Genomic DNA, 72,089 nt, shown 5'->3' with positions numbered 1-72,089 from the left:
ATGGTACCTTCTAGCGACACTTTGCATATTAGGCAGGGATAGTTAACAGCTGAGGAATTTATACCGTACAGTCTCTGCTGGACATGAGAAGACGAGAGCTGCTAAGAGATGAAACAGATTTAACACTCTTTAGCAGTTCTGAGAAGTCGGGAAATGTTTAGCACTCCTGTCTTGTTATGTATAAATGAGTTATCTAGCAGAAAGTTCCTGATTGTACAGATATGCAGCTAGAATAGGACACCAGGGCTGTCACTACATGTGTGCCAGTCGCTAAAAAGCAGTTGTGGTTGCCAGCTGCAGTATAATGTCAGAGCATAGAACTGTGATTACTGTGACATTACAGACCTCTCTAAACATTTGCTCTGGTGGGGGAAACGCAGGAGCGGTTCTTGCCACGGGCAAGCAGGGCTATTGCCCAGGGTGCTGCCGCCATATGGGTGCTGCTGCATCCACCCTGCCTGCTGGCAATGCACCGTGGTATGTTTACATTTGCCCTGAGACCCAACCCAATATATTGACTGGCACCTTTCAAATGTTTGAGCGGATGAGACACCCTCCTTACGTTCTGGCGCCTATGAACACTACTAATTTGCAAGTTTTGTCCACTAAAATTGTGTGGCTTATTTCTGCATGAGAACTATTCTGTGGCCATGCCCCTTCCCCATGATGCCACACCCCTATATTTGTAGCATGCGCCTTCGGTGTGCACTGTCCCTGTTTTGAACTGGGTGGGTGGGCCGCCAAAGGAAAAGTTCACCCTGGGCGCCACAAGGTCTAGAACCGGCCCTGACCATAATAGCTTACTAGCAATAGCTTGTGACATTACCGGCAACTATATGACCCCTGAACCTGGGGGCTAGGGGGTGGGTGAAAACAAGGAGAGTTGGGGGGAAGTGTGCTGTAGAGTGCTAGCTAATACTGCTTTCACATCGCAATGCCTGGTCGCACCCTAAAATTGGAAACGGGCTCTTCCTGGGTGCGACCCGGCATTGGACCCTTTCAGACTGGCTTCCTGACCTGGCAATATGACGCACCGGGATTGCCATCCGGTGCGGGGATGGAGCCAGCATTGGGGGCTGGTGTGGAGGAGGCGCTGTGAAATGAGATCATCTCCACGCTGTCTCTGCCTGTGCTGTGAATGGGTCCCGGGTCGCATCGCCCCGGCAACCTGTTCACACTGCACCTGACCCAGTAATAACCCGGGAATAACCCTTTGCTGCCGAACACACAGAGGCGCTCCCATTCACTTTGTTCGTACCCGGCGGTCCGCCTCGCCAGGCACGCCCAGGCACAGATGGAGCCATGATTAGCTTAGCTCCATCTGTATATTCAAACAAGGGCGCCATCTGTGCACCCAAAGATCCCCAAATATCCCAGAATGAAAGTAGCAAAGCTGCTCTACTAGTTCTGATAGATGACATTGTGTTCTGGACTCTTCATCTATTTACATTTAATTGAACCAAACCATACCGAGAGTGTATAGGAATGTATGTGATTATAGCTTTCTATGCTTTAGTAGAAATGATGGTAAACTGCTAAGTAGAAATAATTGACACCTGCTACGTAGGCATTAATGATTCCTGTGTTGATATGATTTGAGAAATACTTGCCATATGTTCCTTTAATTGAAGTGACCCATTCTAGCCTGATATCAGGGACTCTAGAAATAAATACAAAAATCCTTTTACATACATCCTGTCTGCCACATTTTCTGTGGGGTCCTCTGGGGGTTGCCCTCCTCTCTGCAGATACGTCCATGGGAGTGATGTCCAGAGCTCCTCAGGATTCTGAGACAGACAGGAAGGTAGTGTACAGGTATGACATGTACACCTGCAATCACCCGACTACTAGTGACTTATAACACCAGCAGTAGTGTCGTGACAGGCAACCTACCTGTCATTCCAGAGTGGTCTGCGGAGCTCATACCCTCACAAGAAAGGCAATCGTTGTCTTACATTCCTTCAACCAAGATAGAGATGTGCACCAGAGCAGGTGAGACAAGTAATATAAACTGGAGTAAGTTTATCACAGCGTTCGAGGTGATAGCAGAGAGAGATATAAGGAATTAAGGGGGATATTTACTAAGCAGTGATAAGAGTGGAGAAGTGAGCCAGTGGAGAAGTTGCCCATCGCAACCAATGAGTACTGAAGTAACAGCTATAATTTGCATGCTATAAAATGATACAGAGCTGCTGATTGGTTGATGGGGCAACTTCTCCACTGGCTCACTTTTCCGCTCTTATCACTGCTTAGTAAATGTCCCCCAAAGTGAAAATATAGGAGAAAGAGAAAGGAGGGAAATCAGCCTAGTGTATACAAAAAAAATCATATCTATTGCAAAATCTTGAAAAATAATAATGATGGAATCAGGGGCGTATCAAGAGAGGAGGAGGCCCGTGTGCAAACACTGTCTGCGCCCTTCCTCTCTAGCTGGCAGCGTTCTATACTATGGGCACTAGGGCAACTAGGGGACTCTAGCACTGTCCCAGAGTCTAGTGAGTATGTGCAGATCTCTGTGACGGCAGCCGCGCCATTTTCTTGGTGATTCCTGCAGTGCTGCTGCTGCTGCCGACACAGGACTCTGACGGCTAAGCATTGAAAAAAATGAGTGCAGTGTGTGATGTGGGCCCCTTTGGACTCCGGGGGCCCGTGTGCACGCACAAACTGCACCTATTATAAATATGCCACTAGATGGAATCAAACTGAATGTGGTTTATAGTCTCATCAAATTACCAGTAAGTGTACAATCCTTGTATTTTTTCCCCAGTATACTCTTACTAATCATAGTGTGGGACCATAAAGTGTTTACCCAGTAATTATGATTAGAGCAATGCCGTTCACAGTTGTGGTGAGTCTGTGGAGTTAGTCTGTAGAATTTGCTGTAAACACAGTCTGTATTATGCAATTATCATTGATATACTGTATAATGCAAATGTAACAGGCAGCCATATAGCGATAATTTGCTATTACACTTAATGGTGTCTAAATATTTATTTAGGTTGGCTACTGTACTTTAATTTTGTTAAGCACTTACAGTCGATCTCCACTGTCTGGCACCTGTCCTTGTATTTTGCAGTATTCCGGCTGCTCACTGGTGGTGATATGTAGTTATATGTGTCCTAAAATGGTTCCCCTGGCTTCAATGGAATGTACGCTTTGGATGGTCTTTGTCAGCAGGATAGGCAGTGCAAATTCCAGTGCTCATGTAAAGATTTATTTCAATGTAGAATGATTATCAGCTTCCATCTAAATATGTTTGTACCACATGTAGTCAATATCCAACGCATTTCATCTGTAGTTATCCAGACTTTATCATGGATAGCAGGTAGTTAAGGCTGGTTTGTGCTCAGGGGTATATTTACTAAAGTGCAGGTTTTAGAACTGGAGATGTTGCCCATAGCAACCAATCAGATTCTAGCTATTATCTCCGAGAATGTGCTATATAAATCTTAAGTTGAATCTGGCTGCTATGGGAACATCTCCAGTTATAAAAACATGCACTTTAGGAAATATACCCCTAAGTGTCATTTAGATGTCATCTCTTATCCTGGGTCAAGTCAAAGGGCAAATACAGTGATAATACAATTTTTGTAACATACATATTTTCATGCGTATGCTTCATTTGCTCTGAAACATCTACAGTAGTATCTATACATAAAGTATATATCAGAACCTGGGGAGTAATATGTCAAATCCTGGGGAGAGAAGGGAGGCCAAGATAGCAGAAAAAAAAAAAAAAAAAAAAACAACAACAACAACAACAACCATGAACCATGAACCATGGGAGAAAACCCTGAGGGTTAAAAAATTATATTGGTTATGTGCTGTTGTACCTATCCTTCTTCTATAAACTCTATTGTAATCAGCGCAAGGGCAGAGACCAATGATAATAGAAGACGTGTGGTGGATACATATCCAAAAATGCACTTAGGGTTTAGTGTGACAGAATGCTGCTTCTTACCTTTTAGGCTACCCTACAGTGAACAGTTGGTGAGTGGATTGTTCCCAAAAAAACGGTGATGCAGAAGGAAGATTGTATGCAGCAGTGATTGAACTCACAGGAATAGATTGCCCTATTGCCAGTGCATTGCAGGGCGTGTATACTGTTGCTGGAACACTACCCACTGGTGCCATTAGAGGGAAAAAATAAATGTATCTGTTACCAAGCAGTGATGTTCATAGACTGAAATCCGGTTGCCAATTCAAGGAAAGAGGAGAGGGGTCCCCCAAGCCGAGATGTACGTTTCACCAGGTGCTTTGTCCATCAAGGGTTAAGGACTTCCCGACATGGCTAAGTAAAATTACAACTATCAGCCAATCCAGAGAACAGTAGTATGACAGACATTAGAACTGCCCAATGATGTGCTCTTCCACACTAATTAGGTGTCAAAGAGACATCCAATCCAGGGAAAGCCAGGTTTGACAGACAAGCAACTAGCTAATAGTAAACTAGGCAGTGTCCATATATTGCATACAGTCAAAACATCCTAAAGATAGATGGACATGGCGTTAAGACAATAGTATTCTTGTCCATATTTTGAGGTAATAAAAAAAGTCAGTAGTAAATGCATTAGTCTAAATGAGCGAGCATTAGGTTTAGTTTACATTTCCTGCTTAATAATACCAGAAAGCAAATTAGTGTGCTATCCAAACGCATACAATAAATGGTAGATATGCATGTTGTTAAGCATAACCTATTCTAATAACTGCAATAAGTGCTAAATAACAGTAACATGACAGTGTATATGTTAGGATCCATTCTGTCTGGATCCATCTGAACCTGAATTTGTCTGTGGACACAGGAACTGGGACCACTGGCTACAAATGAAGTTGACGTGAGAATGGCTAAGACACTAATGATGCTACTTGCTGGAGTAGACTCTGGGGCAGGGGAGGATTGGCCCAGCGGGACACAGGATCAGGTTCCGCTCAGCCGGCTCAGACGTGGTTGACTCAGATGTGCCCGCACCCCTATTATTATTATTAGTACCTACTACTATGCTGGTCTGCTGCGCCGGATCAGTGGCTAACACTGGGGCAGCTGTATTAACCTGGAGACGGCAAAAGGAAGTGATAAGTCAGTGATAAGTGCAAGGTGATAAACGCACCAGCCAATCAGCTCCGATATGTAAAATGAACAGTTAGTAACTGATTGGCTGGTGCGTTTATCACCTTGCACTTATCACTGGTTTATCACTTCCTTATGCCTTCTCCAGGTTAATACATCTGCCCCACTGGTCTTGGCCGTGCTTGCTGTAAGGAAGAGGAGGTGGTCCACAAGGAGGGTAATGCAGCAGGTGCCTCAGCACACCCACCACCCCATTCAGTGACTGCCACCGCCGGAGGCCGTATTGCCAGGCGCCCGCGGTAATGCTTAGCTAGCGGTGTGCCTGGTGGCAGCTTACCTAGCTCTCCTCATGTTCATGTCCCCGGCCAGCCCAGCCTCCTGCACTCTGCCCCATCCCGTAGACAAGAGAGCCTGCATGCAGGGGGAAGCAAACATCCTGGAGGATCCTCCCCTAACCGCAGCCTGCAACGAACGGTAAATAAAAAGTGTGTGGCAGCATATTATATATAAGGGGTGGATGGATGGGCATAATTATAGGGCATCGCTAAATATGTGTGTATATATATATATATATATTTGGGCAGGAGTGTTAAGCAAAAAAGAAATGTAATTGGCACTCTCTAGATTTCATGTAAAGGATATATTATTAAAGCTTGGGGTCAGCTTTTCATAATATATCCTATTCTTGAAATACAGAAACTTCCAGTCCAGTTTTTTCTGTATCTACAGACACACACGCTTGCTGTTTGTTTCACTACTAGAAGGTGTCTAGCAAGCTTTTAAATGAAGTATCTCCACAATGTTTCAAAGGGATGCAGTTAAGATTCCGGATGTCGAAATACTGACGCCAGAATCCCGACATGGTCAGAATACAGACGCCGGAACTCCGACAGCTGGGATCCTGACCATTGTAAGTATAGCCGCTGAGTTCCAATTACTGCCAGGTGGGGGGTTAGGTTTAGCCAACACCTGGGGGGGGGTTAGGGTTAAGTTGTGGGGGATGGGAGGTTAGGGTTAGGCTGCGGACGGGGGGGTTAGCGTTAGGCACTACCTGGGGGAGGTTAGGTGTAGGCATTAAGGCGGGAGGGTTAGGGATAGGCTGCAGGGCAGGGGGATTAGGTTTAGGCACCACCAGGAGGAGATTAGGGTTAGGCACTAAGGGGGAGGTTAGGATTGGGCTGTGGGAAGTTAGGGGTAGCGGACAGTGGACAGGGGTCAGAATAGTAAACTCACCCCTGTCGGGATTTCATACTTCGGGATGCTGGCATTGGTATATTGACCAACGGCATCTTGTCTGGAGGTCATTCATACTGAACCCGTTTCAAGGAAGGACCACAGCAGATATTTGCTGCAGACCCCACATTAGTAGAAGAAGTGATCGGGTCAGTTGCTGAGCACTACTGAGGGAGATAAATGACCCTCTTGTGGTGCTGCGTGTAGTGGCCGTGTCATTTGCTGTGGGGTACAAATGAACAGTTTAACTTTTTTTTTTAAGAGGGCATGGCTACGCCTCCTCGGATTTGGCCACGCCCCACTAGTACATTGACCCAAGTCCACTCTCTAAGGCCCTGACCCCGCCCCCCTATTTAGGGATGCTACCAGAAATTTCCCGGGCTGGTTTTTCATCCCAATCCGTCCCTGCTCTGGGGTAATGGCTAGAATTAGGAATTCTGGACACTGGACTAAAACTGGTGGAACTCAGCACCAGATGGACTGGTGGCACTTGCGCTGAACACCAGGTTGGCACCGGTTGGACTGGACACTGGACTGGAACCAGTGGATTACAGCTGGACACAGGGCCGGAACTGGTGGAACTGGACACTTTATTATTATTTTTTATTACCAGTTATTTATATAGCGCACACATATACCGCAGCGCTTTACAGACAATAATTGTCCATTCACATCAGTTGGCACTTGGCAGAAGCTGTGAACAAGAGCAGGCCCCAGGCCAGAACCAGTGGAACTTGACACTGGGCTGGAACCGGTGGAACTGTACACTGGGCCAGAACTGGTGGAACTGGACACTGGCTCAGAAGTGGTGATGCATGAGACTGGACTTGAACCGATGATGCTTGAGACCGGGCTGGTATCAGTGATGCTTCGGACTGGACTGGGACCGGTAATGCATCTGACTGGGCTGGGACCAGTGGACACTGGAGACCGGCCTGGAACTAGTGGATGCCAGGCTGGGACCAGTGATGACTGGGCTAGGATCAGTGATTCCCCTGACCAGACTGTGACCGGCAATGCCTCTGATAAGGCTGGTACCATTTATGCCTCTCATCAGGCTGAGACCATTTATGCCTCTAACCAGGCTGGAACCCATGATGCTTCTGACCAGGCTGGGACCCATGATGCCTGTGACTGTGCTGGGACCAGTTATGTCTCTGGCTGGGCTGCCTTTGACCCTCCATCCTGGTACTCACACACATGCAGGGGCGGGTCTAGATGTTTCTTATAGGGGGGGCGGTTTCAAAATTAACCATGACTCCTCCCCCTTCCAGTAGTGACTTCTCCCTCTATATATATATTTATATATATATAAGCACAATATTCGGGCAGCACACCTTTCAGGTAGTAATGATGCCGGTGCCAGCTTCAGATCCTTCCCGGCAAGGAGTTCAATACAACAGCAATTCACAAGCGGCACCCGGACCAATAAACTCACGATAATGCAGGCATATGTAACAGCTGTTACATATGCCTGCATTATCGTGAGTTTATTGGTCCGGGTGCCACTTGTGAATTTCTGTTATATATATATATATATATATATATATCTATAAGAACAGTGATTACGCTGATGCGCTCCTTCCCTTACTTGTCTATAATGATTGTTCTTAGTGATAGTTCACTCAGCAATAGCTGAAGTAGTGATTTTAAGCACTTACGCCACAGATTTCTCTGTGGGTAGCAGCTCGGTTCCTTATATACCACTTGGTAGGTGGTTGTTTTGGGTAATCTGTAGAGACAATGGGGGAGGGAACAAGTGCCTAATAGTGTAGTAGTTTAGGATAAAATAACAATGGTTGTATATATTGTTGGTAATACCAGTACCAGATTCTGTTAGATATAACAGCTTGTAGTCAAATCATTGGTGAAGCAGCTCCCCAAACATGTATTCACTCTCCAGAAAAAACACAAAGCATAGAAATAGGGTAATACAGTCGCGGTAATAAGGCCAGCAATAGTATGAATCTTGCATGTAACCAGTTGAGACCCTTAAGGTGTAGGCTTCTCATATGGTGGTGCTTCCTGCAATAATTCCGGGTTCTTGTTTCTCCAAATAAAAGAGAATACTACATATTATGACACTGTTGACACCAAGGTTATGCAACACAGATGACTATGGAGGTCATTCTGAGTTGATCGCTTGCTGCCGATTTTCGCAGCGCAGCGATCAGGTGAAAATCGGAATTTCTGCGCATGCGTATGGGCCGCGATGCGCACGCACGTCATACGGGTACAAAGCCCGCTGTGGTTGTGCACAGGTTGTAGCAAAATTTTCAGTCGCACTGGCGGCTGCAAGAAGATTGACAGGAAGGGGGCGATTCTGGGTGTCAAATGACCGTTTTCAGGGAGTGTTTGCAAAAACGCAGGCATGTCTGAAAAAACACAGGCGTGGCTGGGCGTTCGCTGGGCGGGTGTATGACGTTAAATCCGGACACAAATAGGCTGAAGTGATCGCAAGCGCTGAGTAGGTTCAGAGCTACTCTGAAACTGCACAAACTGTTTTTGCAGAGCTCGGCTGCACAAGCGTTCGCACTTCTGCTAAGCTAAAATACACTCCCCAGTGGGCGGCGCCGTACATAGTCACCACATTATTACAGGAATAGCACCATATTACATGAATAGCACCACATCACACGTATAGCACCGCATTACACAAATAGCACCACATAACTCGAATAGCACCACATTACATGTACAGCACCGCATTATACAAATAGCACCACATTACACGTATAGCACCTCATTATACAAATAGCAGCACATTACATACGTAGTCACCGCATTACATAAATAGGCCCATCATCATGGACAGACATTGGACAGTTATATGGCTGGAGGACTTTGTATAAGATATTGTCCCAGGGCTGGCTGTGAGTGCTGCCTGATCAGCTGGAATCCTGAGAATAAGGTACATCCTGCTTGTAGAGATGTGCCCTGTGTCCCAGGGCACATCAGAGGTCCAGACCCTAGCTGTGGGCAGCTTGACTGTCCCCAGCGCCTGTCAGCGTACAGCAGCGGCAGATGTCTGGTGCAGGAATCAGACGTTTCCCTGCACCAGACTGTCAGCGGCGTCGGGAAGCACCGCGGCAGCGGCGCGTTAAACTTGGTGCCATTCTGGCCGCCAATAAAAAGAGCCGCCCACGGGATTTCAAATCTGGCGCCGCCAGCGAGCCAATCGCAGCTTGCGGGGCGCCGGCCAATCAGAGAGGGGCGCGGCGAGCCAATCTTCTGCGGAAGCCGAAGATCAGGAGCGCGCGGAAGAGCGCTGAAGAGGAGGCCGCCAGGAGAAGACCGGAGGTCGCGCCAAAGAGCGGTGAAGAGCTCCGGTGGCCGCTGAAGAGGCCGGAAGACGCCGGCAGCCAGGAGGCAGATTTCCAGCAGCGGCTGGACGTGGAACGGCGGCGCCGTTGGCCAGGACGGGTCAGCGGCAGAAGAGGGCGCCGGAGACCCCCGGAGCAGGTGAGGCCTCAGTGAGGCTACTCTCACCTCCCCCCCCCCTTTCCTCCCTAGACCATCAGGGACGGGCATTAGACCCGGGGGCACAGTTCAGGCACTAGGCCTGTGGCGCAGGTAGGAGTTTGTCACCCCCTGATTTGGTGGTTTGGGCATTAGGCCCAAGCCACGGTAATTGGCGCTGTAGGCGGGCACTAGGCCCGTGGGCAATATCAGGCATTAGGCCTGTGGGTTATTAGAGGGCATTAGGCCCTAGTTCAGTTTGGTCATCAGGAGTATAAGGTGACTCTGAGCACTAGGCCCAGGTCACCCAACGGGCCCCAAGTTAGGCGGGCGATAGGGCCGAGGGTAAAGTCAGGCCTCTGGCCTGTGCGCAAATAGGGGGCGTTAGGCCCGGTAAATAAGTGGCCCCCCAAAGGTGAATAATGGGTGGTGCTGGGCACTAGGCCCAGGCCATCTCGGTGGATACAGGTAGGCAGGCCCGCTTGGCCTGAGCCCCACGTGAGCCAGTGTACAGGAGGTGGGTGAGCTGTACAGCGCCCACTCCCTGGTGTTCTGATTCAGAGAATTAAAGGGACAGCACCGGGGTTATTACTCGCACCGTGTATTGTGATGTATGTTGTTACCGTGCAGGGCAAAGTGTTAGTTTGTAAAGTTTGTATCTAGTTTTGTTGCAAGACACCCACAGAGCTAGTTGAGGGCTCTGCTGTTATAGTTGGTATAGGGGTGTTACATTAGGTTAGAGTTAGGCCCTGCTCGGCTGTTTGTTTGCCTTCTTACAGGAACCTGTAAGTGGAGAGGAAGATCGCGGTGCAGGACTGACGGCGGTGAGTAGCATCTGTGTACGTTTGTCCCTTTGTCTGTCCCCGAGCGCCGGAATAGGGGTTTGCTCACAGACGTGAGAACCCCTTTATCACACTACGCGCGAGAGTGCGAGTGTGTGAAATTTGGGTAGCTGAGGCTTTGTGCCGGTGATGACCTTACACCCAACCAGTGAAGGTCGCCGCCACCCCTGGGGTATCCCCTTTTCCAGGTGGAAGAAGGGTTGATACCCCTCTTAAGTTAGTTTATTTTCTCCTCAGTTCGTTCGTCCGTCAGCTCCGAGAGGGGATCGCCGTGTCCGGGTCCGACTGAAGATCTCCAGGTCCGTTGAAGGTTCCGGTACCTGAAGGTGAGAGAGTGCGGCGCCTGGTAAGTGGTGAACCTACACCTGCATGGCAGCAGGCACTACACTGCACCGCGAGTGCTGCCTGATCAGATGGAATCCTGAGAATAAGGTACATCCTGCTCCTGTCCAGTCCCCAAACCATACACTGTAACTGGGGACGCCCTAACCCTTACACCAACATGATAATGCAAATAATGTCATTAAAAAGAACCTCTCTGCTGGGTCCACTTCAGTGCTCAGTTGCCGCTCTGGCCAGTTCAGTGAGAGTGCGGGAGCTGGGGTGGCAGCGGGTGTAGTGAACCCGGCTCCGACCATCGCTATGCTGCTTCTCCCGGGCCGGGCTCATTGATGAGACGTTTAGCCAGGGCCAGGGAGAGGATGTTTCTGGGCTGGTTATCTTTCTCCGGGTCCCTGTTGGTAGAACAGCTTCACCACTTTTCACGGCTAGTGGCACCTGGAAGTGCCCGCTAGCCTAACTTCCAGACTGCGTTCCAATGAACCGCAAGTACTGGAAGCAGTGTGAGCCAGCCCAGCCTGAGTGTGAATCGGTCTGGCTTAGGGGGGCATGAGACCAGCCCATCGGAATCTGTCATGGTGTCCTGGTGGGCCAATCCGCCCCTGGGCGGCGGCATAGCGTTTGCACGGCTGCTAAAACTAGCTAGCGAGCGATCAACTCGGAATGACCCCCTATATGCGTACCTCTAATTAGTAAAAGTGACACATCTAAAGGTATCTCCTCAGGTACAGAATTGTACACACTTCTTGTATATCTCGGATCACCCCAGGTAGTGACCAGACAAGGGTGTAGTATGTCTGATCGGCGCTCAGGAGACCGCCGGTCAGCATACCGACGCCGGGATCCCGGCAGCATACCGACGCCGGGATCCCGGCAGGGAGGGGCAAGTGCAGCAAGTCCCTTGCGGGCTCGCTGTGCTCGCCACGCTGTGCTCGCCACGCTGCGGGATCGGTGGTGACCTGCGGTCGCCATGGATTCTATTCCCACTCTATGGGTGTTGTGAACACCCACGAGTGGAAATAGTCCCTGTTGGTCGGCATGCCGACCATCGGGATAGTGAGGGGGCGGGATGTTGGTGGAGGTCATGTGACCGTCAGTCTCCCGACCGCCGGTCACATGAATACCACCTACCAGACAACAGTCTCCAGGTATGATGAATGATAACCAGGACACCACCTCGGTATTTTTGTATAAAACAACAGTAGTCAATTTATTCTACTTTCAATATACAGCAAAATAATAATCAGGCTTATAAAAGTACTTAGCTTAAAAAGTTTTTCAAGTGTAGCTACTCTTGGGTACACAGATAAGCATTTCTCTGCTGGCCTTATTACCGTGACTGTATTACACTATATCTATGCATTGTGGTATTTTTGGAGAGTGAATACATGTTTTGGGAGCTGCTTCACCAGTGATTTGACTACAAGCTGTTATATCTAACAGAATCTGGTACTGGTATTACCAACATTATATACGACCATTGTTATTTTATCCTAAACTACTACACTATCAGGCGCTTGTACCCTCCCCCATTTTCTCTCTCTCTCTCTCTCTCTGTATATATATATATATATATATATATGGAGAGAGAGAGAGAGAGAGATCATGTCGGTGTGAGCTTCCGGACATGGAGGAGGCTGTTAGTTTTGCTGCTGAGCCCTGCAGTGTGGATGGTGTGCCCAGTGGTGCTGCCAGTGCTGATAATGCTGTGGTGTAGTGTGTGCCGCTCCCGGGAAGTACTACTGGCAGGACACAGATTTATTCTGGCAGCCCACGTACTGCTCGGTCTGCGGATGTGTTGCGATGAGCCGTGCGTGTGGGCGGCCAACAGGCGCTTCTCCTGCAAGGACGGGCTGGTACGCCGTGATGGAGATGGAGCTGCCGGTCTGAGTCATAATCACTGGGTCTGGGAAAACGTTTCTGACTATGTTAGGGGGGCGTTCGCCCCGCTCACCCCCTCCCCTGAATCCGTCCCTACACACATGTCTGGCGGATGATGTTCTCCTCCTCTTCAGGTCCCAGCGGCTTCCTTTTCTGGCACAGCATGTGTGATGTTATGTTGTCGCTGCCACTGAAGTGAAGAAGCACCGTAAAGAGGAGCAGGCTCTGTGCATGCTGAAGACAAGGTGAGTGGGGGCTGGAGGGACACAGAGAGGCGAGGAAGCTGCTGAAGGGACACAGGGCATGGTGCTGCTGGTGGGACAGAGGTGGTGAGCTCCTGGAGTTACAGAGGCAGAGATGTATAGGGCATTATGTGTGCATTATGTGTATAAGCAACACTTCTGTAGAAATTTGGGGTCATTCCGAGTTGATCACTAGCTGCCGTTGTTTGCAGCGCAGCGATCAGGCTAAAAATCTGCATTTGTGCGCATGCGTATGCACCGCAATGTGCACGCGCGTCGTACGGGTACAAAGGCCGTTGTTGTTTTACACAGGTTCTAGCGAAGTTTTCAGTCGCACTGACGGCCGCAAAAAGATTGACAGGAAAGGGGCGTTTCTGGGTGTCAACTGACCGTTTTCAGAGAGTGTTTGCAAAAATGCAGTCGTGTCTGAAAAAACGCAGGCGTGGCTGGGCGTTCGCTGGGCGGGTGTATGACGTCAAATCCGGACACGAATAGGCTGAAGTGATCGCAAGCGCTGAGTAGGTTCAGAGCTACTCTGAAACTGCACAAACTATTTTTGCAGAGCTCGGCTGCACATGCGTTCGTACTTTTGCTAAGCTAAAATACACTCCCCAGTGGGCGGCGGCATAGCGTTTGCGCGGCTGCTAAAACTAGCTAGCGAGCGATCAACTCGGAATGACCCCCATATGTGTAAGGGGCACTACTATTTTGGGCATTATGTGTAAAAGGCACAACTACTGTGGGCATTATGTGTAAGGAGCACTACTACTACTACTACTACTACTACAGGGTGGTGCCAAAAACCCTATCACTGGCGCTGACTTCACCCAATGGGAGGGGAGAGGGAAGGGGGGTAGGTGGTGGTGGAAATGAGTTACGTCACCTCTCCAGGAGCATTTACTATCTGCTGATTGTGCTGGAGGATGATGGCGTAGTCGAGCCTGTAACTATCATGCTATTTGGACTGGAGGAGTATAAACAAAGTTGTTATGTTCCTTCATTATGAGATGGTCTGGCACACAACCTTTGTTTATTACAGTCCACCTGTTGTCCATATATAAGTCCTCTCCACCAGGCACTCCGTGCTAAGCACCCGTGTATTTGGGGGTCCTTCTGGTCATGGATGCCAAACCCATAGCTGGATCAGCGGAGAGTTGCTGAAAGGGATGTGCCATACTTTATCTGGGTACCCCAAGTAAGTGTACCACAGCACCTCAAGGCAGTGGCGTAAGTTCGTCCCAGTTGCCCGGAGGCAAGACAAATATTGGTGCCCCCCTATGTCCTATATTAAGATGTGTGTGTGTGTGTGTGTGTGTTCTGAAAAAAATGTATATACTGTATTTATACATTTAATTGTCTTTTATTTTGAATCACACATTTCTTAGCAGTCATCCCAGGATTAGAACCCATGACCTGTTACACTGACAGCAGACACTTTACTGATGGAGCTATTTGCTCCAGAAGAGGAAGCATGAGAATTTTAACTATATGAAGTTACATGTAATTGTCAGAGAAGTATCTTCATATGCAGTAGTTAAAATTCTCATATTTCCTATACAGGAGCAAACTGCTTCATCAGTAAGGTGTCTGCTTCCAGTGTTATAGGTTGTGGTTTCTAATCCTGGGTGTGACACTTGTAAAATGTGTATATTCAGTATAATAGAGAGGGTGTGATTTGTAAGGTGCAGGGACCAGTGAGGAAGTCGGCCACTGAAAAGACAGCAGCGGCTATCAATTAACTTAATTCAGTGGTGTCACAGAATGGGAAGAGAGGTACCCCCCTTCAGAACAGGAGCCCGGCGGCAGATGACTCCGTTGCCTCCCAGAGTTCTGCCTCTTCCTCAAGGGTTTCACAACTACAGACTGTTTCAGCTGCACAACTACAGATAGACTGTTTCAGCTGTGTACAGGTTCTGCAGTGCAGGATTTTCAGTTCACCACATGAAATGCTGTAGTGACAGCCCCCAAAAAACATAAGAAAAAGTAGAATTTTTTCCCCTAAGACAACTGCAAGGAATGTCATCCGACAAATAAGTATAAATGTGTTATTTATTGGATGTTTTCTATTAAACAGTGATAGGCCTGTTGAAGTAGAAGTAGCTGGTAAACACTTATAACTTTCTTCACTGTAGCTATCCAATTCTACATTTATAACTATAAATAATAATATATGAACTCATTATTAACCAGTTTATAATTTATCTGAATATTTCATGTGTACGTGTTTAATGTGTCCAGTACAGTATGATAACCAAGAGTATATATTTTAAATATATTATATTTGAATGTATATACTGTACAAATATGTTTAGACAATTATTTTTTTACACCTATTGCATAGACAAAAACAAAATAGACTATATTAAGGTTAAAGTAGGTTTCATATCTGTAGAAAAAATAAAATGTGTTTAAGTTTAAAGCATTGCGTAAAATCTGCTTGATGAAAACTCCTCTAGTCCATGACTGATCCACATTCTGAAGGAAGACCTTCTGACCTTCTCCATTTGGATAATCGATGTCTGAACCATTTCTAGGAGAAAAGAAAGCAAAATTACATTTTACCAAGATTTTTTTAGAAGATGCAATTAAACTTAAGGGGGGGAATGTAATAGGGTGTAAGAATCAGGAAGTGAGACATTTTGTGGGTTATTCAGGTTTGCTAGCAAACAAAAAAAGTTAGCAATTGGGCAAAACCATGTTCCACTGCAGGTGGGGCAGATGTAACATGTGCACAGAGAGTTATATGTGGGTGGATTATATTTTTTCTGTGATTATCAGGAGATCACACACAAAACTGGGGGATATGGACTGTTCTCAGGATCTGAAGTCTGAAATTAAATATAACCTGGGCTGATTGTACCTTTTTTCCGCAATGAATTAATTCTACACGTTACTGCAATAGGAGAAAGAAATCAGAGGTTTAGGAGTAGAATATTTTTTTTACTTGGTGGAATATATCATGTTGGAGGGTTAGGAGTTTAGGATATAATTATTGGTTCCTACTACTAGGGGATAAAATGAATGATGAAAAAATATAAAAATAATTTAGAAATTTTAACTTGAAAGACATGCAAAGTTTACAATGGGACTTTGTACACTAATAATGGGGGTCATTCCGAGTTGTTCGCTCGCAAGTGAATTTTAGCAGATTTGTTCATGCTAAGCCGCCGCCTACTGGGAGTGAATCTTAGCATCTTAAAATTGCGAACGATGTATTCGCAATATTGCGATTACACACCTCGTAGCAGTTTCTGAGTAGCTTCAGACTTACTCGGCATCTGCGATCATTTCACTGCTTGTCGTTCCTGGTTTGACGTCACAAACACACCCAGCGTTCGCCCAGACACTCCCCCGTTTCTCCAGCCACTCCTGCGTTTTTTCCGGAAACGGTAGCGTTTTTTCCCACACGCCCATAAAACGGCCTGTTTCCGCCCAGTAACACCCATTTCCTGTCAATCACATTACGATCGCCAGAACGATGAAAATGCCGTGAGTAAAATTCCTAAGTGCATAGCAAATTTACTTGGCGCAGTCGCAGTGCGGACATTGCGCATGCGCATTAAGCGGAAAATCACTGCGATGCGAAGATTTTTACAGAGCGAACAACTCGGAATGACCCCCAATATGTGGGTTATTTGGACACAAAAACCTTCCATGCTTTTACTCATGTCCCATAGAGATGCAAGCAGAAGACAAGCATCCTATCATTGTGGCAGAACATTGCACCTAATTTGATCTACTCCTAAGATATTCTAAAGTACTGATATACAACTACCCAGTGTCACGGGGACTGGGTTTTGTGAATCCAGATTTGCGGCTTGCAGTTTGGTATCGGTGACTTTAAGCAGGATTAGCTGAGCAGGCTGAATGAAGGTCTTTTTCATTCATTTTCTAAGGAGGTTCTACGGGTGCCCTAGCTGTTTACTCGTTAAAGTGGTTGCGTCGGCGGGACCTGTACATCTGTGGATGAACGTCTGGTGGAAACCCGGATAGGAGGACTGTAGACTGGGAAAACTGAGACTCGCTGAGAGAGATGGTGACTCGGAGAGGTCAGCATGCGAGGTGAAATAACCGGGTGTAGATCCAGCGATCCAGGCGAGAACTCATGAAACCGGATGCTTTAGAAGCAATGCTGTGGAGCACAGAGAACTAGCACACACAAGGCTGTGTGAGAGACGTTGCAGTGGCGATTGCTTACCCAGAAATCCCCATATTTATACCTGTAGACTGTTTCCCATTGGTTTTGCAAACCTTACAGGTGACTGAGTGTTTTAGATTAGCTGATCCTTCCAAGGGGGCGATGCCCATCCCAGACCTCTGCAGCTGGAAGCTGCACAAACGTTTGCTGCTGCCTCTGAGACCTCTCCTCCCAGACATGCCTGCAAGTTGTGCCCCTCGCCAGCAGCCCGCACCCCACCGGAGGGACCGAACCAGTGCGTCTGGACAGGTAAGTACTGCTGTTCCCGAAACCCAACCCGCCGGACCGTGACACCCAGGTTCCAGGAACTAACTTTAATTGTAATAATGTTCTAATACTATGACTTGATAAGATTATAGGTCAACAAGAACCAGAAGTGAAAAGAGGCATGTTTATCAATGTTATATTTCCATAAGTTATAGCACGTCTGACATTGTAAATGTAACAGGTCATTTCCTGAAGATGGTAAATGATGGATGATTTTGTGCACAGGCTTATATTTGTTCTCTGTTATTGGCTAATTCTTGGTTGTTTTCATAGATAAAATGTATGATAATTAGCATAGATAATATAATATCTAGCAAGTTTGGAGAAAATATTTACACATTCACTATTTATTACAACTTTATTATATTACACTGGACAAAATGAATATACCAAAAAAACGTAACAGCAATATTATACAAATAGGAAAGTAAGTACATCACAAATGTCCACTAGGGGTCAGCAGAGTATTAATTGACATCTTATAGCCAACAAAATATAGATTCTTGTTTTTTTCTGAACCCTAGACTCCTAAATCCCTAAGGATTGCTATGCAGATTAATAACTAACAAAGCAAGTCAGTAAACTACTCCACAGCCGATCGAAAGGTAAAACAGAATTTGATACTACAAAAAGTAACAAAGCAAGACCATATTCCTTAACTAATTAACCCAAACCCATTTTAGTAACAGAGCAAGACAATACCTACCTACAGCACAGACAGTACTTCATGTTAACTTCAATGACAATTCCAACTGCCATCAGCGTACATATACATATATCTAAGTGCAAGTGTAAATGTGATTTCTACTTCTCTTATCATGTATGCAGTAGGACAGAGTTCAGAACTGTAACTAGACATTCTAGTGCCCCTGCCAAGGGAGAATAGTGGTGCCCCTCCCCCCTATTTTGGTAGAAGACAATGCTGCCTCACTCTTAGTTGGAGGGTTTCCATCCCTCTACAAGAGCTAAGACTAGTCTCCAGCCCTGTGCTTTTCTCTCTAAGCTGTTCTTGTGAGTGTGATACGATATACCGGTGGATGGGATGCCGGCAGTCATAAGACCGGCACCGGCATCCCGATGCTCAGAATCCCGACAGGGTTCGGGTAAATATGCTTACCAAGGGCCCAAACACCACACACCCTGCACCCATTTAATTATACTCACTTCCTCCTTGGCTCAGCGATGTCTGCGGAGTGGCAAATATCACTCAGAAAATGGCCACTGCGGTTATTTTCCAGTGATTCATGCATGCGCAATAGAGATGTCCCCGGGAACTCTGCACAGGTGCCATGTTCTTGGAGACTTGGCATGTGCAGTAGACTCTGGCAAAATGCCAGAGTCTACTACAACATCAGAGATGAGGGGGCCCCCTACTCTCTTCAAGCGCTCCAGCTTACCATACTATCCCTTGGTAAGCTGGGACACAAATTAATTACACAGGTTCTGTGGCTGGCTGACTTCAAGCCTGAATTTCACCTGGTTTTAATCAGCCACAGAACCTGTGTAATTCATGAGCACCCCAGTATAAAGCAATGACATGGTAAGCCGATCTGTGAGTGAACATTCTAGATCAGCACTGGCCAATTTGTGGCTCTTTAAACTTGTAAATGTGGTTCCTAAGTACCAGCTGCAGGAGCTCCAGACACAGGCAGGTTTGAGTTGGTCTTCAGCTAGTTGATCCAAATCTGGAATAATGCAGAATAAAAGACTAATCGGGAGCAGCTTACTTCTGTGTGATGTGAGCTCCTCTGTATGCAGCCCAAACTATCAGAGGTGGAGCAGGGCAGGCACAATGCTGATCTTCTATTCCCTGCACTGCAGAGACTGAGTCTCCAGCTGTACAGTGGATGAGGAGTGAGAGGGCCTATGGGGGAGAAGTCATGAGCAGGGCCAGTATATTTGAAGTGCATATGGGGAGGTATGATAGCATGGGAAAAGGTCTGTGCAATATATATAGATATTTTTTGGTCTTTGACTTATTGGGAACCCCTGCTCTAATCCACCTTTCCACTAGCCATACTGATATTCAATTTATATTGTTTTATTGATTATTAAACATGCTGCCTTCCTCTAACCAGGTCTAAACTTAATGACAGTCACATATAATAAACATATCTATTTCCCCCAAAGTAGGCCATCATTAAATTAGTAACATTACCAATTAATATGTAGACCTAATTATTTGTTAACGTTAATCACTATCAACATTCATAATGTCAATACAGAAATGTCCAGTTATAATTAAAATGTAGTTAAAATGTTGGCATCTAACACATTCATGTGATTGATGCTCCATGGACCAACCCGCCCCATCATTCATATCTACTCACAAGGGGTGGTGAGTGGGATGTAGCCCAGTTTCACTTTCAGCTTGGATGTGTAGTTTGTAGCTCCTAGTAGTATATTTACTAATGTTTGATTATAAGTTTTGGGGGATTTTGCATTTGGAGATTTGTTAAAGGCAAAATCGAATGTAAAATTGATCCATAATTGAACATTAGTTAATTTACCCCCTAATCTGTACTGGATTTATCCTCTTCAGACAGACTTGGGGACTCCTTATTGTACATACAACAAGCTTGGCCCATCTTCAAAGCACAAGCAGCTCGGACTTTGTAAGGCGGAGGAGAGCAGAACTGGCTGCAGACTTGATACATTTTATATAATCTAATACAATTACTCACAAGATTGTATCATCACGTGGCTATGCTTATATTTCAACGGTCTGTTATTTATCTAGGTCATATCTGTCAACAAGAAAGCCATTTAATGCTAGGTACACACTAGATGATCCTCCATCGTGGCCAACAGCATGACCATCAGAACAATGCAGATTGGCCGTACACACTATACTGTGTAGGGCCCTTCAGCATGAGTTGTAGTTTTGTGAGAGATCACAAAACTACAACTCACCTCTCTAGCATGCGGGGGGGGGGGGGGGGGAAGGAGCAGGGCAAGGCAGCCCCACATGTGGGGTTCTCTCCCCCTCCCGCTGAAATGCGAGTGCATCGTTAAACAGCGATGTGCTCGCATCTTAATGGATGCCTCCTGCCTCTACAGCCTAGCTGTGAATGCAGTCGCTGGGCTGCCATGTTTCAGGTGACGCAGCCACTGCAGCTTGCCCCACAAATGGTCCGGACACACCTGCGTTGTCTGGACCATGCCCCCGCCCCCTCCGCCCCCCCAACGCCACCACGATGCCCCTAAAATGCTGCAGGGATGCCCAGTCCCTGTTCCCCCGCTTGATCACATGCAATCGCAATCTAAGTCCTCACGTGAGACCACAATTGAAGTCCTCGTGCATGCGCGCAGTGGCGTGCATGCATGAGCAGAAGTGCGGAAATTGCCAAATAGAGATTTCCACACTTAAGCGTTTTATGCTGAATCGGCTCCATAATGCGCAACCGTGCAATATAAATCATTCAGTGGCCACATCCAGGACTATGCTGTCATTAAAGATACTGGGCTAGATGCATCATCGCTTGGAAAGTGATAAAATGTAGAGTGAAAAAGTACCAGCCAATCAGCTCCTAACTGCCATGCCACAGGCTGTGTTTGAAAAATGTCAGTTAGGAGCTGATTGGCTGGTACTTTTTCACTCTCCATTTTATCATTTTCCTCAAGCGATGATGCATGTAGCCCACTGTCTGATGTGCCTACACTGAGAAGGTGCAAGGAACGATGCACGGGACGATGTGGACGATTTGTCAAATCGTCCAATATATCGTCTATCATCTTCCCAGCTTCACTTTGTTTGCTGCAACACATTATATGACTTCTCAATATCTTCTCTTGTCAGTTGGTAGACTCCCCCTTTTTTCTGTTCATTAATTGGTGTTATTCCTGTAACAGCACTGCACAACATTTTTTAGATACATATTCATTTTTATTTGTTGGTTGCTGTACATAAGAGTGTAATTGGTGTTTTGATACGTTTATTGTATATGTATATTTTTATAGTATTACATTTATTCGTATATAAATGGATTTCAGGTCCTCCACTGCTGTGTATTGTATATATTGTATGTTTATGTGGGTTCTTGACAAACTTCACACAACAACTTTGATCTAGGTCGTCAGAGTAATATACCTTTTCTTTTTTATCCATTTGCATCCACTTAAAATGTTTAGGGCAGAATAACTGTAAATAAAGCTCTCACTATGGCCATTAATCATGCACTAATATGCATCATAAACAGTAATGGACAGTAGGATCCATATAGAGTATTATAACCGTCACTGATGGACCCTGATGCTATTAGTTACTTTATTGTAACATGACCTATTTTGATATCTTCTGCCACTTTACTGTATGTTCTTCAACATTTTTATCTAAATTAATCAATAAAAACATATGGAATAGTATCAGTACAAATCTATTATAAATAGTTTTTCTTTTGTGCTTTTGTTCTTAAAAACTAATGGTCTGTACAAATGATATAAAATGTAATAATTTCACTTATACATTTAAGAAATCAGTTTATATTTACAGTAGTATATTAGTAATATACTGTATCTATTTACACTTCAAACACTTATTCAGAAAAAACCCCCATTATCAATACACATTCAATTTATATAAACAACCAGTCTACTATTAACATGTAACATTCTGTCTCTGTGTTCTTAAGCAACTCTACATACTCTTGATAATTAATCGTTCCTTTTACGCTAAGCCAGTAGCATAAATTTCACTTAACTGGAAGACCTGCAGTATGGGTAGCCCCGGATTTCTAAACACTTTACCTTACTGTGGGCTACCCCAATCAGTCCACTATCCATCCAAATGAGTTTTCTATTATTGGTCATCAGTTATCATGTCGACATTCATGTCAACATGAGGATGTTGACATGGTCAAACAGCAGCCATGCTTCGCATGTTGACACTGGCCATGCCGACATTCATCATGTCTACACGGATGATATGTCAACATTACGTACTGTTGACAAACCGTCCCTGGTGGTCTAGTGGTGTCTAATCATTCTCCCAACAGCTGCAGCTGCTCCAGTGTTTTCTTCCAGGTCCCAGTGGTCACATGAGAATGAGTTCTGTCAGCAATGTCTCTGCAGCATCATTACAGTAAGTATTTAGGGGTACATTTACTAAGCAGTGATAAGAGCGGAGAAGTGAGCCAGTGGAGAAGTTTCCCCATCAACCAATCAGCAGCTCTGTATAATTTTATAGCATGCAAATTATAGATGTTACTTCAGTGCTGATTGGTTGGCATGGGCAACTTCTTCACTGGCTCACTTCTCCGCTCTTATCACTGCTTAGTAAATGTCCCCCTGAGCCCCTTACCCCTAGTCTATACTCTTCCCCCTCCCTCTAGTGCCTAGCCATCACCCTCTCACAGCCTAATCCTAACCTTTCCCGTAGCCTATCCCTAACTCTCCCGGCAGCATTAGACATTTCCCATGGTGACAGTTCAGTTGTTGACATTGTGAACATGTCAACACTCTGTGAATGTCAACAGGGTGGCTGTCAATATTTTGGACCATGTCAACATTCTGTTGCTGACATTGTGGTGCCAACATTATTATTGTCAACACGGTTACTGTCAACCTTCTGACCAAATTCCATCCAAACTGTGGGGGTTATTGTGATTCCGTAACAACTACTGATTATTGGTACTTTGCAAATGCGCAGGACCCATTCTGTACATGCGCAAACAGGTCCTAAAGGTAGCAGGATGGCAGCAGACTGTAAGTGATTGACAGTCTGCCACCGTTTAGGGGGAGGGAAGAGGCCAGGGATCACTGCCGAGATTTCCTGGCCTAGGTGACAGGTGGCTTGCACGGTACCATGGGTACAAGCCGTCCAATGGTGAGTGAGAGACAGTGGCGGATCTAGACTTTATTTCTAGTGGGGGGGGGGGGGCGGTTTAAGAATTTGAACCCCTCCCCTCTACTCATAGCTTCTTTCATTTAGTTATGCCCCTCCCATTTACTTAGATAATTTACTTATTACCAGTTATTTATATAGCGCACACATATTCCACAGCGCTTTTACAGAAACTATTTGGCCATGATTCACATCAGTCCCTGCCCCAGTGAAGCTAACAATCTGTATTCCCTATGAGATGTACTGTACACACATTCACATTAAAAGAAAACCCCTGGCCGCACTGGTTCTCCACTGCAGCCCCTAACCTCTCCTGCTCTGAATCCTCAACAAGTGGAAAAACACAATGCATGCAACAAACATTCCAGAACCGCAACTGTCTACAGTAGCAACCTGACGCTCTCCAGCTGCTGTTACAGTAAGGCGTGGCATGCTGAAACTTGTAGTTCAACAGCAGCAGAGTTCTTGCAGATGACCTAAAACTGCATTAGGATATAATTATGGACTAATTAAAAAAAAAAAGCCTTTAGCACACAACCTTTTAAGTTTAATCATATTACGGCAATATTGTGGAGCATGTGCTTTCTCCTGCTAGTACCCTTTGCTAATGATGGGTTTTCCTTGGCATTCCATGTACACAGCAGCGTAGATACTATAGCTCATTAAATATTAACTTGACTTGTTTTAGTAACTGAAAACTCTTGCTAAATGCACACCAAGAGGTACATTTACTAAAGCTTCTAAAACAGAGAATTAGTGATGTTGCCCATAGCAACCAAACACATTCTGCCTATCACTTCTCTATTGCCTTTTAGAAAATGATAAACAGCATGTGATTGGTTGCTATGGGCAACATCACCAATTCTGTGTTTTAGAAACTTTAGTAAATTTACCCTCAAGAATCACCACCCTGCCACGCTAGCCACAATTATATGCAACAAGCAGTCAAGCATTTCATATAGTACCCTGACCATGCTGGGACGTTATTAGCTTAAGTTTACACAAAAGCCAAACCTGTGTGATAGCTCTTATTGTTATGCTTGGTGTCCCTTACTTACACAAGTAAATCCTTTTTGTTGCCCTCCCCAGGGGCGGAACTCCCGCAGACAACGGAGTCTGTTGCCGCCGGGCTCCAAGCCCTGAAGTGGGCACTTTACCTCCGTTGTCCCTCATGTTCCTGCGGTATAGAGGAGCCAGTGAGCATGCAGCACACCACTCCTGCAATTGCACCCCGTAAAATGCCGACATGGACCCCGTGCTGTGTGTTTGAAGGAGACGCTTCAGCAGCAGTATTACACAGCTAGTGCACGGTGAGCCGCCCTGGCTCACCTGTCCTTTACACCCGTGCGCTGGCTTCTGAGCGACCTCGGCAGCAGAGAGGGGGTGTGCAGACAGGGGAGTTGAATAGAAGTGTCTCCACTCCAGAACGTTATGGGATGGTGAGGTGGGCAGTGTGAGGGACAGGGAGCTATGCTGTCTAAGGCTGCAGCAGCACTTGTGATGGTGCCTGAGGTGGACGGAGCGCAGTGGAGTGGGAGGGAGCTGCCGGATGGTGTCGGACGAGGCACCACTTTCACTACTTGTAGTGAAAATTAAAGCAACGTGCTGCTGACAGTGAGACTTTGATGAGGCACCAGCGGGTGGTGCCCAGCCCCAAGGTGGAGCCAGATCATCATCAAAGGAAGTCAGCAAGTGGAGGAGAAGGAAGCCCACTACCAGCTGTGACTGAAATGGATTAGAGCCTGCAGAGCTGGAATTGAAGACAGGTCTGTTTAGTCTTGCCACTTCTCACACAAATCTCTATAGAACCCATCAATATTTATAGAGGGATAAAAGTCCCAGCCCTCATAGTAATAAAGTCCTAAAACTAACCCTCCTACCCCCCTGCTTACCCCTCTCCCTAGTGTCAAACCCGTACCCTCCCATCCCCCAGCCAACCCTCCCCCTAGTGCCTATCCCTCCTGTCCCACAGCCTATTTCCCCCCTAATGTCTAACCCTAACCCTTCCCTTAGTGCCTAACCTTAACCCTCCCATCCGGCAGCAATACCTTCCCCATAGTGCATTAACCCATCCAGCAGCCTAACCCTACTCATAGTGTCCAACCCTAATCCTCCCCTAGTGCCTAACCCACCTGTCCCACAGCCTAACCCTCTCCCTAGTGCCTAACCCTAACCCTCCTGTCCCGCAGCCTATTCCCCCTATTGCCTAACCCTCCCGTCCCGCAGCCTAACCCTTCCCCTAGTGTCTAACCATAACCCACCCCCTTGTGCCTAACCCTCCCATCTATCAACCATACCCTCAGCCTAAACCTCCCATCCTGCAGCCTAGCCTGGCCCCTAGTGCCAGGAAGGGGCACCAAGACTGATCTTGCCTTCGGACAATTGGGATAAAGTTACGCCCATGGTCTTCAGGACACAGCCCTTTCTTGGTTCTCATCCTACCTATCTAATCGCTCTTTCAGTGTTCACTTCTCTGATTCTACTTCCTCTTCTCTACCTCTATCAGTTGAAGTACCGCAAGGCTCAGTCTTAGGTCCTCTGCTTTTCTCAATCTATACCTCATCTCTTGGTAAACTAATCAGCTCCTTTGGATTTCAGTATCATTTGTACGCTGATGATACTCAAATCTACCTATCCTCCCCAGATTTGTCACCATCTGTATTGGCTCGTGTCACTGGATGCCTGTCTGCCATTTCATCTTGGATGTCATCTCGCCACCTCAAACTCAACATTTCCAAAACAGAATTAATTATTTTCCCACCAGCTAAGAGTAGTTACCAACCTGATATCTCCATAACTGTTGACAATGCAACTATCCACTCTACCCCACAAGCTCGTTGCCTAGGTGTCACCCTTGACTCTGAACTGTCCTTTGTTCCACACATTCAATCTGTCTCTAAATCATGTTACATGCACCTTAAAAACATATCCAAAATACGCCCTTATCTTACACAAGACACTGCAAAAACTCTAATCCATGCACTCATCATCTCCCGCATTGATTATTGTAATAGTCTCCTTACTGGTCTTCCCAAACATAGGCTCTCACCACTTCAATCCATTTTAAATGCAGCTGCGAGGCTAATCTTCCTCGCCAGACGTTCTTCATCTGCTGATCCGCTCTGTCAGTCCCTCCATTGGTTACCGGTATTCTACCGTGTCAAATATAAAATACTTTTACTTACATACAAGGCTATTAACCAAACTGCACCATCATACATCTCCTCACTCATCTCAAAATATCTCCCTACCAGACCTCTCCGCTCTGCACAAGATCTGCATCTCTCATCCACATGTATTACCTGTTCCCACTCAAAATTACAGGACTTTACCCGGGCTTCACCCACTCTGTGGAATGCACTCCCACGCACAATAAGACTCTCCTCTAGTCTCCAAACCTTTAAACGTTCCCTGAAAACTCATCTCTTCAGACAAGCCTACCAAATTTCAGACCCACCCACATAGCCTTCGACGCTTCACTATCAAGTTACATCCCCTCTGTACAGTCCACATAAACTCACATTTTGTCTTCCAACATTGCTGGGTGATCATATCATACAACCCGTTAAGAACCTAGCAATCTGGGGAACCATTATGTGACAGGTAGCATCTATCCTTGTGTATCAATGCCTATTTCCCTATAGATTGTAAGCTTGCGAGCAGGGCCTTCCTACCTCTGTCTGTCTGTCTTTGCCCAGTTTTGTTCTATAACTGTTGTTCTAATTGTAAAGCGCAACGGAATATGCTGCGCTATATAAGAAACTGCTAATAAAATAAATATTTAAGCTGCAGAAGAGCATGGCTGAGCTTGCAGCAGTTATAGCAAGCGGTGTTTATTAGTGGCATAAGATGTTTGTTCGTTGTCACCTAAACACCTACACCAACTCACAGTGCCGTAACTAGACATTTTGGTGCTGTGTGCAAGGAACAGCATCGGCCCCAGGCTGGCTGACAATAACATGTACATAGTAAATTAATGTTTGAGAGCTAAAGGGGTTAATTTATAAGGGTGATATAAAGCAGACAGCAGAAAGTTACGTGACCGGGGAGGTAAGATTAGACAGGTGTGTAGAAAGGGAAGAGGTGGTACAGTATGACAGGAGGATGGACAGTACAGTACAGCAGTGGAGATAAGAGCCAGGAAGATTAGAATGGATAGTGGAAATATAGATTCTGGCCAACTAGCATATCCAAAGAGTGAGACTTAAAATTATTGAAGATCGTTATGCAGTAATGTGCACAATGCTCATGACTATAAACTAACTACTGGGGGGGGGGCGTGGCTTGTGGCCTGACTGAGAGGACGTGCCCCTGGAGAGCTCCTGCTAATACAAGCTTCTATTTAATTTTAAAACTGCCCTCACGCTGCCTACAGACCCTAAATACTGCCCCACACCACTATCTGCATATAAAGACACGTTGGGAGTGAGTTGCGGAGCCGGAGCACAGGCCTGCCCTGTGCTTGCAGGTTGCGGCCCTCCCCACGAGGTGAAGCCGGGACCTCAATTTCCGTCCACCCCCGCCCGTGAGAGATCGACCTCCGGCCGCCTTAAAATACCTCACCGAACCTACCCCGCCGTCCTGCTGGATGCCCCTTGCCTGGAGAGCCTTGGAAGTGGGGCTGAGGTGAGCCGGAGAGCCCCGGGAGCTGCGAGACCGGAGACGAGCGGCACTGAGAAGGTCCGGTGGCGGCGGCCATCTTGGTTGTGGCGTCTGCCGGAAAGCAGGCGCCGCATTGAAACAACTAACCGGCGGGCCGCGGCGGTGACAGAGGGGGCTTAGCGGAGGGTGCAGAGGACACCCAGTGATTAAATAGGGTCTGGCCCCACAGAAATCTGGATGAACCAAGTAGAGGGGGAAAAAAAGAAAGAGAAGCTGCACAGTTCGGACAGCGGCCATCTTGGAGGTGGCAGGTTAGGCCCCTCTCCCCTGAATTGTGCTGCCCCCGCTGGAGATAGATGGAAATACACTCCTTATATCACCAGATCTACTTCAACTGATTTATCATCCCTGATCCCTCACCCTGCAGCTGCTGCTACACCTTTCCATAATTCCAGAGAAAGAGGTGTGTTAAACCGGGACGCTCTCCTGGGGATCCCTCTCACTGATTTCACAGATTATTAGGACCTAGGTCCTGTAAACGATGTAGCACTACGGATGCCTGACTTCCTCCCTCACCCGGACCAATTGTTGAACACGTAACATCCACGTTCACCTCTCTCGACACCAATCCTTAAACGGTCGTTTTTATACTACCAGATATTATGAGCAGAGCGAACACCAGAGCAAAAAAACCGGGAGCTTCACAGGATATCTCGCAACATTTCTCACGCCGGGAAAAACTGTCTGAAACCTCATCTCCACCCCCATCAATGCCTACCCCCATCATGGATCAGACGGAAGCACCTTCAACCAAAGCGGATATTCAATCCCTTCAAAACATGATCTTAGACCTTAAGAACTCCTTCACGTCAGCCCTTCAATCAGCGATCGGGGAAATAAAATCAGATATGGCGGCTCTAGACTCCCGCACAACCGCGCTGGAATCAAGGGAAGACCACCAACAGAACTTCCGTAAACAAGTGGGCGAAGACATGAGCTACCTATCCAGCGAGCTGGAAATCCTCAAGGATAAGGTTGAGGATAGCGAAAATCGCGAAAGACGGAACAATTTACGCGTCCGCAATATTCCAGAATCTGTCTCAACTTCCGAACTGGAACCATACCTCCGACGCTTGTTCCTGCAATTGGTCCCGTCGCTTACGGATTCAGCTATTTCGATTGAAAGAGCGCACCGCGCCCTGAGACCTAAACCGAAGGACTCGGACCCTCCTCGCGACGTCATCCTACGGTTTCTGTCCTTTAAGATCAAAAATAGTATCACACTGGCGTGCAGGAATTCAACCACAATTTTATTTGAAGACTCCCGGATCCAGATCTACCAAGACTTGTCACCGGTGACCATTGCAAAGCGGCGTGATTTACGTGCCGTCACCTCTACACTGCGCGACAATGGATACAAATACCGCTGGGGTTTTCCTTTTCGCCTCATTGTGGAGATTGATGGCAAAGTTCACACCATCCGCTCTCCTGATGAAGGGGACAAGCTTCTCCGAAAATTGCAGTTGCCCCCGGTTGCTACTTCATAATTTTGCTGCTCATTACGTTTACGTTTATGTTTGAACGCTGCGTTTTTACAACGTCTAGTATGATTGATTTTGCTCTCAACTTTGCTCAAATGCCATGTAATCCATGTTTTTGATATCGTATTGGTATATTGACGACCCTTTTACTGTTTTAACATAATGCTTTTGTTGGCGGACTTTTATACCCCGCGTAAAGCAACGTTTTTGTTTGGTTTCGCCGATCTGGCGGGCGACCAGGAGACGGGGCCCGGTGGCTAGTGTCCTGGACTGACCCCACTTTTGACACCATGGAGCCTGTCTCCGGGCGCCGGCCTGTTTGGAGACGTTATTGTAAGCTCTATTGTTATTAGGTTATTACCCTATTGATACTAGCTGTAACATGCTTACTTTTTTGCTAACATTTGGTATCTGGGACTGATCCGCCCCAGAGCTAAGTTTTGGATAGCTACATATAAGTCCATTATTATTATTTTTGGAGTAATTATGGTCTCGGGTGGGGGGTGTCGGGTCTCTGTCTTGACACATCCTCCCCCGACTCATAGGGATCAAAGGTACTTTCAAACATAGTGGGTTGATACCCTCTTTTGCTATACTGCATTTACATCCCGCAAGTGAGCTCTTTCTCTCACCTAGAGCTCAATCTTGGCAGTCGAGTATCCTGCCTACTGGATACTACGCCTGCTTATTTCTTTTCTCTTTCTCCTTTGCTCCTCTTTCTTCTATTATCTTCCTCCCTTAGACCCCCGTCACGAGACAGTGGCAAGCTGACATATCTGTGTTCACCGACAAATAGGCCTAGTTATTAAGTACTGTTCGTGTACAGTAACATACATTTTCATTCTCCTCTTTATTTCTTTCTCTTTGGTTCTTCTTGTCTACCCTAGCAGAGTCCGGGATCTTAGGGGTTACCAGCGAACCACCCCCACTCTTGCTTTAACCATGCCGTTAACATGCCTGTCCATCAATGTTAAGGGTCTGAATACTCCCCAGAAACGCTCACATCTCCACAGATCTCTTAAAACATTAAAAGGTGATGTGGTTTTCTTACAGGAGACACATTTGAAAGCTGACTCCCATCCCTCCCTGACGTCTAAACTATTTCCTATGGCCTGGTACTCTAATCATACAGCAAAAAGACATGGGGTGGCCATACTGGTAAAAGGGTCAGTCCCCTTCCAATTTCTAGATTGTAAACACGACAACGAGGGACGCTACATAATGGTACAAGGAAAAATTGGACACGAGGAGGTTACCTTGGCTAATCTATACGCTCCAAACACTGCCCAATCTAAATTCTTCCGTAAGTTTTTTCACGACCTCTACTCATATAGAAGAGGTAAAACACTAGTCGGAAGTGACTTTAACATGGCTCTCACAAACATGGACAGATCCGGTCCTTTGCGCAGCGGTCAAACCCTAAACTCCTCAGTACTACACAGGTGCATGGCCGAGGCTGGTTTGTTCGATGTATGGCGTTTTCTTAACCCGACCACCAGAGACTACACTTTTTATTCCAACCCACATGATGTGTACTCGCGTATTGATATGTTTCTGAGTTGTGCACCCCTATCCCGGACCGCTCACTCTTCCTCGATAATCCCACTTACCTGGACTGACCACGCAGCTTTAGCTGCGGCATTTGACATTTTTGATATCCCTGACGGCAGACCGACGTGGAGACTTAATGAGACGTTATTGAAGATTCCTAAATTCCAAGACTTAATTAAAACTGAGCTTAGAGACTATTTCGCGGTTAATGTGGAAAGTGACTGCAGCATAGCCACTATTTGGGAAGCCCATAAGGCGGTCATCAGGGGGTCTATTATACAATTTGCATCCCACCGTAAGAGAAGTCGGGAAAACCAAATTGCTTTATTAACAAATAACATTGCAAAATTGGATCAGGAACACAAACGCACACGCTCTAAAAAAACTCTAGCCGAACTTTCTAAGGCACGCGACGGCCTACAATCACTTTTGGCGGAGAACGTCGAGCGCTCACTTCGATGGGCTAACCAAACGTTTTATGATAAAAGTAATAAAGCACACACCTTGTTGGCCAATCGCTTGCGCGCCAAAAAGGCTAACCAATGCATCCACTCTATAAAACAGCCCTCAGGTAATACCACTTACGATCCCAAAAAAATTAACAGTGTCTTTTTTGATTATTATAAGACACTCTATAATCTTGATCCCCCGTCCGACCCTTTAGCACAAGCCGATCAGACACAACAATACCTAGACGCATGCGCTCTCCCTCGGTTAGACGAGGAGACTAATACTGCTCTCAATGCCGACATATCTGCTGAGGAAATTGAGGCTGCATTAAAAACCCAGAAACCCTCCAAAGCACCTGGCCCGGATGGCTATCCGATGGTGTACTATAAAACTTTCGCCCCTCAACTTATTCCTCATATGGTTTCTCTGTTTAACAAAATACTCCAGGGCACACTATTTCACCCGGACTCCACGACATCCCGTATTATAGTGATCCCAAAACCCGGAAAGGATCCCTCGTATTGCTCAAACTACAGACCCATATCTTTGATAAACACCGATCTCAAACTTTTTGCCAAAATACTGACTTCACGCCTAAACGCTGTGCTGCCGTCACTAATAGACCCTGATCAAGTAGGATTTGTTCCCGGCCGTCAGGCCTCGGACAACACCAGACGTATTGTTAACTTGATTCACCAAATAAACACGACAAAAATACCAGCGATTGCTCTGGCTCTAGACGCCGAAAAGGCATTTGATCGCATCTCGTGGCCCTTTTTGTTTTCTATCTTGTCCGCATTCGGCTTCCATGGACACTTTATCACAGCAATAGCGGCTCTCTATTCTAACCCCTCATCAGCGGTCCTGACCAATGGCCTGAGCTCACGTCGAATCAACTTGAAGAATGGTACTAGGCAGGGATGCCCTCTCTCACCCCTACTTTTCGCCCTATGCATTGAACCTCTTGCAGCCCGAATCAGACTTAATACGGATATTGGGGGCGTTACAGTGGGTCAGAATCCGTATAAAATATCATTGTTTGCTGACGACGTATTCTTGACTCTCACTAACCCTTTGATATCCCTCCCTAACTTACAAAGAGAACTACTCTTATATGGTTCCCTCTCTGGCTACAAAATAAACCACACCAAATCCGAGGCTCTTACATTTAACGTTCCACCACATACCCATAGGATCTTAACGTCTTCTTTCCCCTTTATTTGGAGACCCTCGGCTATTAAATACCTTGGCATATTTATTACTAAATCCTACACCAGCCTATTTCAAGCTAATTATGTTCCCATAATTAAAACTCTCACACAAGACCTAGATAAATGGAACCGTTTATTCATTTCATGGATCGGGAGGATCAATGCCCTAAAAATGAATCTCCCCCCCCGTCTTCTTTACCTGTTTCAGACCATCCCAATAATGGTGCCCCGAGTGACTCTGGCGTCCTTGCAATCACAGTGCAACAAATTTGTTTGGGCTCAGCGTAAATCTCGACTAAGACGAGCTATGTTGACAAAGAGTGCCACCTCAGGAGGTTTGGGATACCCTGACCTTCAGGCTTATTTTAACGCATGTCACCTTAACCATATAGTGTCCTGGCATTCCCCCATAGGGATCAGAAAATGGGTAGATATTGAAAATTCACTATATCAGGGTGTCCCCCTTGACTCTCTTACCTGGCTCCCCAGGTCCTGCAGACCAGCCTCGGCCTACTCAGTCCCCACGGTTAACTTCACACTCAGACTGTGGGATAAACTCCGCAGCACCCACAAACTATCTTCATACCCCTCACCCTTATCACCCATCTGGGGTCACCCCGCCTTCCCCCCAGGGTGCGTGCAAAGAATAGCGGCCCCATGGCAATCTCAGGGTATCACGAGATTCTTACATGTTAAAGGCCTCTCAGCACCGTCCACTTTTGGAGAAATTCAAGAACGCTTTGGTATTCTTTCCATCCTCATGTCAATACCAATATATCCAAATTCTCAGCTTCCTCAAGTCTCAGCTTAAAACCACCCCACTAAAAACACCCACCTCCTATGAGCATATGTGCTTACGTTCAATCGGCAAAAAGGGGAATATCTCAACAATATACAACTCAATCTTGGCACCAGACCCCCCAATCCGAGAACCCCACGAAATGGCCTGGGAATCAGATCTCTCCCATCCGTTGGAAGACGATCAATGGGAGGAAATTAGAATGCGTATAGCTAAGGCTTCTATCAGTGTAGCACTTAAGGAAACATGTTATAAGGTCTACACTAGGTGGTATCTGGTCCCCTCCAGGCTTCACGCCATTTTCCCCACAACATCAAATCTGTGATGGAGACACTGTGGAGAGGAGGGAACTTTTTTTCACATATGGTGGACTTGCCCCTCTATCCGTCCCTTCTGGAACACGGTCGGAGCACTTATTGCACAAACCTGCGGGCATACCTTTGACCTCTCTCCTGACATTGCTTTGCTTCACGCCCCCATACCGTCAATACCCAAAACCCAAGACAAGCTAATCATGCAACTTTGCATGGCGGCTAAAGCACTGATAGCTAAATGCTGGAAAGACCATAAGCCGCCCTCCAAGGCTGTACTGATGAATAAGATTAATCACATAGCCAATATGGAATACATTACAAGCCTAAGGAATAACACTGTGGCACAGTTCCACAACACCTGGTCTCCTTGGTACTTCGCCCGCTCTCTAGTGATGCCCGGACTCTGCTAATTCTGCTAATCCTGTTAATTTTCCTAATACTGATAATACTGCTAATATTAATAATATAGCTAATACTGCTACTATCACTAGCATTACTTTCTCCTCTAGCCCACTGATTGTCCCTCCTTATGGTATCAAACCAGAAGAATATCCCCAATCTCTTGCTTTCTTATAGGGAACCTTCTTAATCTTCCTCCTTTAATACCGCCCACTCTCTTGCTTCTCTACTCCCTTCCCCCTCCTCCTCTTTCTTGCTTCTATCCTCCATAGAATTACACTCAGTCTAGATATAGAATTGATTCGATAAATAAAAAATAAAATTGAGAATTGTTTAGGCTTACGAATAGACTTTTATATGACACATTTTGATGATACCGATTTGTTTTTATCGCCATAGAAATGTCTCTATTTAGACGGTATGTTATGTACACAACCTGTAACCAAGTTTATGCCCTCAACCTGTACAACCTAACTATTGTTCATGTTATGGACACTGTTCATTCTCAATAAAAAAATTCTAACTTCAAAAAAAAAACTAACTACTGGGGACACTGTGTGTAGCTGTCGGCAGTGAGTAGTTGGAGAGGTGGCAGTAGGGAGTGTGTCCAACGTGTGTCATATACAGTGCAGGATTGACAGCATTGTCAGGTAGTGTATCTAATAGAGCCTATGTGAGAGGTGATGGCTACTTGTCACCTCCAAAACAGAGAAATCTTTCACCACTCCCAGCCCAGTCAATATTACCCACCCATCACCGCTCCGGAGCTGTCCTGCTGTCTCTTCCTTCCTCATGTCATGGCTCCCGGCTGGTCCCGCAGCACAGCAGTAGACTCTCCATCGCAGCGCTGCCTCCTCTCCTCAGCAGACAGCGCTGGCCTGTGCCCAATGCTTCTCCCTCAAGTGTCCTGGCTGACCCCACAACAGGGGACTCTCCATCGCAGCGCTGAATGCTCTCCTCTCCACAGCAGACAACCCTCCACAGCAGACAACCCTGGCCTGTGCCCGCTCCTGGCTTCCTTGATCAGCCGGCATTCACTGCTCCCATCCCCTGTCAATACTTACCCACCAGCGCTGCCTCTTCCTCGTGTCCTCGGCTACCGGATGTCTCCCGGCTGACCCGGGAGCACACCTAGGGACTCACCATCATCAGTGCTGCTTGCTATGGCCAATTGGGGACTCGGTGCCAGATGCGCTCCCTCCAAAGGTGCGCTATGTGCAAAGCACACTCTGCACACAACTAGTTAGGGCTCTGCCAACTCATCCCCCCTCACTCCCCTTCCCAAAACACTCACACAATCAGTAAGGTAATCACAGCTGTCCGGGGTCCAGACCCGCTCCGCTGCTGTAAAAATGTCGCCTGCCCCTTAAGGAGTCCCTCAGGTCTTGGCGTCCTCAAATGCCTACTGCGCATGACAGTGTATGTCATCGCGCAGAGGCATGATGACACTGAGGAGGAGGCCAGGGAATGGGAGCCAGGCGCAGAGAAGACAGTGAGTGACATACTGCCCCGGCAAGTTGCTCTCAGACTCTCAGTGGCGGTGGGCTGTCAGTGCTGCCTGCGGCTGCCGCAGATGATCATCGTGGCGGGCGCCGGGCAGAAGTCCTGTACCGGTAATGGGACCCGGCCATCCGTTTCGGCACCGGCTTCTAAAATGTGCATGGGCATGTGTAGGAGGGACAATCGCCCTTTCCGCCTCTGTCTGGATCCGCCACTGGTAAGAGATCCGATCACTACAGCAGCAAGAGGCGTCTGCTTGTAATAGATGCCTGCTGCTGCATTACCATACAGTGATATCACTGCTGCTTCCAAGGAAGTTGCTTGGAAGCAGCGGTGATAGTAACTCCATCTACATCTGATCAGGCCCAGTGTGCATGCCAGCAAAGTGACTTATTGTTCTGGCAAGTTACAAACTGCAAAAGTGTAACAGCATCATAAATGCAATTAGCTTTTGCTACACTGTGATGCCCGTATATATCTCAGAGACCATTTCAGTATGCAGATATCACTTAGGTCCTAATTCAGACCCGTGCGGCTACAATCAGCTACCCCGACATGCAGGGGGATGCCCAGCACAGGGCTAGTCCGACCCACATGTCTGACCCTCCCCCGCCACACGGGTGCGATAGCATCGCACGGCTGCGATGCTAGCACAGCCAGCGAGTAAGTCCCTACCTGCGCAGCATGGTAGGTGACTTTTCGCCACGTCCCGGGTCGCAGCGGCTGTGTGTGACATCATGTCACCACCACGGCCCGCCCCACCTCACGGTCCGGGCACGCCTGCGTTACCCGGACCGCGCCCCCAACACGGCGGCTGACCCGCCCCCTCAACGCCTCTGCCTGTCAATCAGGGTGAGGTGATCGCTGGCCTGAGATGCCGATCGTATAGCATGCGCAGTTCAGACCTGATCGCCCGCTGCAATCAGGTCTGAATTAGCCCCTTAGCTCTGTACCATGAGATTAGTAATTAGGCCTGGTTTATTATTGTATTAATGTGTTATAGAAATGTTAGAGACAGACACAGACTCCAACAGAGACATTAAGACTAACATGAGAACAAACAGCTCAGTGTGGGGACAGACAAGGGTGATGTTCTGCATTACCCATTACTGTATCAGTTTCACATGCTACTGTGAGAATAGACACAATTGATGCCATTCTGTGCCACAAGGTCAGCCTGGGAAAAGCAGGAGGAACTAACAGCAGGCTGATAATGGAACCAAACAAAGTCTGTTCAGTGACTGCAAATTAACTGTTTATCAGAGTTTGTAATCTGTTTATTCTTTATATGCAGCCTGCTTGATGAGCAGGATATTACCAGCGGGTCATATGACAATCTAAAACAAGTGCAATAAAATAGATATTTTTAAAACCAATGAATGCTAGTGTCATATCGCTTTCTCCTTAGAGCGCCTGCCATGAGACACATTTTATTTTTGCAACATTTTATGAGATACACTACAGTAGAGGAATGTAATAACAGGACTAAAATAATAATAATAAAAAAAAAGTAATGTAATTGCTAATAAAGAATAATAAAGTAAATTTTACTAGATGAAGTTTTTAGTAATATCAGGAATTCTGGCATAAACATATTGGTGGGTACCAGCGCCGTAACTACCTGTGTGCCAGGTGTGCCTGGCACACAGCGCAGTTACCCTGAGGGCGCACGGCCAGTGGCTTGTAATTAGTCAAACTGACTCATTACACGCCGCCTGTTGTGTGCAGTGCGCCGCGCTGGAGGAGAGCATCAGCAGCGTCGGAGGAGGAGGGAGGGGGACTGGAGCCGCAGCAACGCTATGTCATTGGTAGTAGCACCGCTGCAGCAGTCCTCTCTCCTTCCGTATTGGCTGCCCGGCGCTGCTGTAAATGCTGGGATGCGGTTCCTTCATCCCAGCATTCTCAGCGGCGGGCAGCCAATGCAGAAGGAGAAGGGGCTGCTGCAGCGGCGCCTCTACCAATTCCATAGCGCTGCTGCGTCTCCAGTCCCCCTCCCTCCTCCTCCTTCTCCGCTGCCCGGGATCTGCCAGCACAAGGAGCCTGACTGCCAGCGGGGAGAGATGGTAAGTATCTCTCTCTCTTTCTCTCTCTCTCTCTCTCTTTCTCTCTCTTGTGTCTGCCGCAATGTGTAAAAAGGGGGACTGGCTGCCGTAATGTGTAAAAACGGGGATGCTGTCTGCCGTAATGTGTAAAAAGGCACGCTGTCTGCCGTAATGTGTAAAAAAGGGGACGCTGTCTGTCGTAATGTGTAAAAAGGGGGACGCTGTCTGCCGTAATGTGTAAAAAGGGGACGCTGTCTGCCGTAATGTGTAAAAAGGGGCTCTACCTGGTGTAGTGGCGCAACTGTGTAGTGTAATTTGAATAATGGAGACTACTATGCACCGTAGTATGAATTGGTATTATTTTGTGGCCACGCCCCTTCCCCATGAAGCCACGCCCCTACATATTTTCCACGCGCCTGCGGCACGCACTGCCCCTATCTTGCGTGGGGGGGGGCGCCAATGCCGTTTCATGCACACAGCGCTAAAATACCTAGGTACGGCACTGGTGGGTACTATCCCTTTTCCACCTAAATCCCGGGTCCGGCCCAGGTTCTGCGTTTGGTGTAATGGTTAGTATTACTTCCTCCCAGCACTGAGGTCATGTGCTCTATTCCCACCATGGCCCTAACTGTGTGGAGTTTGTATATCCTCCCTGTGATTGTGTGGGTCTCCTCTGGGTTCTCCGGTTTCCTCCCACATTCCAAAAATAAACTGGTAGGGTAATTGGCTCCTGACAAAAATGAATCCTAGTGTATATGTGTTTAGGGCAGAGAGATGGGCCAATTGGTTCTTACTGTATATGCCGTCAAATTATATGTTCCTAGGTTTACCCCTTTTCCACCTAAATCTTGGGTCTGACTCAGGTTCTACTACTTTTTCACCTAAATTCTGTCCGACCTGGTTTCGGAAAATGGTTCCAACTTGGATCAGACCCGAGTAAGAGCCGTTTCCACTGCACCTTTGACCTAGGTTATTCCCAGGTCAGTTCTTTTCACACTGCACCCGTGTGTAGTGTTTCTGTTCTGCCGGCACTTGGAGATGACTGCCGCTGGACACCAGGTAAGTTACTGCTGAGCCTTCTACTTTTAAGCCGTGTCTACATGATCAATGTTGACATTATGACTGTGTCAACATTCTCATGTCATCTTTATAAATGTCGACATATCATATCTTAACCTGGGGAGAGGCTAGCTTAGGGCATAGAGCAGGACTGGTAATGCTGATATATTGCCTGGCTGAGAAGGAGAAAATGATGAAGCAGACAATTTGTTAGTTACCAAGCTAAACCATGGTGCAAAATATTCTTTAGTGACTTGCCTTAATTTGCACTGGGTACTTAGATAGCCACCATATGCCTGGGCCTGAAGAGTATAGATGGCAGCATTTTATGGAACAGCAGGCACTTGGACAGACCCATGTGAGGAGTTGGGTGGAGTGAGAACATCCCTTGCATAATACACAGTAGGTGTAACAGTGCGTCTATTTTTCTATAGCAGTGCTACTATACATTGACTTGCATCCTTGTAATTATGACTTACTTTGCCCTGTTCTTTTGAAATCCTACGGAGAACAAACATTCTATGTAATAAAAAGAGTCCTGATTTCTCCACTGTCTCCTGATTCATTTAAGACATAGGGGGTAATTCAGAGTTGATTGCAGACGTGCTAAATTTAGCACATCTACGATCACTTACTCTGACATGCGGGGGGACGCCCGGCACAGGGCTAGTCTGCTCTGCATGTCAGGCCCTACCCCCCCCCCCCTTTCCCCAGCACAGGTACAAAAGCATCCCACGGCGGCAATGCTTTTGTACCTGACAAGTAGCTCCCTGGCAGGCAGCTACTGGACGCGTCCAGGGTCGCAGCGGCTGCGTGTGAAATCACGCAGCCGCGGCGGCCCACCCACCCAACAGTCTGGACATGCCTCCATTGTCCAGACTGCGCCCCGCCAACTGCGTTCTAATGCCGTTGGCACACCCCCTCCTGCCCCGTGACCGCCTCTGCCTGACTGACAATCGCAGCCCAGAGATGCTGATAGCATCTCAATGGGCTCCCGGGGTGTGAACGCGCAGTGCGGCCGCTATACATGCACACTCCACAAAAAGATTCAGACTGCAATCGCTGCCGCTGCAGCGATCCAGTCTGAATCACCCCCATAGATTTATTTAAATATGGAGCAGCATTTCAGGAAAGAATAAAAACATTTTCTTTAATGAAAGGTTGTTCTAAAGCTGTAGGAAGACTTTCCCACAGGTCCCCTCTCTCCGATGTTTCCATTTTCCTGACTAGCTGGTGGTACTTATAGTTTGTAAAAGGTATTCCCTTACAGTGGAGGGTAGATGTTCAGCTTGATGTGCAGTTCGCTTTCCATCTATGCACACTGGCGTAACATAAAAATGATTTGCAGGCCTCATACAATGTATATAGTACATGAGGTCCAGGTAAATTGTATGCCCTAAGAAAAGTTCAGATAAGACTGGTGTTCTAACTTATGGAAGCTCTGATTACACTCTACATGAATTATACTCGGTTAGTATTACTCACCATTATCTCCTGCTCTGTAAGTCCGGCCTCAGCTGAAAGGAGCATCACATCGGCCCAGTCCGGCGTCTTGCACTTTTTAAAACTACTTTCCAGAATATTTATCTGTTCTTGGGTCAGGTCTTCTTCATTTTCCCCGATTTCCTTTTGACATGAATTCATTTTACGCACCAATGTTTATGTCCTAACCGAGCTGTAATACAAATTGACACACGTAGACATTATTTTAGGCATTTTTTTTTACCACTTTATGCTAAACTAATTTACTTACATAGTACTTACATAGTATGGTTGAAAATAAGATACAATTAATAAGGTAAACATTCAGTAAGTTTAATACAACAGTTAAATAGAGGAATAATAAATCCTTCCTGACCCCAAATTCAGTCAATAAAACTTCCTGCATCAACAGCCCCGTAATATCCTATAATATCCTTTAGTAATTATTGCAACTCTTAGGCTGGGTACACGCTGGAGCAACGGGGATTTGTTCTGAACACCCGTAGATACTGGGGCGATGTGTCGTTCCATCCTTCATTAACATAACACAGGACGCTAGAGACGGACGCTTGGTTTGATGTGCAGCACAAGTGTGCGCAGTCCTGGGTACACACTGCGCGATGTAAGTGATATATCGCACCAAAACAGCATTTTGGTGTGATATCGCTCCAATGTGGATCTAGCTTTAGATTGTAAACTCATATGGACAGGGCAGTGCGATCTTTACCTTCTCTTTTATGTCATTGTATGCAGTTTGTTTGTATCTCCTCAATGTACCGCAATGCGCAATATGTCAGTGGTTTATAGATAAAAACTATGGGGATAATTCTGAGTTGATCGCAGCAGGAACTTTGGGGGTAATTCCAAGTTGATCGCAGCAGGATTTTTGTTAGCAATTGGGCAAAACCATGTGCACTGCAGGGGAGGCAGATATAACATGTGCAGAGAGAGTTAGATTTGGGTGGGTTATTTTGTTTCTGTGCAGGGTAAATACTGTCTGCTTTATTTTTACACTGCAATTTAGATTGCAGATTGAACACACCCCACCCAAATCTAACTCTCTCTGCACATGTTATATCTGCCTCCCCTGCAGTGCACATGGTTTTGCCCAACTGCTAACAAAGTTCCTGCTGCGATCAACTCAGAATTACCCCCTATGTTAGTGAAGTTGTCATCACAGCAATGGCAACAAAGTCCACTTTCCTGTTTCCTATGCTAATAATGAAACTTTTGTGTTCCATTTACATCTGATGACGCCTTATCCTCTTGCTGTAGCATGTTACTAATCCTCTCTATTAGTAACACTAAATTAGGAAATACAGTATGTACACCCTACTTTCTAGGCCCTCCAGTCATTCACAAAAGAAAAACATGAATGCTTAGTATTGATCTTTGTAAATGTTAATTTATAATCCCCAAACCAGGAACAACCCAATTCCTTGCTGAGGCATTGGAATAAGTAGAGACTCCACTGGATGGCATTGTGACCGGGCACTTACTCTATTCCGTAAATAAAATCTGAGGTTCTTTAAAGTGTAAGGTAAAGTGTATGCTTTATGGTCAACCCTTGGAGAATCCCACACCTGGTAGGAGGTTATTAATCTTACTCATACTCTTACTGCTTACATGCACAATAGGGGTCATTCCGAGTTGTTCGCTCGCTAGCAGTTTTTAGCAGCCATGCAAACACAATGCGTTTTCCTTGGCACGCCTGCGTTTTTCTGCACACTCCCTGAAAACGGTCAGTTGACACCCAGAAACGCCCCCTTCATGTCAATCACTCTGCGGCCAATAGTGTGACTGAAAAGCTTTGCTAGACCCTGTGTGAAGCTACATCATTCGTTGTAATAGTACATTGCGCGTGCGCATTGCGCCACATACGCATGTGCAGAAGTGCCATTTTTTCCCCTCATCGCTGCACAACGAACAAATGCAGCAAGCGATCAACTTGGAATGAACCCCAATATTTCCTCAAGAGTATCAGACACATATCTTCTTTCCCCTCCATTCTGCTGATGTGCTCCAGTGGCTGGATCGCTGACCTTTGAAACTCGGGTGAGTATTAGATGTTCGGTTATTGATGTTTTTTATTTATTTATATAAATGATACTGTATACACTATAATCTCAGGCCACTGGAAAGTGCTCATCTGGCTAGATTCATACGTGGGACTAGATTAGCTTCCTCCAGTCTTTGCATCCGAACTCTCTGTAAGAGATGGTTAGTTCACCCGGCTGTTATACTTTGCTTGACTGCACCGGCTTGGGGTCCCCGTTCGCTTGAGACCCAGCGTATGCAAGCCGGTCTGCCAAGCGATGCCGCTTTCGCCTATGTCACTTAGGGAGGTGTGTCTGTAGGAACCTTGACGCGTTTCTCAGCCAGCATCGGCTGTTTCTTCATGATTCTCGCTTATATTAACATGATTAACTGTGTTCTTACTATGCAATTTTAATATTTTAAGATGTTTGTCGCATATCTGTGGAGGTATTAATTTAACTGAATTGTATTATTGTTCTTGTGCTATATTAGTAAATAGGGCCTAATTCAGACCAGATTGCAAAATCAAAATCTTTCTCTAATGGGCAAAACCATGTTGCACTGCAGGTGGGGCAGATGTAACATATGTGATGTGCCAGAGGATTTAATCTTGCTTCTGGCTCTATGTAGGCTGCTGTTGATGATGCGAAATACTGTCTTCTGGGAATCGTCTGGAGAGTGGAGTCCCGCTACTCCAGTGCGCAATTTCCTCCCTTATGACCGTGTGGAACTTGCAGTGAGACTGGGGTGGGGGTTTTGTGCGCTGATGGCGATAGTGGGGGAGTTGTGGTCCCAGACTTATTTGACAACTCCCTCAAATAAGTTTCAGTTTTGCTTGTATATTGTATTACACAAAGTGACAAGTAAAGCATTGTTTCTTGACACCAACATTTCTCCTAACATTAAGTCATAGAGGCACAACACAGGGTCTGAGCGCAGTGACCACCATTTCTTTCTCTATAAGTGCAAAGGGATAAAATGCAGATAATTAGACTTTTCACAGTGAAGAATATAGGGCCTAATTCAGCACGAGTTGAAGTTTTGCAAAAATTCACAAAATTACAACTCCTATAACTAGCATGCGGGGGCCTTCCAGCACAGGGCAAGGCTGTCCTGCATGCCGGGTCCTCCCTGCCCGCTAAAATGCGAGCGCTTCTCTAAACAGTGAAGCGCTCGCATCTTTAGGGTAGCCCCCTGCTGTGAAAGGAATTTGCTGGACCTCCATGCTTTGGGTCACAGCAGCTGCGTGTGACATCACGCAGCCACCGTGGCCCACCCCGCAAGTGGTCCAGACATGCCTCCATTGTCCGGACCGTGTCCCCCCAATGGAGCGATGCCACCGACAAAACGCTGCGACGATGCCCCGTCACCGCCGCCACTTAGAATGTGATCGCATACACAGAGGTGCAGGATTCGCCAAATAGTGATTTCCGCACTTCAGCATTTCATGCTGAATTAAGGCCATTGTGTCTGTGTATATATCATCCTTATAGTAACCACCACCGCACATGTCCAGCTGGCTTTCCAGTCTCAGAGGAGGTACCCACAGTTGACGTCATCATCAGGCACCCGTTACAGATATATACACAGACACTGCTTGCAGCCTGGTAACCACCATGAGGGAAAAAGGAGGACATCTGAAATTACGCTGTAGCCTTCTATACATATTGAATGTTGAATGTAATTTAACACAAAGGATTCATTTGTGCCCCTAGAGGCATATTCTCTAGACTTTTGATTAGTAAAAATACTTTCTGTTATGAATATGTCTATTTATGATGAGATAAACAGCAGTTGCTGCCAACATTAAACAGCTAGTAATTAAACTAAATTCACTCTCAGGTGGGGCAGATTTAAAATGTGCAGAGAGATATAGATGTGAGAAAGATGTTTCCAAACTCAAATCTAAATTGCTGTGTAAGAACAAAGCTGCCCAGTATTTGTGTGCTACATGCAAAAGCAGGCAGTATTTACCCTGCATGCAAAAAAACATATATGTGTTCGCTCCCCTTGCACTGCAACATGGATTGTCCATGTTCACTGTTACTTGCTTTTTAACTTGCTTTGCCCCCAAATCAGAATCAGGCCCCATATACTTAACTTCAAGAACTATAATTCACTTAGTCATGTGTCTAGAAACTCGTTGGAACATCCCTTAACTTTAATAGTGCTTAGTTATTCAGTTATTGAAACCTCTTTCAGATCCTAGTATCTACCCTTCTCAAACTGTTAAACCTACAGAGACCAACTGCCCCATTATTTTTACAAGCTTTTAATGAGATTTCTGCCAAACCCATTCCAGGCCTTAGATGCCCATATTACTAATGTTCCAAAGAGGGGAAGGACCCAGGGTTGGCCCTGGGCATAGGCTACCTAGGCACTTTCCTAGGGTGACCTAGCTCGAGGTGGCGTGTCTAGGGTAACCACCTGTCCTGGATTACTCCAGACAGTCTGGACCGGCAGAGGAAGCAGAAGCAAGGCAGAATACGCCAGGCCAAGCTACAAAACTACAGTGTTCCAGCTGCATACATATTGCTTTGCTGAACTTAGATATCAGACAAATTGCTGAATTTATAGCATACCTGCTTAAAGTCTATTTTAGCTGAGGTTTTAACAGTACAATGGGAATATATCCAGTGGGATCTGGAATTCTTGGCATTGCCAAGAGAAAGATGAGAGACATGAGCCAGAACAATGCAGAAGAGCTGAAGGCCGCTATTGAAGCATCCTGGTCTTCCATAACACCTCAGCATTGCCACAGGCTGATAGAATCCATGCCACGCCGCATTGAGCCAGTAATTCATGCAAAGGAGGCCCAAATCAAGTACTGAGTATATATGCATGATTATACTTTTCAGAGGGCCAACATTTCTGTATATAAAATCCTTTTTTTATTGATTTTATACAAAATTCTAATTTTCTGAGACTTTGCATTTGGGGTTATCTTAAGCTAAAAGCCACAATCATCAAAATTATAACAAATAAAGGTGTGAAATATCTCACTTTGCATGTAATGAGTCTTTTTAATATATTTGTTCCTCCTTTTAAATTGATTTACTGAAATAAATGAACTTTTGCACAATATTCTAATTTTCGGAGTTTTACCTGTAATACCACGCGGTCTGTTTATCTTATCCACAATGTTAGTAGCGTCCATAAGCTTCTTGACCAATTCAGTGACAGCATTCAATAGGTTTTAATTGAAACTTGGTCCACTGGCTTTTGTGTCTGTTTTTCTTCTGGCATCTATCACATAAACACCAAACATGTTTGCTGAAGATAATAGTCTCTCCCACTTTAATCCACTCCCCAGAGTAACCAAAATAAAACAAATCATGGGGGCCTCTTTTTCATGGACTGGCAGTATATTGTAAATGTAATGAAGATGCTTTTTCTCTTGAGGATTCTCTACCTAGTACAAATGCTACCAGTTCATATACAGCCTACTTTTTTCTCTAATTACAATCTTTGTGTGAAATGGAAAACAGCCCCAATTCAAACATGATATAATACATTGTCACAAATATTAACCTAAGGTAGGAAGGAACTATTGATGGTCACCATCGATGGTACTATCTGTGGCTACTATCAATGTCATTCACAGGGAAACTATTGATGGTTTCACCCACCAATGGTCATCCCTGCTCTCTATGACATACTGGGCTACCGGACAATCCAAACTATGGGGAGATGCTTCACGGGTGCATTGGGAGATGGATCTTAGCTCCGCATCTCCGTATTAAGAAAAAAAAGAAAACATTGGGGGGTGGAGCATCTGTAACATCGATGATGGAGAACTGAGATGCAGAGTCTAGCGCCATATCCCAATGCACCTATGAAGCCCCTCCCCAGATTTTGTATTGGCTGGTAGCCCAGTATGTCATAGAGCAGGGATGACCATCGGTGGGTGAAATAATTCATAGTTTCATAGTTTCCCTGTGAATGACTTTATTCAATCGATAGTGACCACAGATGGTACCATTGATGGTGACCACCAAAAATATCTGGCATCGGCTGTCAACCATCGATGTTGTGTAGAGATTAGAGATGATCATCCCTAACTTGGGGGTTACTCACATCTCCGGAATACTGCAATGCCCCATTACATATTTGGGGATGTCTAAACAAAATGGACTACTGGTGAGATGTTAACGAGAGTTCTTCTGTGATCCTGGATGTGGAGGTTTCAGGAGATCCCTGATCCTTACCTCTAATCAAAACTATTATCCCAATATCTATATATAAATGATCTACTGAGACACTGGAATAAAATTCTTTTTAGATGCGGTAATATAGTAATTTTTGCTCATAATACAGGTTGAGTATCCCTTATCCAAAACGCTTGGGACCAGAGGTATTTTGGATATCGGATTTTTCCGTATTTTGGAATAATTGCATACCATAATGAGATATAATGGTGATGGGACCTAAATCTAAGCACAGAATGCATTTATATTTCATATACACCTTATACACACAGCCTGAAGGTAATTTTAGCCAATATTTTTTGTAACTTTGTGCATTAAACAAAGTGTGTGTACATTCACACAATGCATTTATGTTTCACATACACCTTATACACACAGCCTGAAGGTCATTTAATACAATATTTTTAATAACTTTGTGTATTAAACAAAGTTTGTGTACATTGAGCCATCAAAAACAAAGGTTTCACTATCTCACTCTCAGTCAAAAAAGTCTGTATTTCAGAATATTCCGTATTTCGGAATATTTGGATATGGGATACTCAACCTGTATAGGCAAAAAGCAGAAACAAATGTTACATAAGTCAACATATCGCTGATTCTTCCCTTAGTTATGGCATGTACTGTATGCAAGTAATTACTGTGAGGAATGGGTTCTGGCTGTCACTTTGTTAGTTCATATTTGCAGAGCTTGCATTGTCCCAATGTGCTAATAATTATGTGCAGCACATGTCTTAGGGAGACATATAGAAATGATTGGTTCAGACCATATGTCATATGGGGGAAATTATAATTTCATATAAATGTGTCCATTACAGATACAGGCATGGCTACAGGTTTGCATACGAGTGGCTCTCATCCTGAAATGTCCGCGTTCTAGGCTGCTTCTCTCCCACCTATACACGGACTGTGACTTGTTAGTGCAGTGACATGGAATAACTTGTTATGCAAACGCTTTCCATATGTGCTCAGCCAGAAAGATAAGCTTAGCTGTATATTCAGTGTTTATTGAGTAACTAAAGTGTTTTTGCATTTACTTGAAATCGGAGGACTTCATAATGCACATGACCATAGGTACATATATGTTAATCATAAACAGCTGTTCAGGGTTGATTTATCCAAGGCATTAAAATAATCTCTTAACCAGGGACATCCATTTAAGAAGCTGTAGAATATCTGATACTTAAATAGATGTCATAGGTTCATGTCAATGGACCTGAACCACAGTATCGCCTTCATATAAAAATCTATTACAGGTTGAGTATCCCATATCCAAATATTCCGAAATACGGAATATTCCGAAATACGGACTTTTTTGAGTGAGAGTGAGATAGTGAAATCTTTGTTTTTTGATGGCTCAATGTACACAAACTTTGTTTAATACACAAAGTTATTAATAATATTGTATTAAATGACCTTCAGGCTGTGTGTATAAGGTGTATATGAAACATAAATGAATTGTGTGAATGTAGACACACTTTGTTTAATGCATAAAGTTATAAAAAATATTGGCTAAAATGACCTTCAGGCTGTGTGTATAAGGTGTATATGTAACATAAATGCATTCTGTGCTTAGATTTAGGTCCCATCACCATGATATCTCATTATGGTATCTAATTATTCCAAAATACGGAAAAATCCGATATCCAAAATACCTCTGGTCCCAAGCATTTTGGATAAGGGATACTCAACCTGTACCAGAAAAGCTACACGTTAATTCGGAGGACATGGCTAAATTTGCACACGGAAAATGTAGCAGTATAAATGTAAATGTCATGTTACATAGAAACATAGAATTTAACGGCAGATAAGAACCACTTGACCCATCTAGTCTGCCCCTTTTTTTATCCTTTAGGTAATGTCAATCCTTTTTGAACTTTAATTCTTTGTAAGGATATTCATATGCCTATCCCAAGCATGTTTAAATTGCTCTACAGCCTGCATGTCCAAACTGCGGCCCTCCAGCTGTTGAGAAACTACACATCCCAGCATGCCCTGACACAGCTTTAGTATTCTCTGACAGCAAAACTGTGTCAGGGCATGCTGGGATATGTAGTCTTACAACAGCTGGAGGGCCGCAGTTTGGACATGCCTGCTCTACAGTCTTAGCCGCTACCACCTCTGATGGGAGGCTATTCCACTTGTCCACTACCCTTTCTGTGAAGTAATTTTTCCTTAAATTTCCCCTGAACCTGCCTCCCTCCAGTTTCAGTGTATGTCCTCGTGTTCTAATACTCCTCTTCCTTTGAAGAATGTTTCCCTTCTGAACTTTGTTAAGACCCTTGGTATATTTGAAAGTTTCTATCATATCCCCCCTTTCCCTTCTCTCCTCCAAACTATACATGTAAGATCTTTTAGCCTTTCCGGGTAAGTTTTGTGATGTAGGCCATGCACCATTTTAGTTGTTCTTCTTTGTACACTCTCTAATGTATTTATATCCTTCTGGAGATATGGGGGTATATGCAATTGCGGTCGAATTGCCGCAAATGTCGAAAAACGGGGCATTTTCGACACAAAAAAAATATTCGACAATGCAATACAGTACTTTTTGACAAAAAACCTGCCGTTTCAGATTCGACTTTTTGCAATTCGACATTTACTCAAATTCGACATGTCTGCAATGGTAAAAATGCGGCTTTTCGACAAAAGTATATTCAATTGAAGAATGTCGATTCGACAACAGTGCTTTTCGACAGTCATTTCGTCAATTTCAGTCCACCTCATTTTCCTGGCGGAATCTAATAAAAAAAATTTATTGTGTTTTTTTATTGCTAATAGCATATCTATTTATGTTAGAAGGGATTATGTACTTGGTTTGTCTATTAGGAGCCACAAGTATTATTTATATATATTTTTAAAAGAATATATATATTTTTTTCACTGACTAAAATAATATGGAGAGATCAGAGCATGTTTTTCAGTGGGTAGGGGTGGGAATGGTTTAAAAATCGTGAAAAAAAAAAATGCGTGGGGTCCCCCCTCCTAAGCATAACCAGTCTCAGGCTCTTTGATCCGGTCCTGGTTGTAAAAATACGGGAAAAAAATGACAGGGGATCCCCCGTATTTTCACAACCAGCACCAGGCTCTGCTTCCATTCCTGGTGCAAAAAATACGGAGGACAAAAGACGTAGGGGTCCCCCGTATTTTTAACACCAGCACCGGGCTCCACTAGCTGGAGAGATAATGCCACAGCCGGGGGACACTTTTATACCGGTCCCTGCGGCTGTGGCATTAAATCCCCAACTAGTCACCCCTGGCCGGGGTACCCTGGAGGAGTGGGGACCCCTTAAATCAAGGGGTCCACCCCTCCAGCCACCCAAGGGCCAGGGATGAAGCCCGAGGCTGTCCCCCCCATCCAAGGGCTGCGGATGGAAAGCTGATAGCCAAGTGACAAAATAAAGAGTATTGTTTTTTTGTAGCAGAACTACAAGTCCCAGCAAGCCTCCCCCGCAAGCTGGTACTTGGAGAACCACAAGTACCAGCATGCGGGGGGGAAACGGGCCCGCTGGTACCTGTAGTTCTACTGCAAAAAAAATACCCAAATAAAAACAGTACACGCACACCGTGATAGTAAAACTTTATTACATACATGCACGCCGACACACACATACTTACCTATGTTCACACGCCAACTCGGTCCACTTCTCCAAGTAGAATCCACGGGGTACCTGAAAATAATATTATACTCGCCAAAATCCTGTGTAGATCTGTCCTCTTCTTTTTTGTAATCCACGTACTTGGCAAAAAAATAAAGCGCAAAAGCCGGACCACGCACTGAAAGGGGTCCTATGTTTACACATGGGACCCCTTTCCCCGAATGCTGGGAGCCCCCGTGACTCCTGTCACAGAGGGTCCCTTCAGCCAATCAGGGAGCGCCACGTCGTGGCACTCTCCTGATTGGCTGTGCGCGTCTGAGCTGTCAGATGGCGCATAGCACTATGCCGCTCCATTATCTTCAATGGTGGGAACTTTGCGGTCAGCGGTGAGGTTACTAGTTAGTGATTTAATGCCACGGCCGCAGGGACCGATATAAAAGTGTCCCCCGGCTGTGGCATTATCTCTCTGACTAGTGGAGCCCGGTGCTGGTGTTAAAAATACGGGGGACCCCTACGTTTTTTGTCCCCCGTATTTTTGGCACCAGAACCGGACACAGAGCCCGGTGCTGCTTGTGAAAATACGGGGGATCCCCTGTCATTTTCCCCCCCGTATTTTTACAACCAGGACCGGCTCAAAGAGCCCGAGGCTGGTTATGCTTAGGAGGGGGGACCCCACGCATTTTTTTGCACAATTTTTTTTCACAGTTTTGTGACGTCCATGAAGTCACTATCGTCAATTGGTCCGTTTTTCGACAGCGGGACTGTCGAATCCGTTTTTTATTGAATATGTCGAATTCGGGTCCCGGCGGGAGGGTGTCTGACTGTCGAATTGTGTCGAATTTAAAAACGGTCGAATTCCAGCCGGAATTCGACCGCAATTGCATATACCCCATGGTCTCCAGAACTGGACACAGTATGATCTACTAAAATGACATATATCAGCAAATTTATTAAAGGAAAAAAAGCTCTTTCTCAAGTAAAAACATAAAATGCTGAATTCTTTTCCCTAACTATCAAAGGGAGAGACCCTGAATACAAACTGAAATAGTGTGGTGATACTATTATAGAGCTTCAGGGATAGAAAAGCAGCCTCAAAACACTACTTGGGTTCTACCCAAAAAGCACCAACAATAGAATGCATGAATAGAAAGTGGTACACTTCAGGTGGCGCTAATCAAGGTGGGTAGAAAAAAGGGGAATGTGGGAAAATAGATGAATATATTAATAATAATAATAATAATAATATTATAAGGATAACACTTTCCTTAAATGGTACAAAACTTCTGTTCAGCAAAGTCAAGGCTATGAAAATACATACAAACACAATATTATAGCACTACAATGCCGTTAATCATAAAGATAGATGGTGGTAGAAGTATAGCCAAAGTTCTGTGTTTGCTATTGCCATCTCAGAATGGCTACAATAACCAAATGTGGAACTGGGAGCCAAAGTCTGACCTTCTAGGTCCACTGAACGGACACGGCCAGATCACACAATCGCTCACCCATCAACACTGCCTGGGATTGCAATAAGGGGGACAATAAGAGTATATTTAAATAGGGAACAGTATCACTCATTGCTCCAGGAAGATTTCAATCATACATTGCGGCAGTTATAAGTTATCTTTTATTATGTAAGCTACAATCACTGGTTTTGCTGCATAAACAGACCCATAATGGACAAAATGTGTTAGGCTTAAAAGTCAAGAAAACAAATAATAAATATTTTGAGCAATTTATCATTAGCAGCATTAGCAGATTCCTCTTATGCAAGGAGCAGTGAGTAGAAATATGGCCATTTGCCAGAAAATTACTTATAAAATAAGAATTTACTCACCGGTAATTCTATTTCTCGTAGTCCGTAGTGGATGCTGGGAACTCCGTAAGGACCATGGGGAATAGACGGGCTCCGCAGGAGACTGGGCACTCTAAAAGAAAGATTAGGTACTATCTGGTGTGCACTGGCTCCTCCCTCTATGCCCCTCCTCCAGACCTCAGTTAAGGAAACTGTGCCCGGAAGAGCTGACACAACAAGGAAAGGATTTGGAATCCAGGGTAAGACTCATACCAGCCACACCAATCACACCGTACAACTTGTGATAACCATACCCAGATAACAGTATGAACAACAACTGAGCCTCAGTAACAGATGACTCATAACAATAACCCTTTAGTTAAGCAATAACTATATACATGTATTGCAGAGAGTCCGCACTTGGGACGGGCGCCCAGCATCCACTACGGACTATGAGAAATAGAATTACCGGTGAGTAAATTCTTATTTTCTCTGATGTCCTAGTGGATGCTGGGAACTCCGTAAGGACCATGGGGATTATACCAAAGCTCCCAAACGGGTGGGAGAGTGCGGATGACTCTGCAGCACCGCATGAGCCAACTCAAGGTCCTCCTCAGCCAGGGTATCAAACTTGTAGAACTTAGCAAACTTGTTTGACCCCGACCAAGTAGCAGCTCGGCAAAGCTGTAAAGCCGAGACCCCTCGGGCAGCCGCCCAAGAAGAGCCCACCTTCCTTGTGGAATGGGCTTTCACCATTTTGGATGCGGCAATCCAGCCGCAGAGTGAACCAGCTGAATCGTGCTACAGATCCAGCGAACAATAGTCTGCTTCGAAGCAGGAGCGCCAACCTTGTTGGCTGCATACAGAATAAACAGCGAGTCAGAATTTCTGACTCCCACCTTTCTGGAAACATAAATTTTCAAAGCCCGGACTACGTCCAGCAACTTGGAATCCTCCAAGTCCCTAGTAGCCGCAGGCACCACAATAGGCTGGTTCAAATGAAACGATAATACCACCCGAGGAAGAAATTGGGGATGAGTCCTCAATTCTGCCCTATCCATATGGAAGATCAGATAAGGGTTTTTTCATGACAAAACCGCCAATACTGACACACGCCTAGCCGAAGCTAAGGCCAATAGCATGACCACTTTCCACGTGAGATATTTTAGCTCCATGGTCTTAAGTGGCTCAAACCAGTGGGATTTCAGGAAATCCAACACAACGTTAAGATCCCAAGGTGCCACCGGTGGCACAAAAGGAGGCTGAAGATGCAGCACCCCCGGAACAACGTCTGAACTTCAGGCAGTGAAGCCAGTTCATTTTTAGAGAAAATGTATAGGGCCGAAATCTTGACCTTTATGGATCCTAATTTTAGGCCCATAGTCACTCCTGACTGTAGGAAGTGCAGGAATCGACCCCGCTGGAATTCTTCTGTAGGGCCTTCCCGGCCTCACACCAAGCAACCTATTTTCGCCATATACAGTGAAAAAGTCTTGCTGTCACGTCTTTCCTAGCCTTTATCAGCGTAGGAATAACTGCATCCGGAATGCCCTTTTCCGCTAGGATCCGGCGTTCAACCGCCATGCCGTCAAATGCAGACGCGGTAAATTTTGGAACAGACAGGGCCCCTGTTGCAACATGTCCTGTCTGAGAGGCAGAAGCCCTGAGTACTCTGAGAGCATTTCCTGCAGCTCCGGGTACCGAGTCCTTCTTGGCCAATTCGGAGCACAGAATATTGTTTTCACTCCTCCTTTTATTACAATTCTCAGCCCTTGGGTATGAGAGGAAGAGGAGGGAATACAGAGACCGACTGGAACACCCATGGTGTTACTAGTGCGACCACAGCTATCACCTGAGGGCCCCTTGACCCGGCGTAAAACCTTTTTTAGCTTTTTATTGAGGTGGGACGCCATCTAGTCCACCTTAGGCAGTTCCCATCAATTTGCAAACTGCGTGAAGACTTCCTGATGAAGTCCCCACTTTCCCGGGTGGAGGTCGTGCCTGCTGAGGAAGTCTGCTTCCCAGATGTCCACTCCCGGAACGAACACTGCTGACAGTGCGCTTACTTGATTCTCCGCCCAGCGAAGAATTCTGGTGGCTTCTACCCTCGCCACCCTGCCCCTTGTGCCGCCTTGGCGGTTTACATGAACCCCTGCGGTCTGACTGGATCAGAACCGGTTGGTCGCGAAGCAGAATCTCCGCTTGACTTAGGGCGTTGTATATGGACCTTAGTTCCAGGATATTGATGTGAAGGCAAGTCAGTTGACTTGACCACAGACCTTGGAAATTTCTTCCCTGTGTAACTGCCCCCCACCCTCGGAGGCTTGCATCCGTGGTCACCAGGATCCAGTCCTGAATGCCGAATCTGCGGCCCTCGAGAAGGTGAGCACTCTGCAGCCACCACAGGAGAGACACCCTGGCCCTGGGGGATAGGGTGATTAACCGATGCATCTGAAGAGGTGATCCGGACCACTTGTCCAGTAATTCCCATTGGAAGGTCCTCGAATGGAACCTGCCTAAGGGGATGGCCTCGTATGATGCCACCATCCTTCCCAGGACTCGAGTGCAGTGATGCACTGGCACCTGTTTTGGTTTTAATAGATTCCTGACCAGTGTCATGAGCTCCTGAGCTCTCTCTATTGGGAGATAACCCTTTTCTGGTCTGTGTCTAGGATCGTGCCTAGGAGAGGCAGATGAGCTGTAGGAACCAACTGCGACTTTGGAATATATAGAATCCAGCCGTGTTGCCGTTACACTTCCAGAGAAAGTGATACGCTGTTCAGCAACTGCTCTCTTGATCTCGCTTTTATGAGGAGATCGTCCAAGTACGTGATAATAGTGACACCTTGCTTCCGCAGGAGCACAATCATATCCGCAATTACCATGGTGAATATTCTCGGGGCCGTGGAGAGACCAAACGGCAACATCTGAAATTGGTAGTGACAATCCCGTACCGCAATTCTGAGGTACGCCTAATAACGTGGATAAATGGGGACCTGAAGGTATGCATCCCTTATGTCCCGATTCACAATAAAGTCTCCCCCTTTTTAGGCTTGCACTGACCGCTCTTAGCGATTCCATCTTGAACTTGAACCTTCTCAGGTATATGTTCAGGGATTTTTAATTCAATATGTGTCTGACCGAACCGTCTGGTTTCGGGATTACAACATGGTCTAATAATAACACCCTCTTGTTGAAGGAGGGGACCCTTGACCACCACCTGTTAAAGATACAATTTGTGAATTGCAGATAACACTGGCTCCCTCTCTTGGGGGGAAGCCCGCAGGGCAGTCGGTGAGGGGGCATCTTCTCACAGTCCAGCTTGTATCCCTGAGACACAATATCTATTGCCCAGGGATCGAACAGGGAGTGAACCCACTTGTGGCTGAACTTACAAAGGCGTGTCCCCACCGGGCCTAGCTCCGCCTGTGGAGCCCCAGCGACATTGGTGGATTTTTGTAGGGGCCGGGGAGTACTTCTGTTCCTGGGAACTAGCTGCCCGGCTCTGACAAGAAAGGACGCCCCTCAGACTTTCTTGTTTCTTTATAAGAAAAGCTGCATTTAATAATGTCGTGCTTTCTTAGGCTGTGCAGGAATATAAGGCAAACTAGCAGAATTACCAGCTATAGCTGTGGAGACCAGGCCCGAGAACCCTTCTCCACACAATCCTCAGCCTTCCATATGCCTCTTAAGTCGGCATCATCTGTCCAATGCATATTCTACAGGACACGTCAAGCAGAGATCGACATAGCTTTGACTCTAGGACCCAGTATACTCATGTCTCTTTGGACATGCTTTATAACTATATATCTATCACTTAAGACAGCATCTTTAATATATTTATATTGCATACTAGGGTCTCATCTCTGCTGATAAGGTACCTGTCCACGCTGCCACAGCGCTATAAACCCATGCCGACACAATCGCCGGTCTGGGTAGTATACTAGAATGTGCACGCTATCTGCAGGATCCCTGAGAATAGCAAGTGCTACCGTCTGTGCAAACAGGACACCCCAGGGGAAGATTCTCAACATATCCTGGCCCTAGTGGGGAAAGGATACAGCCTGAGAATTCTCTTGTGGGAAGCTGCCGTCTCTTATCTGGAGATTCCCGCTCTTTTTCCTCATGAGAGGAGGGAAATTTACCTCGGCATTCTTCCCCTTAAACATGTGTACTCTCGTGTCAGGGACAGATGAGTCATCAGTGATATGCAAATCATCTATTATTTCAATAATCATATATTGAATACCTTATAGCCATCTTGGCTGTAACTTTGCATTATCGTAGTCGATAGTGGAGTTAAACTCCATGTCGATACCAGTGTTTGTTATTATGGACAGTGAGCATTGAGAGACTCTGAAGGTCTCTGTGACATAGGGACAGACATGGGTAGATTTCCTGTCTGTTCCCTAACCTTTTGTGCAATAAATTCACCTTAGCACTTACACATATCCAAACAGGTGTCGGCGTTGTCGACGGAGACACCCTCTCACATACATATCCGCTCTATCACCTCCTTAGAGGAGCCTTTTACCTCAGACATGTCGACACACACGTACCGACACACCACACACACAGGGGATGCTCTATTTGAGGACAGTTCCCCCACAAGGCCCTTTGGAGAGACAGAGAGAGAGTATGCCAGCACACACCCCAGCGCTATATAACCCAGGGATTACACTACAACTCAGTGTTTACCCAGTAGCTGCTGTATATACAAATTTTGCGCCTAAATTTATGTGCCCCCCCTCTCTTTTAACCCTTTGTGTACCAGGATACTGCCGGGGAGAGCCTGGGGAGCTTCCTTCCAGCGGAGCTGTGAAGAGAAAATGGCGCTGGTGTGCTGAGGAAGAAGGCCCGGCCCCCTCAGCGGCAGGCTTCTGTCCTGTTCTGACTAAAAATGGCGGGGGTTTTACACATATACAGTTTTCCAGACTGTATTATGTGTATATATTGCCAAAAGGTATACTTATTGCTGCCCAGGGCGCCCCCCCCCAGCGCCCTGCACCCTACAGTGACCGGAGTGTGTGGTGTGCAGTGGGAGCAATGGCGCACAGCTGCAGTGCTGTGCGCTATCTTAATGAAGACCGGAGTCTTCTGCCGCCGATTTTATCTCCTTCTTCTGTCTTCTGGCTCTGCAAGGGGGACGGTGGCGCGGCTCTGGGAACGGACGATCGAGGTCAGGCCCTGTGTTCGAACCCTCTGGAGCTAATGGTGTCCAGTAGCCTAAGAAGCACAAGCTGGCTACACGCAGGTAGGTTTTCTTCTCTCCCCTCAGTCCCACGTAGCAGTGAGTCTGTTGCCAGCAGATCTCACTGAAAATAAAAAAACCTAACAAATACTTTCTTTCTAGCAAGCTCAGGAGAGCTCACTAGGAGCACCCAGCTCTGGCCGGGCACAGATTCTAACTGAGGTCTGGAGGAGGGGCATAGAGGGAGGAGCCAGTGCACACCAGATAGTACCTAATCTTTCTTTTAGAGTGCCCAGTCTCCTGCGGAGCCCATCTATTCCCCATGGTCCTTACGGAGTTCCCAGCATCCACTAGGACGTCAGAGAAATATAGTTAGATACAATATTAGTATGACAGGGAAAATAATTTGTTAGTGGCTATAACCACAGTATTTACTGTATATGCAGAATGCTGCATTATGGTCATCATTCAGCTCGGATCAGATTGGCAATTCACAATCGGGCGATTTTCAGACTTCTGCGCATGTGCAGCAGCTTTAGTGCACCTGCGCAATCTTTCACAGTGCGATCGCATCCCAGAAGGATGCAATCACACTATGATTAACAGCAGCAGCCCATGGGGGGGGGGGCTTTGCCGTAGCATTGCAAGGGCGTGGTCCAGACAAAGGAGGTGTATCTGCACCATTTTCGGGGCGTCCCCAAAAAATGGCGATGGACCACCTGCATACGCAGCCTAGCTGCATATGCAGGGGGCCATCCCTAATTCCTGACTCAGCAATGTGATTGCAATTGTTTTGTGATTGCATTACTGGCTACTGATTAGCATGCTGGGTGTTCCCCATAATGCAATAGAAGCAGTAGCAGAATCTGCTACTGATACTGAATAGGGTCCTATGTATCTGTGTTTCTCACCTAAACCATCACTAAAATACCATTAGATACAGGGACCACAGAATAAAAAACAATATGCCTTGCCTTTAGTTTGTTCCTAAAATGTTATGTTACAAACACAATTTATCTTAACTAAAATTTATCATCTTCGACAACACACCAAACAGAAAATAATATACTGTATAACAAGTCACAAATTCATGCCTTTAATGAAGGCACCAATATACCAATACAGTTACCATTATTTAAACATGCTACAGTATCATTAATAGACTTTCAGACTTATAATATATAGAGCCACGAAAAAACATCACCACCCCTTGTATTATTGAAGAAACTCGTCTTTACATGTCTCAATGTGAGCATTTCATTGATGAGTTGGGTGCAGTGATACAAATTGCCTCCAATAGGTGTGTCTACCACATGAAGGTTTCAGGAAAGGGAAATTTGCCAGGAAGGCTTTCTGACTTTATAGACCTTGTACCAACCCAACTTGGGCTGCAGCTAAAATAAACACAACTCACTACATAGGGAAAAGTTATGGTCTTTCTACTAAGCTGTTGAACTCTCTACATAGCGGTGAATTTGTGATCTGAAAATTACCTGGTTTCTTAGCAAGAACTAAACATGACTCTAAATGACCTTCTGAGCATTTTTTATAAACTGGTGCTCAGCTGCCAGCCCTGCATGTCTGCTAGATAGTGGTAAGAAGAACAGCAACATGTGAAGACATTTCTCCATTTATACAACATGTTAGAGATAAATCATATTTGTACATGATAATAACTTTCTAAATTCTAAACTATATAATGAACCCATAGAATGGAATTATTCATTTACATGTTCTTTATAGTACTATAAAATAGTTAATAGAACAGGCTTTATTTTATGTTATTTTTTAGAATTACACTGTTATACCTTTTTCAGACAGAAATGTCTAAAAAATACCAGCTTTTACCTGGCATTTTAGTGCTGGGTGATTTTGCAGGTCCCTGTCTGACCCCCCCCACCCCTCCCCTTTCACACAGACAAGCAAATTACCGGGTCAAGAATTTCTATCCGGTAATTTGTGGCTGAAAACAGGTATTTCGTCTGTGTGAAAGAGTCTTCAACCCTGGTAAATTCCTGGATCGAAGTCCTGGGAATTTCAACCCAGGTTGACCATTTAACACAGAAAAAGGAACCGTGTTTATCGGCAAATTAGCGGGTAGAACTGCTTTACCTGGGATTTTCACTTTCTGTGGGAGAGGGGTATAAGACATAATACAATTCTGTACACCTCTCTTTTTCTGTATACACACAGCGGATGTCTGCGTTACATTAGCTTCATGTGTTACAAGATAAATATTCCACACAGTAACTTTTGTCTAAAGCATCTATCAAATCTGGAAGCAGGCTACTTCAGGTGCAGGATTTGGCTGGATTGGGCACAGTCAGATCTGCAGGATGAACAATGATGAGTGCTGAAGTGGTTCAAATATTCTACACATTAAAAGCATATTTGTTAAAGGGCAAAAAAGCATTTTTGCCGAACATTGGTCTTCTACCAGTCTATCAAGGGGTTAATATCGTGGACAGCAGTGAAATTGCTAGCAGTAGCACCTATTGGCAGCAAGATTCCCCAAGTCCAGGCTGCAAGTCTGGTTACACATATCCCATGATATTGGCCTGGTAAAGCAGTAAATATACTCTTATTGCTCCACGTCAGCAGGGACATAGTATGGGCGGAGCAACCGGAGCACATACACTGGATGCCAGCTGCCCTGTTGTGCATTAAACATTTGTCAATATATATTTCTACCAGGGGCATATTAAGAGGGGAGGGGGCCCTTATGCAGCCTCCATCCAGGCTCCCTCCTTTCTAGCCGGTGGTGTGGAGTCATCTGTGCATGCACAGGTCTCCAGGAAAATGGCCTAATGGCCTTTTTTTTGCCCATTTATTTTACTGCACATGCGCAAATTAGCAAAAAGTGGCTGCTGCGCAGTGATTTGTGCGGCACTGGCGCTGCTGATGCAGAACTCCAGAGAGGAAATTATTGTAGAATATGGGTGCAGGGTGTGCGGTGTGATTTTCTGTTGTTGCCATAAGGTGTGACAATCAATGATATTGCCATTTCTTAACAAATAGACCTACAGGATAAGGCTTATACTGTATCTAATTAATAAAATCATTTATACTCCAACGTCTGTTCAAGAAGACATCATTTTATTTGTGTAAACTCTTACCTGTTTTATAAATATACATACAAGAACAGTCCACAAGAATAATTTCATGCTGGGTACCTATAGGCTCTGCATATAACTTGTGGGTGAGTAGACACTAGCACACCCCAAAGATGGACTCACACCTTTGGCAGATGCCAGTTCTATGCACACGCCCTCGGGCAGTTTTTCCCATTTTCAGTCCTCAAGGCACACTAAGGGGTATATTTACAAAAGTGCGGATTTTTAGAAGTGGGATGTTGCCCATAGCAACTAATCGGATTCTACTTTTCATTGATCTAGCACCTTCTAGAAGATAATAGCTAAAATCTGATTGGTTGTTAAACCTCCACTTTAATAAATATACCCCTAGCAGTCCAGGTTTTAAGGATAGCCATACTTGAGCACAGGTGACCTAATTAGTACCTCAGTTGTGTTAATTTAACTATCTGTGCTCAAGCATGGATATCACTAAAACCTGAACTGCTAGGGGCTAATTTATCACCTTCTGCATCTGAGGATGCAGATGTGATGTGATAAAATTGGCCCACTTCGCAATGCGATAATTGATTACATCACATGTAATCAATTATCGAACAGAGCTTGTGAGAAAGCCCGGTCCCCGCGAATGCCCTCCGTAGCCTTATCGGGGTATTTTTCATGAGTATGCACATGCACCGCCACCATCGCTACCACTGCTGCCACCGCCAGGCATCGTACCATCACGACAACCCTCCCACACCGCAAACCCCCCATTGCTGATCATACTCACCTTCACCAAGCGATCGGTGGTCGATGCTCTGGGAGGGCTGCCAGTCATTGGTTCCTCTTCCTGATGTGACCTCTGGTGCTGTAAAGTGAGCTGCCACTTCACAGCATCGCTGTAGTGTACCAGGGGTCACGAAGCAGCACACTAAGACCCGATGGCCGGCAGCACACACTGGAGCACCGATCACTGGATCCCTGGGTGTAAGTAAACATAGAGGTTTTTTTACTTTTTTTTTTCACAGTCATCAGCTTGTGTCTCCTTCGGACACACATAGCTGATCAAACTGGACGGGTCCCTGCACACCTTTTTCTTCCTGCGGGTAGAGAAAGCTGTGCAGGAGGCAGGATATCGCAGTGAGTCCTGTGATTACGCTATATGAAGATAGTGTTTTTATCACAGGGCTTACTGCAGTGGTTTTTAATAAAGATTCTAGTAAATTTGGCAAAATCGCATTTCCCATTATAAGTATGGGAAATGCGATCTGTTTACTAAAAAAAAAAAAAGAGAATTAAAGGGTTTGGAGCAGTTTTTCATGAAAATGTGCAAAGGGTGTGAGACATCATGGAATTTTGCACATAATGGAATTTGGCCTTACTTGTTTCACCCATAATTCCTCCTATAATATTGGTTCTACTAGGTGTTCTTTTTTATACCCTAATGACATCACAGCGTATAATAAATTGAAACCAGTGCTAGAAATTCATCAGAATGCTGAATTTACCAATATTTTGCATAGGACAGCATGGCAAGGTGCAGTGTCATAACTGGAACTTCATTCATCAGCGAAAATGCCTGCTGGGCCACTAAATCTGATTTCCACAAAATTCTGCTAGAGGTTCACTTATCTCTAATTCTGATATCTCTAGGCTTAGATTAGGGCTTGAGGCATTGTTGAGCCAAGGGTTAATGCACAAGGTTAGCTCAGATTTAGAATCCTGGTTAGAATAAATATCATCACATAAATGCTGAGGTTGGTATTTCATTTAAAACATGTTTCTCTTTTTGTATTGATCATATGACATATAACAGACTTCTTTAAACCACGGGATCTCTTGTTTTGCTGAAACACAAAGGACCTGATACAGAGTTGTATTCAAGTCTGGAACTGCTCTTACACTAAATGCACAGAATTAAAGGCATATATTTACCTGCGTGCATAGACTGCGCCTATCCGATAGCTAGTTATGGACCGGGCTGTCATCATCAACAGTGCACACTATGCTTGGTACAGATGATACGTCTGTCCATCTCTGCATAGACTGCAATTCTGTTGACTCACCTGCTTTAAATCTAGTCTATGTGAAAACGCCCTGTTACTGCCCAGGTACCCCCACCTCCCCTAAGTCATAATTGGAGACGTGACTGAAATGCGTACTCCGCATTGCTCATACTTGAATATAAAACACACATGCTCCACAAACAGACGCTCATCAAAATCTGCATCAGTCCCAAGGCCCTGTCCTTTTATGTTTCTGATTTGCTGTTCGCCTGATCCTTCCACTCACATGCATAGGGACAAAACACTGGGGAGGGACATCAGAACACCTGCTTGTTTGAATCAGGCTATTGAGATGAATGTGGTATCCGGTCTCTAGGTCCACCACACTTAGGTCGACAATGTCTAGGTCGACCACTATTGGTCGACAGTAACTAGGTCGACAGGGTCTCTAGGTCGACATGTTCTAGGTCGACAGGCCAAAAGGTCAACATGTTTTTCACATTTTTTTTTTACTTTTTCATTCTTAACGATCCACGTGGACTACGATTGGGAATAGTAACCTGTGCCGAGCGCAGCAGTAGCAGAGCGATGCACCTTGCCTGAAGCTCGCACGCCATGCAAGGGGACACGGTGCACTAATTGGGGTTCCCGGTCACTGTACGGAGAAAAACGACACCACAAATTTTTTTTTTAAAACGCATGTTGACCTTTTGACCTGTCGATCTAGAACATGTCAACCCTGTTGACTTAGAATTCCTGTCGACCTGCTTACTATCGACCAACAGTGGTCGACCTAGACATTGTAGACCTAAGTGTGGTCGACCTTCCATACCACATCCGATCAATGTACAGAAGAGCGGTATGAGGGTAAGAGTCAGGATAATATATAATACAGGTTGAGTATCCCATATACAAATATTCCGAAATACAGATTTTTTTTTAGTGAGAGTGAAACCTTTGTTTTCTGATGGCTCAGTGTACACAAACTTTGTTTAATACACAGTTATTAAAAAATATTGTATTAAATGACCTTCAGGCTGTGTGTATGAGGTATATATGAAACATAAATGAATTGTGTGAATGTACACACACGTTGTTTATTGCACAAAGTTATTAAAAATATTGGCTAAAATTACCATCAGGCTGTGTGTATAAGGTGTATATGAAACATAAATGCATTCTGTGCTTAGACCTAAGTCCCATCACCATGATATCTCATTATGGTATGCAATTATTCCAAAATACAGAAAAATCCGATATCCAAAATACTTCTGGTCCCAAGCGTTTTGGATAAGGGATACCCAACCTGTACTGTACACTTTCTAAAAGAAAAGAAAAAATATATACTTTACTTTAGTAAATGATCCTATGGCCACAACAACATGCTAGACCAGAGGTTCTCAAACTCAGTCCTCGGGGGCACACACAGTGCATGTTTTGCAGGTCTCCTCACAGAATCGCAAGTGAAATAATTAGCTCCACCTGTGGACCTTTTAAAATGTGTCACCTGCTGGGTTACCTGCAAAACATGCACTGTGTGTGCCCCCGAGGACCGAGTTTGAGAACCTCTGTGCTAGACTGATGCACTGTTTGACTTGTGTTAGACCAGAGCTGGCCAAACCAGTCCTCAAGATCTACCAACAGTTCACATTTTCCAGAACACCTAGCTGGTGCTCAGGTGTAGTAATTACTAATTAAGATGTGCTGCATTCATTCCTAACTGACAATTCTACAGATCTCCAGGAGGACTGGAAAACATGAACTGTTGGTAGATCTCGAGGACCGGTTTGGCCAGCCCTGTGTTAGACTGTGCTGATTATGTAGAGTTAACCTTATTAATAGGCTGACCATACTATCCCTTTAATCCGGGACACTCATGAATTACAAAGGTTCTGTGGCTGTTCAAAAAACCAGGGAAAAAGCAGAATTGAAGTCAGACAGCCACAGTACCTGTGTAATTCATGAGTGTCCCGGTTTAAAGTAGAGATGTGCAGTTCAGTTTTGACTCAGTTCTTACCACCAAGTTCGGATCTGAAGACGAATCTCTCTACACATTTAAAGCTGGGTGCATATTGGAACCTGGGTACACCTGGATACACATTCAGCTGCTGTATGTTGATGATGGACGGCATGATCATGTTCTGTTCTTCATTCATTAGCATACTACAAGACGCTAGCAATATCAAACCTGACGATGTCGCTACCGACTGCAGGCACCCGCAGATCTGGCATACACACTACCCGATATGCACTGCTGTGAGCAATATGTTGGTCCGATCGCTCAGTGTGTACCCAGCTTAAAGCCCAGTACCCACGGGCCGACGCTGGAGAGATGTGTGCTGAGCGAACCGCTCAGCACACATCTCTCCTGCCGCTCAGCACAGCGCGATCTGTGCTGAGCGTGCGGGGGGAGACGGGGGGCCGCTCACTTCACCCAGCGGGTGAAGTGAGCGACCCGCTAGATTGGCCTGCATGCAGGCCAATCTAGCAGCGGCGATAGCGATGTGCGGGGCCGCGCATCGCTATCGCCGAGGGGGCTACACACGGAGCGATCCTGCCGATATTCTAAGCAATCTAGTCAGATTGCTTAGAATATCGCTCCGTGAGTACCCCCCTTAAGTCTCTCCTACCTGCACTGCAACATGGTTTTGACATGGTGCAAAGTTACTTGCTTCTTTATACTTTGTTCCCAACTCAGAATTAGTCCCTTTGCATTTAGGAGCACTCCCCTCCAAAAATTCTACAACTTACCTTATTTGTTTCAGCAGAGAAAGCAATCTTTTACTTACACAACAAGTGAAGACGTTTCTTGGAACAGATCACACTCAGCCTGCACGTCTTGAACACATGAAAAGCATCAGCACACTAATAGGCTATTTAGCTGTTGTGCTGTGTTGTGGGATGACGCCTACTTGTTTGTCGCACGTTGTTGTGTTATAAGTGAGCAAACACAAGTACCTGAAAAACCTGCAGTACAGGCCCAGCCAACTGAGATGCAAGCAGTCCCGATATCACTTGTCAGCCGAGGGATCAGACACTGCCGCTTCCACTGACAGACACTACAAGTTTCTATGGAGCTGTTGTTCCTGTCACAGCCTTAGTTTTCCATATGCTGCTCAATGGGTGTTTCATATTTCACACGCAGCACACGCCTATTGAGCCTGGCAGAAGGTTATGTAAGCTATGAAGAAGCTGCGAAAATCTTTTTTCACTTAAGTGACAGAATGTACTCATAAGTGGTGTTAAGTGGCGTGTGTTCAACTGATGAGCTCATGTAACAGCCTGAGCTTTGCTTTTCATCCATTGTTTGGCTAAGCCAATCATGCGTCTAAATTGTTACTGTATCTTAGCTGGATTTTTCATTCTATGTAAAGAAAGGAATGTTCAGTAGGAGAGGAGTCTGAGATAGTAAGTTCAGTGTCCGATGCTGGAGGGACATGCTGTTCCCCCATACTAATAAACACTGACAGGAATTACATGCCTAGCAATTGTTTACTAATTAATTAGCTGTTTGTGACTGCCTGCAGGATAGATAGGGTAGAGATTGGGCAATTTTAGTTTCATATATTTACGCATGTCTGAGTGGAGAGTACTGGTGAGGTACTTTTAGGGGACTGTAGCCTTTAAGTTAAAATTATTACTAATGTCATCTAAACATGGTGTCAGCTACAGGGGTCAAGCTTGGTAAATTCAGCAGCCCCCTTAGTTGAGGACTTTGCTGAATGTGTGCGCTAAATTAAATGATCATGCTACTGACACATCATCATAAAAAAATAAAAAATGAAAAACAATGTCAAATGTCATTGGGATAATAAAGGGAAAAAAATCCTCTTTTTGGGCTTTTTCAATCCCCTTTCCACATTGGACGATGGTAGATTGATCTCTTCACACATGCCTCTAAGTGGGAAGAGCATTGGGACGCTTCAGGTTCACAAGCAAGTGGTCAGACTGCTCCATCAGGCCCAGAGTTCTCAGGGACAGATGTGGAGACAGGTATGGGACCACACCACCCTCCCTCATACCTGTCAAGGCAGGCTGTTTCTGTGAATCCGTTGGACTCAGACCAACCGAAGGAGCAGATGCCCCTGAGTGCAGGAAACAAGGAGGACAAAAATAATTCCTTTTCATATATTTATTAAGGGTAACAGATCACAATGTGACTGTAGGAAGACTGAGACTAATTAGTTCTGGATTGGAAAACTGTAGAGAAATGAAGTCAATGAACTCCTGAAAAAAGAAGAGAGTGCCTTCTGAGAGAGATGGTTTGTTGAAGGGGCGTGAGAAGAACTGCGATGAATAGATTGCTGGATGGGATGATAACTTGAAAGAAAACTGTAAAGAATGTCCACTGAATGATACGAAGCCAAGACTGAAGAACTGTGAAGAATATGCTTTAGAGGATACAAAGAGGTGACTGAAGAACTGTGAAGTTGAGTTGTTGAATGATGCGAAGGTGAGGCTGAAGAACTGTGAAGACTGTTTTTTTCCGGATGATGTGAAGACGTGAATGTGGAACTGTGAAGACTGGTTGCAGGATGATGCGAGGACGTGAATGAAGAACTGTGAAGACTGGTTGCAGGATGAGGCGAAGACGTGAATGAAGAACTGTGAAGACTGCTCCAACAACACCGCTCAGAGGGTGTTCTTGGCGTGCCAGACCTTATTCGATACTACCGGGCAACACATTTGGCCTCCTGTGTTCTTTGGCACTCACCCCCGGCACAGAGAACGTGGACTCTTATTGAGGCGTACTCTCTCCATATGTTCTCACCCTCAACCTTACTGTGGTGTCCGCCCCGCTCCCGCCCGAACTCTACTCTTCTCTTACCAACAGTGCGTTTCTCCTTGTCGATTTGGGATTTTTGTACCCGCTTTTATCAGCTCCGTTCTCACAACCCTTATTTCATTCCTTTATGGAAAAATACGCAATTCCCTCTGGGCAATAATCACCTTGCATTCCAGCACTGGACCACGCACAACATTCTTTTTCTACAAGATATTGTCCCTCTCTCCTCATTCCCATCCTTTGCAGATCTACAATCCCATTTTGCGCTCCCCCATTCAGTTTTCTATCAGTTTTTACAAATTCGACATTCTATAATACTCTCACTAGACCCAGGGCCGTTTCTAGACAATTTGGCTCCCAGTGCGAGATTTCAAAATGCGCCCCCCCCCCCCATTGCTATAAAAAAAAAATTGCGTGCCCCCCCCATATAGCCAGAAAAAAAGCATGCGCGCGCGCTCCCGACAAGGCTGTGTGGCCTGATTGAAATGGGCGTGGTCTCATTACAGCGGGTGTGGCCTCATCTGATATCACACCCACCACAGGGGGAAAAAATAAAAATAAAAAAGTCCCCTTTTTACACATTACACCAGGCAAGTGTCCCCATATTACACAGCGCGGCAGGCAGGTGTCCCCATTTTACAAAGCGCGGCAGGCAGGTGTCCCCATTTTACAAAGTGCGGCAGGCAGGTGTCCCCATTTTACAAAGTGCGGCAGGCAGGTGTCCCCATTTTACAAAGTGCGGCAGGCAGGTGTCCCCATTTTACACAGTGCGGCAGGCAGGTGTCCCCATTTTACACAGTGCGGCAGGCAGGTGTCCCCATTTTACACAGTGCGGCAGGCAGGTGTCCCCATTTTACACAGTGCGGCAGGTATCCCCATTTTACACAGTGCGGCAGGTGCCCCCATTTCACACAGTGCGGCAGGTGCCCCCATTTTACACAGTGCGGCAGGTGCCCCCATTTTACACAGTGCGGCAGGTGCCCCCATTTTACACAGTGCGGCAGGTATCCCCATTTTACACAGTGCGGCAGGTATCCCCATTTTACACAGTGCGGCAGGTGCCCCCATTTTACACAGTGCGGCAGGTACCCCCATTTTACACAGTGCGGCAGGTGCCCCCATTTTACACAGTGCGGCAGGTGCCCCCATTTTACACAGTGCGGCAGGTGCCCCCATTTTACACAGTGCGGCAGGTGTCCCCATTTTACACAGTGCGGCAGGTATCCCCATTTACACAGTGCGGCAGGTGCCCCCATTTTACACAGTGCGGAAGGTATCCCCATTTTACACAGTGCGGCAGGTATCCCCATTTTACACAGTGCGGCAGGTATCCCCATTTTACACAGTGCGGCAGGTGTCAAGTGGGGGGAGGGAGGGGGAGAGAGAGAGAGAGAATGAATACTTACAACTTGCCGCTCTTTGGGTCCCGTGCGCCGGCCGCCTCCTCTGTCGATGGTTATCTCCAGTCGTCCTCTCCTCCCTCTCTCTCCCCCCGAGCGCTCCTGCTCGGGGGGCGGGGCTTCGCGAAATGACGCGTTTGCGTCGTGACGTCACGACGCAAACGCGTCATTCCGCGAAGCCCCGCCCCCCGAGCAGGAGCGCTCGGGGGGAGAGAGAGGGAGGAGAGCAGTGGTCACAAAGTGCCGCGGCGGGCGTCCCGTGCGGTTGCACGGCTCGCCCGCCGCTAGAAACGGCACTGACTAGACCCATCCACCCTATGGTAGCTACCCCCCTTGAGATGTGGTGTCGTGGCCCTCATTCGACGAGGGGGCTACTTTCTCGCATTTATCGGGTGTTACTGTCACACAATGTCCCCCCAAGGAGAGTCACGAATTGGCTTGGGAGAGAGAAGTGGGTGAAACCTTAACCGTCGAGGAATGGGAGGATATTAGACAAGAAATTACCAAAAGTTCTATCTCTGTTCGAATTGCTGAAAATTCTTATAAATTGTACTATCGTTGGTACCTGGTTCCTACTAGACTGCAAACTATCTATCCCACGTGCTCGTCTGCATGCTGGAGATTATGTGGGCGTCGGGGGACTCTGCTGCATGTTTGGTGGTCTTGTTCATTGATCCGCCAATATTGGCGACAAATCCATAAATTGGTTTTGGATGTTACGAATATAACCGTCCCCGACTCACCTCTTTATTCGCTACTCTCCCGCCCCATTCCTGACACCTTAAGCCACCAACGCACCTTAATTAAACACATTATGAACACGGCCAAGTGTCAAATTGCATCTAATTGGAAGTCCGCGGCCCCTCCCACTCTGACTGCTACTATTAATGCAATTTGGTTCACATATAAGCTAGAACGCATTACAGCTGCGCTTTATGACTCCCCGGAATCATTCACTAAAACATGGACGCCTTGGACCTTACACTTTAATGCTGAACTGCCACTGACGACTATTTAATCTATTCCTTATTTATACCGCAGATTGTTATTGTACATGGCTCCGACTGGCCGACCTATGAGGGGATTATTTCCCCTCCCACCTCTGCCCCTGCTTCCTTTTCTTTACTCCCCTCTATTTCAGTTTTTTTTTTTCTCTTTCTTTGATGTTTGTCACTGTTTATGAAGCCTGTTTGACAGGAGGGTTGTTTGATATTCTCCATTTGATACACCTGTTTAGCACCCCCCTGCCTGTTATTCCCTTATATGCCTCTTACTGTTTATTACAGTTCACTTATTTGTTTATATCGCTTATAAAATCAATAAAACGATAAAAAAAAAAAAAAAGAACTGTGAAGACTGGTTGCAGGATGATGCGAAGACGTGAATGTAGAGCACAGGCTGAAGTTGGTGAACCACCACGGGAATCCTGCAGAATCCGAAGGCAGCGGCGGGAGAGCGGTTGACCATGACCGCACACTGCTGAGCTGGTGAGTGTTGTGCAGCGAGATTCGGCTGAGAACTCGGAGAGCAAGACAGGACCAATTAACAAGAGATGCACAGAACAATCTGTGGGAGCACAGAGCTAAGGCACAGAGTAACCACAACAAAGCACTGGCACAGAATTCAATAATCCCAGCCTATTTATAAGCAGCAGGGAAACAGGATTGGCTGACCCTCACCCATCACGCTCATTGGTGCTGCCCTTGGTCTCCAACATGGCCGCTCCCTGCACTGCAGATACACCGGGAAGCTGCAGGCCACTAGGTGCTCCCTCCAGCCACCTGGAAGCCGTCACTCCCGCCGCCGACCCTGCTGCATCTCCGTGCGGCCGCAGAGCACCGCAGACAGCCGCGCTGGCAGAGGACGGATTTCGGGACCCACGGCAGTAAGCGCTCGCCGCATGACAGTACCCCTCCCTCTGAGGGTGGTCTCCGAACACCTTCGAGCTTTGTTAGGATTTTTGGAGTGAAAATTCTGTATTAATCTTGGAGCATGGACATCCTCAGCGAAAACCAAAGACCTCTCCTTGGGTCCATACCCTTTCCAGTCGAGGAGATAGTGAAGACGTCCATAACGACGACGAGAGTCTAGAATTTCTCTAACCTCAAATTCTTCATCTTGTAAATTGTGCATTTTAGGAGGTTTGGACAAGGCTGCACAAAATTTGTTGAGAATTAAAGGCTTCAGAAGTGATATGTGAAAGGCATTAGGTATCTTGAAGGAAGACGGCAGTTTGACTTTATAAGACACAGGATTAAGCACTCTTTCTATAGAAGAAGGACCAATATACCTGGGCGCAAATTTCATGGAGGGTACTTTGAATTTGAGATTGCGAGTAAATATCCAGACTTGGTCCCCCACCTTGTAACTGGGCACTCAAGGCCGGTGCAAGGTCTCTATGCACCCTAGGCAAAGCTTCAACCCGGTGCCCCCTAACCTGCAACCCCCCTCCAGGAGGTGCATCAGGGCTATGAGGAGCAGTCGTGGGGGTGCCCCTCAGCAGCCATAGTTAGACACTATGTGGTACAGCCTGATAGTGGTAGCTGCACTTGATTAGACCCGCAGCAGCAGCCAGGACAGTGTAAAAGGAGGAGGCCGCATACAGAGACATCCTTCAGTTTTTTGCTAGATGAATTCAGTGGTGCCCTCCAGGAGCTGGCACCCCTAGGCAGCCGAAAGTTATATTGTGTGGAACCGCACTAGTCAAACAATTATATTAAAAATCTGAGATAATTATATAATGATATACCAACATGCAGACAGTTAACAAATGATTCTTAAACTGTTAATGATTGGCGGTGCTCCCAGGAATTTTGTAGGTGAACTACAATTTGAAAAAGAAAGAGAAAAAGACAAAAAACCCTTTTTTGGGAGCACTCATTTGTTGTATTAGAAGTCATATGTATAATAATAAATATTAAAACGTAACTTTTAATCAATCCTTGAATAAAGAAACTTTTGGACAAGAAGTTGGGACTCGTGTCTGTTATGATTAATGTGTAGAAGAAATCTTATTTAACCTTTTTAACAAATGAGGTACAAGATAAATGAAAAAGGTGAAAATATCAAAGGGATAGTAGAGGATACCAAATGGTTTCTTAAGGTCCCGGGTATCCAAGAAATCACTGTGAATGCCTAAATTATGGATAAAAAGGGGGGCCCCCACCCTCCGTCCTAATTTAACTCCCCTCCCCCCTTTTTCTCTCCCTGTCTTTTCTCCCCCCCTCCTCCCATCAAGGGAAGTCTAAATACTCTTTCCGCCCCATTCTCATTACATCCATCCTGAGTTCTATTTTGATAAACCTTATCAATTCTGCATATATCTTCTATCATTGATATCCATAATTTAGGCATGCACAAATTGTACCCCTAGGCAGCCGCCTAAAGCTGCCTAATGGTAGAGCCGGCCCTGTGGGCACTGCCTTCCGTCTTCTATCTGTGAAGGATTTATAACGTATGGAAGTTTTAACTAAAGACTTGCGTATTTGAGTCCAAATCTTAGAAAGTTGCTTGAGAACGAAGTCAGCTGCTGGCACTTCCTGATCTGGAAGAGGTTGAAATTCTGATACTCGCAGGTGGAAACCAAAGTTGACATAAAACGGTGTAGATTTAGAAGATGAAAGAATGAAAGAGATTATTATGAACGAATTCTGCTAGCGGAAGAAAGTCCGACCAATC

The 72,089-nt window shown here is 45.7% G+C and overlaps 1 protein-coding gene across 10 annotated transcripts; it reads right to left on the bottom strand.

Annotated features, from left to right (window-relative positions):
* Positions 1-15,095: 15,095 nt before the first annotated feature.
* HOPX (HOP homeobox) lies at positions 15,096-65,386 on the bottom strand. Of its 10 annotated transcripts, none has more exons than XM_063914599.1 (4): positions 65,184-65,378; positions 45,464-45,604; positions 40,325-40,514; positions 15,096-15,594 (listed from the first exon to the last, which is right to left on the bottom strand). In XM_063914599.1, the coding sequence occupies exons 3-4, from the start codon at positions 40,481-40,483 to the stop codon at positions 15,517-15,519; spliced, it is 237 nt and encodes a 78-aa protein (XP_063770669.1). In that variant the 5' UTR covers positions 40,484-40,514; positions 45,464-45,604; positions 65,184-65,378; the 3' UTR covers positions 15,096-15,516. The 10 variants fall into 10 exon arrangements, with proteins under 10 accessions (XP_063770669.1, XP_063770668.1, XP_063770671.1 ...); XM_063914598.1 differs by lacking the exon at positions 65,184-65,378 and adding an exon at positions 65,015-65,135; XM_063914601.1 differs by lacking the exon at positions 65,184-65,378 and adding an exon at positions 64,977-64,995.
* Between the last annotated feature and the right edge of the window lie 6,703 nt (positions 65,387-72,089).

The sequence above is a fragment of the Pseudophryne corroboree genome, chromosome 1 (genome assembly GCF_028390025.1).
Source record: "Pseudophryne corroboree isolate aPseCor3 chromosome 1, aPseCor3.hap2, whole genome shotgun sequence".
Classification (NCBI taxonomy): domain Eukaryota; kingdom Metazoa; phylum Chordata; class Amphibia; order Anura; family Myobatrachidae; genus Pseudophryne; species Pseudophryne corroboree.
The sequence above is the reverse complement of the archived record's forward strand: the minus strand, read 5'-3'. Positions and strand labels throughout refer to the sequence as shown.

Coding starts and splice junctions, on each gene's coding strand:
- HOPX (XM_063914604.1), bottom strand. CDS start 40,483: ATGAATTCATGTCAAAAGGAAATCGGGGAAAATGAAGAAGACCTGACC. Junction 15,595..40,324: donor TTACAGAGCAGGAGATAATG/GTGAGTAATACT, acceptor CTTTTCTCCTAG/AAATGGTTCAGACATCGATT.